Source organism: Sciurus carolinensis, unplaced genomic scaffold (genome assembly GCF_902686445.1).
Source record: "Sciurus carolinensis unplaced genomic scaffold, mSciCar1.2, whole genome shotgun sequence".
NCBI classification, from domain to species: domain Eukaryota; kingdom Metazoa; phylum Chordata; class Mammalia; order Rodentia; family Sciuridae; genus Sciurus; species Sciurus carolinensis.
Window position 1 is genome coordinate 625,148 of NW_025920124.1, and position 72,089 is coordinate 697,236.

A 72,089-nucleotide genomic window follows, 5' to 3' on the forward strand; every position below is an offset into this window, starting at 1 on the left:
GCCCAGGAGTTGTGGGGCATGCCCACTGGGACAACTGCTTTTCTGCTGGGGCCAGCCTCCACCCAGACCTCCACCAAGGTTGGCAAGAAAAAGAAGGTGGGCTCTGAGAAACCTGGTACCACACTGTCCCCACCACTGCCCTCTGACCATACTCCAAAGCCCTGGGCTGAGCAGGCCCCTGAAGCCCCTGTGAGTAGTGCAGAAGGGCCAGTAGCTGTCATCAACAATGGACACACAGAAGGGCCGACCCCGGCTCAGAGCACCCCCAAAGAAACCCTGGGGCTCCCAAGGCCTCTGGAGCCTCTTCTCTTCCCCACTCCCCAGGAAGACTTCCCAGCCCTGGGACCCCTGCCCACCCAGGATGACTCCTCCCCCAGGCTTCAACACTTGTGCTCCTGAAGGGCACACCACCCCCAACCCCACTGGGCCTGGCACCTTCTGTCCTCAAGACACCCCCAAACACCAGCTTCTACAGCCTCCTCTCTAGTCACCACCCAGCCTGCATTCCCAGCCCCACCAATACCACCACCATGACCACCACCACAAAAGCACCCATGCTGGCATCCACACCATGAGCCTACTTGGTCCCGGAGAACTTTTGGGAGAGGAACCTGCAGCTCATCCAGTCTATCAAGGACTTTGTGCAGAGCAACAAGTCCTGCTTCCGCAAAGTTTAAGAGCCACTTGGGGGAGTTCAGACAGGGAATGATCTCTGCAGCCCAGTACTAAAATAGCCACCGGAACCTGCTTTGGGAGAACTTCCAGAAGATCTTCAGTGAGCTTCTGGTGCTGCTTCCTGACATGGCCAAGCAGCAGGAGCTGCTGTCTGCACACACACACTTCTGCAGCTGTGAGAAGCCAGCAGGCACCAAGTCCAAGGGGAATAAGAAGAGTGCATGGCAGCCCAGCACCCAGCAGGTGGGTCTGGACTGCTGTGTGTGCCCACCTGCCAGCAGGTGCTGGTGCAGGGTGAAGTCAGTAGCCACCAGGTGCTGCTTGCTGCCCAGACAATGACTTCCCCTCCCTTCAAGCCATTGCCAGGATTATCACACAGCTCCTGCCAAAGGAGGCCTGATCTGTCACAACTGTGTACCTCCTTTCTCCTTCCTTCCTTCCTCCTGCCAGCTGCCAGGCAGCCATGTAATGTCCTGGTAAGACTGCTGCTCAGACCTCTTGGTTGTCCAGGCCAGCCAGGGGGTCACCAGGAAGGTCCACCCTGTGTTGTCAGCATACCATCAAGCAGAAGTTCCACCCCTTGCTCAGCAGTGGGCCAGTCTTGGTTTTTATTCTTGTGCTTTTGGAAAGTGCCAGGGAGGGCAGGTCTAGGATGCCAGGACTTCTGCTTGTGGTCACAGCCAGAGACTTCGGTGGCCCAAACTGGGTCCTTATGAGACTTAGCTGAAAGCTGTGGATTCCTTGGTGCTGGAGTTGGCTGTCCAGTGTGTCATGTAAACATTTCACAATTCAAGAGTGTTGGGGAGTAAAAGCAGATAAAATTGTGCTACTTGAAGTTGAATCTTTCTATGAGATAAGCTGAATCTGGGATCTCAAGTTGCCTCTGACCTTTTATAAGACAGTTTATCTTCAAATAAATTTATTTTGCAGTGAAAAAAGAAAATTAAAATGTTTTGAATAAATAACAGAAGAACCAAATATCTCTTCTTCTTATGAAAATCTATGCAGTGCTTTGGCCTAGAATTAAATATCCTATCCTTAACCCTCTCAACCACTCCCACTCAGTAGTGGAAGAGTGTGGATTACAGATCATCCCAACAAGTTTGAGGACAGGACATTTTATGAGAGAGTGATGAAGGACCTGGGCGCTTCTCAGGGGCAGTCCTTGGTTGAGGTCACAGACTGTGGCCACTGAGGGGTTCCTCTGAGAGAGGATTGGCCTGTGTCTCCTGATGCTGAGGTGTCTCAGTGGGGAAGAGAGCTTGCATGTACACCTCTGGTGAGGAAGGAGTGAGAAGAAACAGCACACTCAGAGCAACTATAGCCCATATCCATCAACAGCAGGACAAGGTCCAGGATGCACACACAGATCTTAATCCAGGTTAAGTGAGACAGTGAGAACCATAGACCTACTTTGGTAGCCACAGACACACCCATTCATTTCCACTTATAAAGGAGTCACCAGGAAATGCCTGCCCAGTTCTGGTCAGTTGAAGGGAAGTGATGATGGAATCACTCCCCATAAGCTGCAGATAACCACACACAGAAAAGGAGGAGAGGTTCCTTTCACCATTCCTGTTTTTGACCACGGAGTTCCTCCCTGGACACAGCAACTAGACAAAGTGGGATATCCTCCCAGATATTTAAAATTGAAGGACTGGCTACTTTATGATGAGCCAGGGTCTGGGGTTGTAACTCAGTGGCAAAAAGCTAGCCTAGCATGCATGAAGCTTAGCACCACATTAAAAAAATAAACAAATAAAGTATGATGAGCCAGTCATTTATCCTGAAGTTTTACCTGTGTTTGATTACATTCAGCCTCAGGATACCAATATGGAGGCACATTTCAGTGCTCAAAGGACAGTGCAGAGAACTGAGGAAACAGAATTGCATGACATTCCCAGGTCCACGTGGGTCCAGGCTCATGTGAACCCAGGCCATCTTCACTGGTACCAAGGCCCAATGCCCTCTGCTCTGCTGGCTCTGCATTGTCTTATCTACATGAACATGGTTCCCACAGACACCATCTGCAGGTGTGTTGACAGTCCATCTTCATGATCTCCTTGAAGACTCATTCTGATTTAGGAGGCACTATTGGGCAGCCAGTGAACAATGGGATCTAAATTTAAACTCTCAATCTCAGCAGCAATACCACCTTGAACTAAGAATTTTGTATGGACAGTCTAGGAGGAATGTGAGCCATGAACCCTCCAGAAAAGCAGAACACACAATATAGTGCCATCTGTTGACTGAACATTTCAGGCTCAAAACAGTGTCCTTCGGCTACATAGCAAAGGACCTGAGTCTCATTTCTGTGCTGTCTTCTCCTCCCCAGGTTTTTTCCATCTATGACAGTGGTCCAGCAGCACCTGAGTCCAGGCTGGTGAAGTAAACTCCTCTGTCACTCTTGTCCTCTGTCCACAGGAAGCCCACTCCCTTAGTAATTTATGAGCAACCTCACCAATGTGCTGACAATTACTCAGTGTCATATTGATCTCCAGGAGGTCTGTTGGAGGAAGAGGCCTCTCTAATGCCAAGGTAAGATGCCCCAATGTGATGGGAAAGAGTTTTTTTTATCTTATTTTCAAATGAAATTTTTTATGAAAATATGACATTGTACATGACAGATGACATGAAACTTTCCTTGGGGATGGGGATGGATTACCTCTTCCAGTAGGTGACACTGGGTCAAAGAGCATATTTCATTGGCAGCACCAGCCTGTTAACTGTGTGGTAGGGGCCTGTCCTCAGCACCATCTTCCTCCTGGATCAAGAGGCTTGTAATATCCCACCAAGACCAACACAAGAAATAACAGCTCAAGGAACATCACACCCTTTCACTGGGTGTGTGGACCCTTCCTTGGGGTCTTTCACTGGATATCAATCCTCTAAAAATTAAGAGGAGAAGAGAAGCCTCAGTCCACAGTTCACACCATCCTATAACTGCCATGGTCTCAATATCAAATAAAAACAGGAAGAGTTCTATCGCGTTCCCTGCCCGCAGAGAAACATGACACCTGGTTGAAGTTTCAATGCTTTATTGCGCGCTGTCCTTCTGCTTCTATTGTTTCTTTTTCTTATCCCCTTTTTTCCTCCTCAGCAGGGAAGTTACAGACCTTATATAGGTAAAACCACCAATCAAAGGAGAGCACACGAGGGAAAAGCGTGGACAGATACAGAGAGCCAAGCAGGGCATACTGAGATCATGCGTTGTGCATGAGACCAGAGAACCAGTCATAAAGACTTCCTTAAAATGATGTCAGATGTTTGTGCAAAAGTTAACTGCTCTGGCTCACTGCCAGGCGCCATCTTAGCCACACCTAGGGCCAGGGGTCCCGGGTACCCCGACAGTTCCCCCTTTTTTATTATAAAATTAAAGCTCGGGACCGTGTCTGTCTTAGGTTGAGTGGTCAGCATATGTCCTTACCCATCATCAGAGTCTGCAGAGCATGCTGCAGCTCCTGTCTTAGGTTGGTACACAGCCACCTCCTTCATTACCCGTCTTTGAATACCAGTCCAGCATCGAGAGCCACACTTGTGGGGAGCTGCCGGCCTCTAGGGCGGTCATGGCCTGATGAAAGATAATCCGATCCCTGTTTTGGCTGGCTCGTAGACGCACAAACAGACGAGTGAGGAAAAGGATACCAATGAGGAGAAGCAGTCCCAAAGTGCCCAGACCTGCCCACTGTTTTACAAAATCGAAAGCAGAAGAAAACCATTTAGCCATCTCAGATACAGAAGCAATATGTACCCCAGTAGAATTAGCTTTGACAATTTCGGCTCTAAGTTGTGAGGTAAGATTATCAAATTGAGATGACCAAGTAGAAGTAAGGTAAAGTGACAAATTACTAGATAACTTAGCTGCAGTGCTGAAATTATCATATACAATAGGGGTAACACAAACAGCTCTTAAAGAGTAAACACATCCCAGTCCCAAAAGTTCTTGTAATATGTCCACTTGTTCTTGTAATAGGTCCACTCTTTGATTCACCAGGAGTAAGCCTGCCCTTAAATGTTGGTTTAAAGTCTCTTGAGTTTGTAAGGCAGTAGCTGTGTTTTCAGCTAAACGGTTGACTGCAGTCGCTGTCTGTATAGTAGTTGTCAATTCACAGCTGCTGCGATGCCAAATTGTCTTTTATTTCTTGATAGTAGCACTGGTAATTCTGCATCTGTAACAGAGACTGGGATAGGTAGGAAGGTAGGGATGCGCATTAAGACCAAGCGGGAGAAATTGGTAGCATTTCAACATTGAGAAAGGTAGCAACTAGATTGAGAGCAATCAAGAGTTGTGTTATTGGAAATATTGGTTAGTAGAAACATAAAAGGAGGGAACACACAGGCTGGAGTGGATGAGAATGTAATGTCTCTAGTACAGTTAGTAGTAGTCTCAGCTCCAGCATTTTTTCCGCTCCACGCCAAAGAGTTCCATTCACATTGTCTAAAAGATCCTCCTTTAAGAGCAAAAAAAAAGGTTGTAAGTTAGTATATCCTGAAGTTGAGGTGAATAGCAACCAGCTATTAAAAGGATTAACGCGCTCCATGCCCATGGCGTCATGATCAGCAAAATTATCAGTGGTACGCTGGGAAGTAAAATTTGGTGTGAAGAAAAATCCATGTTGAACTGGGGTTGCTCGCTTTGTATTTTGACAACCTGTCCAAATGGGAGGTGTGGAAAATTTTGGATTACATGGAGGAAAAATTCTGGGAGTTTTAAATCCATTAGTGGGAAGAGGTAATTTGTGAGGTAGCATTATCCTCAGGTATATCAAAGCATAAGGCTCCAGGGAGGGAGATAGCAGAAGAATTATATGGTTGAGTCTCTGGATCATAAAGTGTAGTGGGTAATATTAGTTAATGGTAAAGGATATGGCCAAGCTTTAACTATTGCCCACAGTCAGTCTTTCAGGAACCCAGATCAGAGTTTGTTGATCCTGTGGAAAAATACAAACAGACCCTCGGACCCAACGTAATACTGGATCTGGTCCAGCAACCTGTCAATATGTCTTTCCACTTGGCCCATGTTTGAGGGACAGGGGAAGGGTTGCTATGGCGATCAGCTGAAGAGTGTCCATAATTGTCTATAGTCAAAAAATTTAAAATAAAAAGAACCAGATTAATTTTGTCCTTGGGAGATTTAAAAGAGGCTCCTATTCCCCCTTTTGTTTATTAAGACAATTTTTTAAGGTGAGATGTGTCCTCTCAACTATACCTTGTCCTTGTGGATTATAGGGAATACCAGTAATCAATTGAATATTAAATGTTTGTAGAAATAGCTGGAAGCTTTTGGAGGTATAAGCAGGACCATTAACTGTTTTTATAACTTTAGGTATGCCCCAGCAAGTAAACGCTTGTAGGCAGTGTTGAATGACATCTTTTACCTTTTTTCCAGAGTGAGCAGAAGCCATGATGACCCCTGAAGCAGTGTCTACTGACACATGTACATACTTTACAGTACCGAATTCAGGAATATGAGTTACATCCATTTGCCAAACATGATTAGGTAACAATCCCCTGGGATTGACTCCAAAAGATTGTACTGGGATCAAAGGAGCACAGTGTTGACAATTTTTTACTATTTGTTGAGCCACACATTTAGAGATAGGAAATTTTCTACTCAAGGTAGTGGAATTTACATGGAATTTCTCATGAAAGAGTTTTGTTTGTTCCTCTATGGAAAAAACAAAAACGGGTTTGGTAGCCATATCCACCAAATCATTTGCTCTAGCCAAAGGTCCCGGTAAATTAGAATGAGCCCTAATATGTCCTGTATACATGGCACAGTTTCAAGAACACTTAAAGCATTAACAACATATGAACTATCAGATAGGAGATTAAACGGCTGATTATCTGTTACTTTAAAAGCCAACACCACAGCTGTGAGCTCAGTAACTTGTGCTGAGTTGGATTGAACTATTATAGTATGAAGTTGATCATGAACAAGTGCAGATCAAACTGAACTGAGGTGGAACAATATAATACTGACCAATCATCATCATTATTGCTTAGCCATTTAATTTGTTGAGTGGAATAAGGGGTTATAATGATAGAAGGATGGATTACAAAGACAGTAATGTAAGATTCTATTCCCTTAAATATTACTTGAGCAACAGCTTTGGGATATGATTGTAATATTTTAGCTTGTAGGAATAGGCATTAAGACTGTTTATGAGAACCTAGAAGCATTCCAACATTGAGAGAGAAGTTTGGAGAATAGCAGCTTGATAAATACCCTGTTTTAAAACTTGTATACTTGGAAAATATGAATACATTTAATATACAAGGAGTGACCATTTTACAATTACCTTGACACTTTAATCTTACTAAATTTAGTTTTTAAAGAAAAATTTAGACTCTGTAACATAGTACAATACTCTTAACAGTTGTTTAACCATAATTGTATAAACCCCAATTTTTAAGACTAATTGTTTTAAAGAATAAAACTTAATAGACACAAAGTTAAGAGTAAATTAGTGTTCTAAGAAATCCTTGTTATTTTACCATGTCATTTTACCATATAGATTAAACTTTGGCTTATATCAGAACATTAGTATTTTACCTTAGGAAAAAACCTTAAATAGCTTTAGTTGTTTTATATACATACAACCAACTTAGTTACACACAGACTTGTTGAAACTTGTCCTTTACTTACACACAGACTTTTTTAGCATTTATTTAGACCCTCATGTATTTTATTATATAACACTTTTTTAGCCAGAAAGATTTTTTTCTTCACTAAATATAGTTGTATTTTTAGAACCTTTTATTTTTTTTTATGTGTTGACCCCCTTTTGTTCACATTTTGAAACAACTCTTATGAAATTTTTGAATTTAGATAAATTACACCATTTTAACAAGATAAAATACTTTGTTGTTTATAGTACTCTAACTGAAACACAGTTGAAACCTTTAGAACCCTTTGTATATAGAATTGTACTTGTTAAGACATAACTCTTAGTAACCTTGTTTTTAGTCAAGATATTAGACAAGTGTCCTGAACAGTATTTGCTGTCTCTTTTCTGTTGAAGAAAGGTCCTAGAAACAATTGATATTAGACATTGTTTAACATCAACATTTTATTAGTTTGACCACCTAGAGACTTGTAAGTTATTTTTAAAGACATTTTACTTTTATTAATTTACTCAATTTAAATTGAACCTTTTTAAATCACGTGAATAAAAGTATTTGGATCCATTTTTAAATTTTAATTTTAGGAGCGCTCAGTTTTGATACAGACAAAACATGACATTAGACAGCACAACATCCACATAACACAAAATCAAAGGCCTTGTAACTTTATAGGTGAATCTCCATTGTAATGTAACAGATGTTTAAAAATAACTGTAGAGTTGGATAAAAATAAAACTGATCAAAAAAAAAATCATGAGCTCAAAAACACAGCATTAAAAAAAAAAAACAAAACAAAAAAACAAAACAAAACAAGAATTCTGGAAAATGAGTAGTTCTGTGTAGCAGCCAGAAGCTTAAAACAGACACCTTTTTTTTTTTTTTTTCTTTTTTATCTTCAGGTTACCCCCCTTTCCCGCTGAGACCGCTGCAGTTTACATTCCAATGTAGGCTTTAGCAAGGCCAGGGAGGGGGGAGGGAGGATCACCCAGGACTTTTTAACCCTTTTTCTTCCTGGTTGAGAAATCAGGTTAGGTTTGAATGCAGAAAATCACAAAACATTATTTCTTACTACTTTTGAGGAATGGAGCTGCTGAGATCTCTGCCTAGGGGGATTGGACTCGGGGGAGGACTGCTTCAAGAACACGGGTGTTCCCTCCCTAGGTGGCCATGGAGCTGCGTGGAAGGGATCAGGAGGGGGGCCTTTTTCTGTCTCTTGTGATAGTTTCTCTTGATCAAACAATCCCTCATTTAAAAACCGAGGGGCTTTATCTTCTACAGTTTTTAAAAACTTCCTAGCTGAGGAAACCTTTAAAGGTGTTCCATTAGCCTTTAATAAAGCCTTTAATAGACCTTCCATGTGAACTCTAGACACCTCAGAACCCATGATTAATTTGCTGTGATCACTTTTCGAATACCAGTTTCAGTTCACTGGACCGCGTTCCGCTTGGTCCGGGTTGATTGATGGTGGTCTTTCACGCACCACTTTCACTTTAATATCTCTAATGTGGACCGCTTTTCACTTAGTCCAGGGTGTAGCCGCCTTTCGCGTGCTACTTTCACTTTAATACTTTTAAGGTGGACTGCCTTTCGCTAGTCCACTCCGAGCCGCGTTTCGCTTAGCTCTGTCTCCGGACTGCCTTTCGCTAGTCCTTACTTTCACTTTAATCGGACCGCATTCCGCGTGTCCCCGGACCACCTTCCGTGTGTCCTGACTTTAATTGGACCGCATTCCGAGTGTCCCTGGACCACCTTTCGTGTGTCCTGACTTTAATTGGACCACATTCCGCGTGTCCTGATAGTCGCTTTACCGCGAACGTCAAGGCTGCCTTTATCACTCCTTTTTTATTATTTATAACATTAATCTCTAAAACTTACCTAGGTAGTTGTTGTTGGTTTGTTGTTTCCCGGGTCGGGTTTTGGCACCACTTATCGCGTTCCCTGCCCGCAGAGAAACACGACACCTGGTTGAAGTTTCAATGCTTTATTGCGCGCTGTCCTTCTGCTTCTATTGTTTCTTTTTCTTATCCCCTTTTTTCCTCCTCAGCAGGGAAGTTACAGACCTTATATAGGTAAAACCACCAATCAAAGGAGAGCACACGAGGGAAAAGTGTGGACAGATACAGAGAGCCAAGCAGGGCATACTGAGATCATGCGTTGTGCATGAGACCAGAGAACCAGTCATAAAGACTTTCTTAAAATGATGTCAGATGTTTGTGCAAAAGTTAACTGCTCTGGCTCACTGCCAGGTGCCATCTTAGCCACACCTAGGGCCAGGGGTCCCGGGTACCCCGACAGAGTTCCATAACCATCCTCACTGAAGGTAGCCCTAGTTGAGGATAAATGTCAGCTTTCCTGCTGCTTCAGTCCTGGGAGACTCTCTCCTGTCTCCTGCTGGGGAGCGCAGGAGAGTGTAGGGACCAAATTCACCTTTCAGGTGACCAAACCTGGCCCCTTTTGAACAAGCAATTGGAACTGTGTTGAGTGGCTTGCTTGGTCATTTCCACATGTGGATCTGTGTGGTGTGATGTTACTAGCATGGATGTGGTTCTATCTAGACTCAAATATCCTTTAATAGCAAAATTGGTAGATTCTACCTCATACCTCAAAGAGTGATGGGCAGTTATGCATGTGCTTAGGAAATAGATGCTATGTGACTTTCACTGGGTTATAGATAATCTCCAAGGAAAAGCAGAGCTGGGAAAGTCCCATCTTCCTTAATTTTTTCTTCTCAGAGCAGCCTTATTTTGAAAGGTGGACATAAGCCAGTTACACCTGTAGAAATTACATTAATCACCATGAAGCAAAGTAATCATCCCAGTCCCTCCCCACACTTATTCATTCCACATTCCCAATCGTGCTGTTCCAAGTAAAGAGGAAAATCCCACCCTCTCAGAATCATCTGTGTGGGCAGAGGTCTGAGCCTGGCCTGGGCTCCCAACCTAGGAGTTATTAACACAGTGTGTGCATTGCAGCTGCAACTCCAGCTCCACAGGACTGATGCTGAGGGTTGCAATGATCCTAGGCATGTGGGAAGTGATACAATGAGTATGTTAGGTTTTACACTTGTGAGTGATAATTGCTGAATCTCTGAACCCACAGAGCCTAGGTAAGTTCTGAGAAACTAGGGGAGGAGCAGCATGTGGTGTGGGCAACATGGCATGCAAGAAGTTAATGACTTTATCATTGACCATTGTGTCTCTAAAGACTCCACGGTAAAGAGAAAATATGATTTCAGTTGTGACCATGAAGAATCTCCAAGTAGATTCCAACATTGAGGCAGTACCCAAGGGAAGAACATTCCTGGGATTCATTGAATTATAACTGCACAGCTGGAGACAGAGCAAGGGGTATTAAATCAGAAAGAAAAAAAGAAATGTGTCTTTTCAACTGCTAAGAGTGTAATAAAAAATTTTATGATTAAGGGCTTTGAGTTCTTCATTCCCAGTCAACTTGCTTTACTGCTGAGGTTGCCTTTCCTGCAGATCAGCTTCTCCTGAATCTGTCCCTGACACACCATATCCTGGGTTTGTTTGGGTGATGACTCTTGAGAATGGAGCAAGAACACTTTGGATGAGGTCTGGTACTGAACTCCAGAGCAGGTGTCTGATAGACCTCAATCTCTCATGGGCTTCTCAGATCTTGGATATGGGGAGGATGATGTCCCAGGGAACTCAGGTGTGGCTTGGTAATCTGGCTCTGTTGGACTCCCAGGTATTGCTCAGCAACCTCATGGTTTTATCCTGGCTTTTTTTAATGGTGCACTGATGCCCTCATGGTCAGGTAAGTTGAATAATCCACGAAGTATGGATTTAGCATTTACATTTAAGGAGTCAAACTATTTTTATAAAAAAAAACTGTTATCGTGTTTTATTTTGCTTTGAACTTCTCTAAAATGTCAGTAAGAGAGAAAAGTAATGACCCACATTTCTGTTAGGCTTCTATGTTTCACATAAGCATTTTGTTGCTGCTATTATCTTTATGTATAAAATTATAGATGTACCAGGTCATGATTTTAGGATGATCCCATGGTAACTGATGCTGGCTGCATGCATTTAGACTTGAGTGTGGATGTAGTTTTCTTCTGTCAGTCATGTCATTTACTCATGGAATCACTGATGTCTCCTTGTGCTGGTTTTTTCATCACAGTATTGGTATAAATGTAAATTGAAAAAAAAAAGAAACAGAGATCAGCATAGTGAACTTGACCTTTTGCCTTTGTCATGGACAGCAGTCTCCTGAGCCCCTGCACACCCCTCCCCACTGAGCTACAAGCAGCCTCTGAAAAGAAGACAGGAGATCCTAGGAGCAAAGGGCAAGGCTGAACCAGAGTGTGTGTGTCACTCAGCAACCTGTGTTTCTGTGGATGTGACTGCTGTACCCCAGAGCATAGGAAGAACTGGCTTTGGACTCTGGCTGGGCCTAACACTGATGCTGGGTTAGTGATGCCTCCAATCATGGAGGCTGAGAATCAAGCAGGAACTAAGACCTGAATGCCAGGAATCTGTTAGGTATGGAGGTTCCAGGGAGTGGGTGAAGCTGGTCCCAGTTGGGTGCAGCACTGGGCTGCAGGGGAGGGTGATGGTCCCCTAGAAGTCATCTGGCCGGGGAAGTGAGCCCTGGAAACAGGCCAGGGGTGGAGCTTCAGCATGGCTCTCCCACCCAGCCCCATAGTCTAAGACTTGTGCAAGAACAGGAGAGGAGCCTGCCTTGCTGAATTATGCCATGCTGTGTTCTACAAGACAGCACAGGGACAGGCCTCAGCTCTCCTGTCACTTCAAATCAAGGGATATGGCTATCATGAAGGTGAGATTGCATCTCATGTAGCAATCATGGGTTAAGGGGACCCAGGACTAGAACTGCACTTCCTGGTAGATGTTCTCACTTTCCTGCATACCATTAAAACACCACCCAGGCCAGACTTGCTCCCATCTTCCTCCCCTGGGGTCTCATCATCTGGTCTTCAGGTTTACTTCCCACACCAGGTCACTTTTGGTAGTTTCTGTAAATGAACCCTTGGGAATTGTTAATTTATGTTTTCAACAAAGCCACCCCTTACTTCACACTGTAATGTCAAACCATTCATATTTTAGCAGCTTATTAACTACAAACTTCATCCACATACTATGTTCAGTTCCATGATTTGTGACATATAAAGAGAGTTGTGTAATAATTGCACAATTTACTTTTAGGTTTGATCTCCTTGCATACATATTTATGTGTATATAATTTAATAATTCACTTAATATAATTTCCTTAATATAATAATTTTTAAATATGGTTCAGTGTATCTTTATTTTTCCTCTTTCATTTTGTCTTTCTGAAAGAAGAAGCCTGGTTACATATAAATGCATTTGAAATGGACTTTTCACCAACTCAAGAAACTGAACTCTTTTAAATAAGTAATACATCAACCGAATATCATTTATTTTTGGAAAAACTGAAAAAATACTTTGGTCTCTACAATTAATATTGAAACATAAATGGAGGTACAGCCCTCTGGTCTACCGCTAAGTACACACACACACACACACACACACACACACACACACCTGCAAATATTTTTATACTTATAATAAGATAAAAACTGTACTTAGAATATATCCTCTTTGCAGTGTGTAAAGCAACTACCAAATAAGAACAAATAATGTGGACTATACGCCATAACCCAATAATGCACAATGTCCATGGACACTCTGAGTTCTCCTTGGATCTGTCAGTTATTTTGAATGGAAAGTGCCTGTTTATTTGCAGACACTCCCAGAGATGAGTCAGAGGGGACACCCAATGCTTCGTTTCATCAGAAGAATCATGATCCTCAGAAAACCTTACAGGAAATGGGCATTAAAAGCCAAATTTTTCTGAAAGATTTTGACAGATGCAGTACACATATTATTCATCTTGACTCAGGGATTTTTAAGAAAGAAGACAGGGGTCATTTGGTGGGAAATCATGGGATCGATGAGTACAGAAGCTCTGATTTTGGGGTGCTGCCCAGGATGGTGGAGAGGGACAGCAGTGCAATTGGGTAACTGGGGAGGACATGTGGGGACAGGCAAGGAGGCCTGTGTGACATCAGGAGAGTGCCAAGGTGGATCCCATGTTGTAAATTCTGAGGGACAAAGGAAATGGGACATCACCTCTTGTCAACAAGTGTTTTAAGAGAGATGAGGGCAGTTTGGAGATAGGCCTCTGATGAGGGAGCAGAGTGCAGGGTGAGTGCACAATGCTGGGTAATCAGGGTAATTTCATCATTGATCAGGCAGGCTGCAGGCTGAAGAATTGCTCCATCAATAAGGAGACAGGGTCTTTTGAGACTTACTTCATTAGTCACCATATCAGCAGCCTGGTGGTCCTCTTCAGTTAATCAGAAGTAACTGATCATGAGGACCTTCCCAGAGGAGAGAAGCTCTTCTTGGCAGAACTGTCCAGGGGCAGCTGACTCGGAATGCCCTGCATTCCAATATTTGGAAAACCAGGCAGAGTGTCTGCCATGGTTCTCAGCTGGTCATCAAGGACAGCAGACAGTGTGAACTTGCTGGAGAGGGGTGATCCCAAGTTTGAACCTAGCCCAGCCCTTCAGAAGGTCTTAAAGTAAACTGCTTTGCATTTTGGGGTCAGAGAAGTAGAAGGTTGGTCATGGACTGAGTCCTTCTCTTGGCCCTGCCACCACTTCTAGGGCAGCTGCTCTCCCTGCAGAAGTTTTGCTATTTTAGGGAGTGAGAGGAGCTCCTGCTTTAGTGGTCCAGGGTATAAACCTGGGCTCTCAGGTTATCAGGGATATCTGGTGCCACAGAATCAACTATATTCCTGATCCCAGGAATGGAACTCTGGCACATCACTCATTTTCTCTAAATGTCAGCGTCCTCCAATGATGCGCTTGAACATGTCCCTCAGAGGCTCATGGGAAGGAGGCTTGGTCTACAGCATGTCAGTGCTGAGGAGAAGGGCCTTTTGAGACCTGGGGTCCACTGCAGTCTTTATGGCACAAGGCACCACAGCTTGCCTGCAAGCTTATCTGCAAGTGGGTAGGTGATGGGATTACAGAGCCAGTTGGTTCCCACAGAAAAGACTTTGTGCATAATGAGGCCACCCCACAGCATGCACACTTATGTGTGGGTGGCTCCCTTTCTGATTCTCTCCCATGTGGTGATGCCATCAGGGGATCCTCACTAGAGGGCACACAGATGAGGCTGCCTGATATTAGGCTTTGAGACAAAAATTATGACATAAATGAACAGTTTTCTTTACAAATCATCCAGACTCAGGTATTTTATTATAGCCACTCTTCATTGAACCCAATGCTGTTTCCCTTCAAGGCTGCCTGTAGTGTTTAAGAGTACCAAAGACATATGTGGATAGTTCCTAGGTTGGTCTGGACCTCAGAGAATTTTCCTTTCCCTAACTGCAGGTGCCCTCAAGAAAATCAGAAAATTATATTCCAGAATAAAAGACTCTTTGGCTTGCTTCATTTAAGACCTGTGAAGTTTCTTCCTGCTGTCTTATGGAGCACCACCATGAGGCCAGTCAGCTGTGGGGGCCAGAATTGGGAACTCAGTAGAGAAACACTTCTGTCAAGTCACATGCCTGGCCACCTGCCCATGTCCCCAGAGTCAGTGGTGTTACAATTAGGGTTTGGGAATGAGTGTGCCTGAGGATGAATGTGTGTTTGGTTCCCCTAGATAATCCTCTGGGTACCTAGTACAATTCTCAATGTCTAATGTCAAATTTCACAGTAAAAGCCAGAATATTCTCTTCTGCATGACTGGGGCCAGCATCATACCAATAGTATATGATAGACTTTTTTGTCTTCTGAGTACACTCTACAAATGAATAGGCCATGACAGAGAAGAGTGATGCAGACCTGAGGCAGGATGTTGAGTGGAAGAGCCCTGTGTGTGTCTGCACCCCAGGTCCATTGTGGATGCTCTCAATCCAAAACTGGAGTTGCCATTCAGTCACTCCTGAGGCAATGTGCTAGGTGAACTGAGCATTGTCAAGTCTGCTTGGAATGACTCAGTCTATAGATAGCTCAATCTCTACCCATCATCTGAGAGTCTCAGAGATCTCAAAATGGAAGGAAGTTTCTGCATATAGGTCTGTGAACATTTTCAATGCACCAGTGTGAAAGAGACTTTTGAAACCCATGTGCTTCTGGCCAGATCACAGATTCTGAAGCTGGGAGACACCACTTAGGAAGAATTTCCAGCAGGTAGAGGTTTGGTATACTTAACTCTCTCCAGTACACCACACATCTCCAAATCCCAGTAAAAACTTGAGAGAGGCTTCTTGTATTCTGGACATTAGGTGTGAGTCCTATTAGCTACACACTACAGATATGATTACTGAGACTACTAAGAACTGAAATGTTCACTGACTGTTAGCCTGGGGTCTGTCACATTGGTGCAATACACCCTCAAATGTGATGAAGAGAGGCTCCATGTTCAAAGAGCATCTCTCCTTGTGACTCCCTCCCTCTACACTGAATTGGGAGTGCTGGCAGTGGGAACTGGCTCACTCAATAAATTCACTCTCAGTACTGCAAACAGAGGCAGAGTCATTGTTTGATTTTCAGCAATTTCATATTTGTGACTAAGGAAGGGTACATCTAAGAGGAGGTAATATGCTCCATGGTCCTCCCAGTGCTAGGTGAAGTGTTTGTGGCATGGGAAGGAAGTGCTTCTGCAGTATTGTCCTTTTTCATCAGGCTGGTGAGCCACACAGATAACAAGAACACAAAGCCACAGACTTAAGTCCTTAGACAACCAAGCATCAGCCCAATGGACACTTCTCCAGTAAACACTCATGTACTTCCTGTAGGGTGTTTCAGTGAAGGGAAGTGCCTTCTCTACAGGACAATCCTGTGACAGTTGGTTTGGAAGGTTCTGGGTTCTGAGCCACTTGGGAGACAAGTTTCCCAGGTGGTCACCTGGTCTCCCAAACAAAGAGAAAACTGACAGTGTGAAGATGGTGGAAAGGGAAATATAAAGGGGTTCTCTTTTCAAAGACCCTCTGAGAACTTTCTTGATAGGAAACTGTGTCATGTTTGGTTTTTGATTGGAGTCAGAAGAAAATGAAGGATTTATGATTCAGGAACTGCCTGCCCTTACCTCCTCCACAGCATTAACTTTGTCCTCCAATGAAGTTTTGGCAGGAGGATTTGGGAAAGTGGATGCTGGATGTATTAGGGCCAGAGGTCAGGACATGATTCAAAGGTCTCAGTTACTCAGGAGTTCTGTCCTCAGGAAACTGAATGCATTCACCATCCTAGGTCCATCTCTCAGCAGTGCTATGATCCTGCAAGTCAACCATTATATGTGATGTTCATACCCACAGGAGAATAACAGGAGGCACAGTCCTTGCCCAGTTCACAACACTGGGTTGCTGTCATATCTCAGAAGATGAGGTCCAAAGTTCTATATGAGATGTTAAAGGAGTGCTCCAAGTCATGTGTTTAGCATGAAGGAAGATGTTTGACTATGGAACAGGCACACCTGTAGCCTCTCAGAAGCAGGAGGCTCCCCTCTGCTATAAGTCAAACTCCTTTTAGGAACACTGGCTGCAGGAACATCCTCTTCCCTTATAAGGAGTGAACACAAACTCAGCACGAGAGAAAATCACGTGGATTTTCCATTTTAATTATCTCTTGAAACATTTCCTCCTTCAAATTCAATGGCCATTATCTCACTTCAGACTACCATGGTGTCTCATCAGGTTAGTTTCATAGCTTACTACCTGGTTCTAGCAGCAAGTCCCTGGGTGACTCCATATCAGTTCCCTTACATGCACATTACTTTTGAGATACACCAGTAATGCAGGGTTTCTCATGATCATTATGGTTCTTAATGTTTCATATATTTTATAGACTATTCAGCACCTTTCTTCCTTGTTCATGTGTGAAAGCAACTCTGTACACCAGCAGAGATAGAGGCAAGACTATCTCCCATCCCATCCCATGGCTCTTCTTGAACCTTGCAACTGTAATATCAAGACAAAGCCCAAGTCCTTCCCTTAGAATCTCTATGGACTTGTGACTCATTTATAATCAACTGAATGAACAGATGAGGTGCTGTAACATTAATGAATCTAGGAAATAAAAGATTTTTCAGGTTTCTTTTTGTTAACTGGGGCCCTTGCTGTTGGAACCGTGTACTGCCTGTGTAGTTAGTTTAACTATTATGAAGCTGTGGACTCCAGGACCAGGCTACATAGAAGGGCCACATGTAAGTTCCAGCTGAAATTCAGCATCAACTGCCTGTCAACTGCACCAGAAGATACCTTCAGATAATTCACAGCTCCAATCCCCAAGCCTTGTCACCTGAAACCACAGACACTGGGGAGCAGATATGAACCTTATTTCCCATGTGACATACTGCTTCTTTACTCAGAGGATCTGTAAACATAAAGAAATGATTGCTTGACTCTTTGGGGTGGTTTGTTATGCAACAATATCTGGTTCTCCATTGTTGTCACTCTCTTCCTCACCCCCATGCTTGGAAGCATCATTTTTTTGATGTAAAGTTCTATATGATTAGTCCATATATTTTGCTAATTTATGGATGTTTCCATGTTCTGAGCTCTGCTGTGAGTTCCATGAGGCCAGAGATCATGCCTCATTCATGTCTGCTGTCCTGGTGATCCATTCATGGGTAGCAAGTGCTCATTTGCTGAATGAATAAATGAACAATTGATTGAATGAATGAGTAATGTAGCAGGGAAGACTCCTTTCTATAAAGTGGTTAAGGCATTGTATTTGGGCATGAACAGATGAAATATGAATAACTAGGGAAATACTTATGGCATCAAAAAGTTATTGATAGCTACATATAGATATAAAATGTGAATCTATAGTTTTAGGATTGGAAACCAATGACTAAATTTTTTTATCAGAACAAATATCTGAGAACTGTATCCAGAAACTAGAGAAGTAGATATGGAAGGAAGAGAAGATTATGCAGCATAGGGAAATTTGAACAGAACTGGGATCAAGGTGTGATCCCAAGAGGGACACTGAGAACTGGGGCAACATGGGGATGCCCATCAGGCCGGCTCCCAGCTGGGCTAGGAATTCCTTAACCTATGATCCCAAGAAGCCCTCAGCATTCCCACCCAAGGCCCCAATTCTGGACCCTGGGCTTAAGCCAAGCCTACATATCATAGCCATGTTGTTCCAGCTGTGCTTAGAGAATAAAGAAAGGGCAAGACACAAAGAGGTTGATCTACCCTATTCAGCTTTCCCACCTGCTTAGATTTCACTCTCCAGTGGGACAGGGACTATTTTCCTTCTTTATTTTATTTCCTCCTTGGCTCATGGTCCTGGGGAATGCTAAAGCTCCTTTATATAATTGTACTTTATTCCACTGCTGTATTTCTGCCAGGAAGAGAAATGTGAGGTTGCATCCAGGAAAAGGCTAAAAGAAGAAAAAGATATGCAGCACGGAATGGCTGTTTGCTGTATCACTCTGAGCTGGCACTGACTTTAGGATCATCCAATCTGAGGGACACAGGTGAAGGCAAGGCCAAGAAGAAGGGCAAATCTGTGGTTCTATCGGGGGCATCCATGTTCACTAATCAGATAGAGTCAACATGCATTTGGGTCCCTGCTGTTCAGTTGTTATTTTTTTAATTAATTCAGAATTCTTGAAAGTGGACCATTTGACCCTGATTTCTACCAATGGCCATGCAGAATAGCTGGTGTGTTCCTTAATGTTTGCATCTCCCCTTTGGCTAGACCTATAATTCTCATGGTTAAAGGAAACAATTCAGATTACCTCCAAAGATGTCCTTCTCTTCTCCCACCTTTCATTGTCTCCTTCTCCTTAAGTGCACTTCCATTTTCTCTTCTTTGAAATACTTTCCAGACTCCTATCTTTTTTCTCATGCTCTTTTGCCACACTTAGATTTGGGTAATGTTTCTCATCATTCAGAATTCAAGGGTTTCTTCTTCCAGACAGTCTTTTCTGATTGGGAAAGGAGGCAGATTAATTCAAGGCTACCACTGCACTTGCAACTCACTTGGGGCATGTGTCACTCTCCATGCGGTGCCCCAGTGAAGAACTGAGCAAGGACTGAATATCTTAGTTATGGTACCTATAATGCTGGGGCTTGTGGCAATGCCCCTTCAGCTGAGAAGCACCATATTACCATTTGTTCAAGAGCAAACATGCATTTAATTCTTCAGAGCATCCTGTGAGACAAGTTATTAGTAGTTGCAGCTCAGGGAATTTAAATGATGAGCTGCACATCACTCCTTCTCTCTGCAGGTCCACCACACACTGTTTTAGAAAAAACAAAAAGAGCAAAGTCTACTGGAATCCTAATTTTGGACTTTTATTGAAAAACTCCTATGTGTTCAGTTTCTTCCTTTGGGTCTTTTACCTTCTTTTGACAACCCTTGGATGACAACTGAATTCAACACACAAACTTATATTCTTAACTAATCTGCTGATAATATATCATTGACAATAATTATCAAAAGCATTGAATCAAAAAGTCAACCAAGACACTCACAAGTTTGTATATGTTAAAATCAAATTCTTCTTCTGTGATGCCTAAGAGTCCACTTAAAAAAATCTGAAAAATAAAATTTTATATACATTCCCCTGACTGGGGGAACATTTAGGCTGAAACATCACCATCATCCTAATCTCAACAGTCTCCCTGCTTTTCATTAAGACCTAATTCTATGCCAGGCACTGGGTCAAGCCTTGCGCATGTGCTTCAGCATTTGGACCACTTGTATAGATGTTTCTAGCAAGCCTGCTTTATGGAAGAGAGAGACAATTCTTAAGGCAATTCAACAAAATGCAAGGATAAGCACTTTGAAGTGTCTCAGTTGGGGTTTTCATAGAGGTAAGTCAGTCTCCAGAAGCTACAGTAAAACTAGTAAGTCACTTAAATTTGATTCATTTAACTACCTTCTTATAATTCTGTATATTTTAAAAATTATGCTTGCTTTCTTTATTTGCTAAAGGATTTTGAATTTATTGTACCATTGAACTCTCATCTCAGGTGTTGAGCTGGGCAAGGCTAACAAGATTGAAGATTGAGAGGGTCATTTGGTGACCAGGAGTCAGATTTGGCACTTGCAGCTGACTTTCCTGGGCCTGACTCATCCACTGGGCAAGGTTCATCCACTGGACAGCATTACTTGAATCAGAAGCAGCCTCACCTGCAGCCACACCTAAGTTCCCTGGTGGTGTCTCCAAGGGCATGCTCCCTTTCTCTCCAGTACAGTCTTGCACCTTCTCTGTTTTATTTTATTTAGAAAGAATATCTCATTTTAGTGCCCATTTTCCACTGCATTAGAATAGGAACAGCTATACTTTGAAAATAAACAACTCAGAAACAACTGCCTGGGAGTTTCAGGGGTCGATGTCTCAGTCACCTTTCAGTGCACATACACTAATAAAGGGCTCAGGTTTCTAGGATCTCTGTAAACCCACTTGTGGATGCTGTGAGCCCAGGAGACAGCCTTTGAATCTCCTATTACATGGAAAGGCAGCAGGTATTCGATTGACCTCAAGTCATAAACATCAAGATGGAAAGTGATAGATGGTGTAAGTGTATATTGTATGGGAATAAAAGTTAGGTGTGAAACTCTAAAATGGTGTCCATAATAATCATAAATTGCAGAGCACAAGCAAAGTACCTAATTATATGTTAGCTTTCCAAAAGTGATATATATCTATTTGAATTTTAAGACATATTGAATTATAAATATATGATCCATATATATATATATTATATATTTATCATACTAAAAATGTTGAAATTAGATCATGTTTTTATAAAGAAAAATAGTTAGAAAGTAAAATCATTTCCCAGGAGTTGGAAAAAATACAAAATGTATCTTAAAAATGATGGTTAAATTTTGAGACTCAGCGAACAAAGTGCTGGGGATGTTTCTGTTCCCTGTGAGGTTGTGAAAATACATTTAAGTGTATTTGCCATAACTGTGGGCCAAGGCATCTCTTCAAAAAGATGATCTCATTTAAGTCTCATTACAGAGAAGTACGTCACACCTGACAACACTCAATCAATTGTAATTTAATTTGTTCCTCACCTTGTGAGAGTCAGTCACATTAACTTTATCTTCTAGAGGACAATCTTGACTCCACTGATGTTCAGGGTTTACTTAAGACCTCTGAGCACTGAAGTGGTCAAACTGGAATTCAAAAAGTTCTAAATCTAAATCCAGAAAACTTTGGAAATGAACTACCTTTTCTCCACAGGTATTGGGAGGGAGAAACAAATTGTGTTGAAAATTTGATATGAAAGTCTCCTCTATAAAAGAATCACAATCTGCCAAGCATGCTGGGTGTGCTGGTGCATACGGCCAAACCCAGCTATTCTGCAGGCTGAGGCTGGAGCCTCACAAATTTGATGCCAACCCTGGTGACTGAGATGCTATCTCATAAATAAATGAATAAACAAATAAATAAATAGGTTCTGGATATGAGCTAAGAGGGGAAAAAAAGTGTAGAGGGAATCCCATGAAAATAGAAAAGGGATAAGAAGAATAGAGGATTGAGGGAGAAGAGGAAGGATGGGGAAAGGAACAGTGGAATGAAGCTGACCAAACTAACCTATGGGCATACAGAATACACCACCATGAATTTCACTGTGTCCTGTACGCCCATAAGGCACTGATTTTAAAAAATGTATAAATATAGAAAAACATACCAGTAGAAAAGAGGAAAGTTTACAGGGAGGGAAGAGGGAAAGTGTAAGTACTAGGGGCTGAATTGGAGTAAACTATATTCCATGCTTGTGTTATTATGTCAAATGAAGATTAAAGTCCAGCATGGTGGCACATGCACTCCCAGTGGTTCAGAAGACTGAGACAGGAGGATTCCAAGTTCAAAACCAGCCTCAGCAACTTATCAAGGCACTCAGCAACTTAGGGAGCTCTGTCTCTAAATAAAAATTACTTTTAAAAGGCTGGGGTTGTGGCTCAGTGTTTAAGTGCTCCTGGGTTCAACCTCTGGTACCAAAAAGAAAGAAAAAAATGAAACAGTATTATGTATAACTATAATGTAGTAAGAAGAATATGATGATGATGATGATGATTAATAATCATAACAAAAATCCCTGGGGTATATTTCAGTCATACAGTACTCACCTAGCATTTACAGGGACCTGAGTTCTAACAGCAGTATTATAAAATAAAATAAAATAAAATAAAAAGAAGAAAAAGAAGAAGAAAGTAAATTAATAAAATAATAATTTACTATTAAGATTTGCAGCATTTTAATTACTTCAGCATGTCTGTTTTACCTAATAGGTTTTCATTCTACCCAAACTGATTACACGGTTGCTGTACATGACAGTGTGAAGCAAGTAAGTCACCCAGAGTGGTAAGGAATTACCTCCAAACATCAAACCTGTACACTGCAACCCTAAGATTAGGGTTTGGGGAGGCTGCTGCACCTGTCTCCTGAGCTCCTTTGACTAAAGTCTCCTTTCTCTCAAGGAAAGAGTGCTGGAGCATTGGTTCAATCCCACATCTGTTTCTAACAAGAGGTATGACGTTAGCAAACGGGCACTCCATGAGATTTAATTTTCTCATTCTGAAACTGAGAATAAAAATATGTCCCTCATGGGCTTATTTTGCCATGAGCAGCAAAGGTAAGAGATTTGATAGCTGTCAGATGGTGTGGAATATGTATTAGTCCATTTTTGTTAGTATAGCAAAATACTTTGTAAAGAAAAGAGGTTCACTTGGCTCACAGTTTTGAAGTATGAAAGTCCAAGACAGAGGGGATGAACCCTCTACTGGTTAAACTTTTGGTGAGGGCATAACCACAGATGGCATATAGTGGGAGGAAGGGTGGAAGAAAATCACATGGGCAGACAGAAAGCCTGAGACACTGCGGTTCCACAATCACTTTTGAGGGCAAAACCCCCTTGACTTAAGGATCTACCACTAGGCACTGCCTCCTAAAGACTTCACTACCCTTCACATTGCAATATTGGGGCAAACCTCCAATTCACAAACCTTTGGGGGACCTTTATACCATATTCAAACTACAACAGGGTGGAACCCATTTCTATTACTCCTGAACCATTGGTCTTGGGTACATGACTAAGTGGGGATAATAACATTAAATACTAGCAAAAGTGAGAGAGAGTTAATCCAGAGTGAGTGTATATAATCAAGTTGGCTTTAGAACTCTTGATTGTGGGTAGTTTTGAAAGATATTATGAATCCTTTTGACCAGCACATCTAGTCACATCTAGAGACTCTCAGAGTAGATATTTATAGCTCAAAAACTGGGGTCAGAAGCCCTGGTTCATTCCATCTCTGTTCATTGGAGTTGGGTCGCATCCTGTTGCTTTTGCCAGAGGTCAGGGGAACCCAAGTTCACTTGAACCACTATCCTGCCTAACTGTCTGCTGCCCTACTGTGTTCCTAAGAGAATGGGGCAAAAATGCTCATTGGACTACACATCTGAACTAAACCTGAGCCCACCTCAGCCCTGCCCACACCTTCCCAGGCCTGGGGCACTGGGTTACTCAGTGCAGACACTACAGGGATCCCTTTCCATCTTCAGTGAAGGGTTTTATTTTCATTCTAAAATGGGTTCCTCTGAACACTTCACTAAGGACAAACTCTGCATTTGGTTTTGATTTTTATTGTTTTTTATCTTATGGTCAAATGAGATTGAAATATACTGCAGAGAATTTTCTTTTGAAATGCATAATGCAAAATATTTCTTTAATTTTTAAAATTTTATTTTTTAATTCGTTGTACATGACAGTGGAATGCATTTATACATTTTGATGGATCATACATAAATGCAGTGTAATCTCTCACATTTCTGATTGTACATATCGCAAGATCACATTAGTCATGCTGTCACACGTCTACATGAGGTAATAATGTCTGTTTCACTCTACTATCATTCCACCCCCATATCCCTTCCCTCCCTTCACTCCCCTCTACCTAATATAAAGTAACTCTATTCTTCCCCACCTCTCCCACTTATGGTGAATTAGCTTCTGCATAATAATTTTTAAGGTCCTGAAAAATCTCCCAATATTTCCCAAACTTACCCAACTCATATTTTCCTATTCTTCTGGCAAAATGCTACTTGTGCAAATTTAAAAACATTTAAAGTAATGTGTATTTCTCATGTATACATGCATAATTGGAGAACAAATAAGCACTCAGTATATATTCATTCTGTGGAGAACTTGGAAAGAATTCAGACATGGTTAGGAAAAGGAGGGCTTTCTCTGCCTTTGTAGATCATAATGACTGTTTCATGACATTGGACACTTGTACAAGTGTCCTGCCTATGAGTTGCTCCTTTGTTTCTAAGTAGCATTTTCAATTTTAACAAGCATCCTATGAGAATCCTCTCCATGACCCATGATACTTCTCCAGATTCTGAATTGGGGTTCCCTCAAGTTTGCTCAGGGGGTGATCAAGTGAGAACAGGTGTCTGCATTCCACCATCAAATCCCCTCTCTGCAGGTTCTTGGAAGAGAGCCCTGCAGAATTCACTGTCATTGGCTAAGACACAGACATGTGTTTAGTGTCACTGACCCATGCAGCATGCAGGGCTTCCAGGAGTCCAGTCAGCACTCCTTCTCCTCTACTTTGCTGTCTTCCAAGAAAGAGGTAAGAAAGAGAAGGTGAACCAGCCACAGCTTCTCACAACACCAGGGGAAGCTACAGGGCATAAAATCCAGGATTAGAGCTTGGGTCTCTTCTCTTACACATTCAACTGTTTTAGGAAAATCATGGAGAATGGTATATTATTTCTAGTTCTCCACAGAACTTTCTCTCTCTGAGAAATGCTGCCTGGGAGACCAAACACAGTTTGAACAGGCAGCTAATTATGTTCCCTTTCTCTGAAAGCCACCAAAGCCTCTAGCACTTTCCACATGAAAGGCACACCAGTGCTATATTGCACTCTGGTCTCAGAACCTAATGACTAAGGAACATCCAGCAAATGGAAATATGTCCCTGTGCTCTGCTCCAACCCCAATATCACATTCCCTTTACAGAGATGCACTTTAATGTCTCCAACCTCTCCAACTGCTATTTGCTGTATATCAGTGTTTCAGGACCAGTCCTTGGAAGGGCCAATGACACCTACAACTTAAATTTGGAGAACCTGAAGCTCTAAGATCTTAATCAGTTTCAGCAAATTCCTGCATGAGCAAAGAGGAGAAGCAGGCTTAGGACTCAATACCAGGTGGACAGATAGTGTATTCTCACTTTAATTCTCAATGTTAGGGATGAGGTTAAGGGAAGTGAAGGAAAGGAATGTAAGGTGACCCACATTCCATAATCATCCACTTGTTTTCCAGTGCTGTACTGGGAAGCAACTTTATTCTTCATCATATGGGTCTGACCCAGAGGAAAACTGTACCAGAGAACACACTTCTGTGACTGCAGGTGAAGATCTTGAATTTTCTTCATTTATTCCTCCATTTGTTCATCTAAAAATTGATTGATGGATGTTTTATGAGGTTAATAGTTTATAAAAAGAGGAAGGAGCAGGATTGGAGGTTTCCATAGGTAAGTTGAGATCAAGTTCCCAAACAGAAGTGAGGACCAGGAGTCTAAAAGAGGAAGCAGTGGTAGACACTGCCCACCCATTAGCTCAGGGAGCACAGATCTGCATGTGTCTTTTGCTACTTTCCCAGCCCTGTGAATGCAGGTCCAGAGTCAGAAAAGGTTTTAACTCAAAGCAGATTCACAATTGTCACATTTTCTAATTTGCTTCATTACACCCAAAGTGTTTTCACATCCATGATTATATTTGTTTATCAAAAGTGCTGTGGACTGAGTGATGATGATGATGTCTGATGATGTCATTTAGTATATGGAAAAGGGACGGAGACCTGCTCAAGGTCATTCCTAAGTGGCACAGTCAGACCAAAATCAAAATAATCATCTTGTTTTCTTTTCACCACACTGATTCTTTAATAAGTTGGCTCTATGGATTCAAAGACCAATAATCAGACACAGTACCACTCTCAAGTCAAATGCATGTAAAGGAGATATCTGCATAGACTAAATTGCTCTGGGGAGTCAGTGTTTTCCTCTTTGGGACTGCCCCTTCCTCCCCTCTCTACAGAGGTAGCAATGACAGCCTGCTAACTTTCCCATCAGAACATGATTTTGTTGTTTATTTCATCTCATACCAAAGCAGCACAACAGTGATTTTTCTATTATATTTTACTTTTTTTTTTTTTTTTTTTTTTTTGGTCCATAGTGAAAAAATCCTCCTGTGAAATGCCCTGGAAAACAGGAATTGGGACTTTGATTAGCAGCAGGTTGATCTTATTTTGCAGTGGTGTGAATTAAACTCTCCATGTTCTGAAAGTACTGTCCCCACAGGATCTTATCTTGTATGTACTCTCAGCATACCCCCTGTGCCTGGGAAGCTGAGAAGACTCAGTGTTAAACACTGGAAAGTAATAGCTTTGGTTACACAGAACCAAAGGCGGGTTTTATGGCCAAATTGGCTTTTTGTTGTTGTTTTGTTTGGAATCAAAGACATTGAATTACCTAAGAGCTCAGTAGCATTTCAAACTTTGTCCCAAGTATGCACCAATAACAAAAAAAAAAAAAAATAGAAAGAAAGAAAGAAGGAAAGGAAAGAGGAAAAAAAACCAAAACAAACAGTACATTTCTATTCCATCCCTACTCAACCCCTTCACATGGATTACTCTTTTTTACTCATCCATCAATTCATTGATAAATTTTCTCTTCCTCAGGATAAAAAAGTATTTTGATTTCTTTTTGCACTTGCTATCACTGTTCCAGGGTAGGCCGCCCCAGTTTTCCTGCATCATCTGCAATACATTAGCAGTCACCATACCCGTTCTTGATTATGCATTTACCCCTCTCTCAATAGATAGCACACTTCCAGAGACTAGGAAGGAGAGGACTGTAACCTCCATTGTGTACAAAGATTGGCAGGATGCTCAGCATTTAGAAATCTCTCAGAAAATATTTATTGAGCAAATGATAAATGAGAGATGGAATGAATGAGCAAATCACCTACCTCTCTTAATCTTCAGAACTTTTCATGATGACTTGAATGTTTTGAGATGGGAAAGCTAAGGATTAGAATGTTTCATTCATAACAATTCTCATAAAGAAAACCAATTGCAAAGGTAAAATTAAAATTCAGGGATTTGTTTTTTCAAACTCATCTCTACCTAGAAACTGCAGATTAAAGTTCATATAAAAATATAGTTCTGATTGTTGATTTTTATACAATTAGTTCAATGAGCAAGAATAGCTTGGGGGATACTTTTTCTCTTTTTCCTAAATGGTACAGGTTTGACAACTATGGGAATTCTGAAAGATGTGACTTGGGAATACTATTTTAACTGAAAAAGCATTTTCCTGAAATAGTACTTTTGCTGAGTTCTGTCAAATTTGGTGTCTTGAGAGCCACAGAAAACAAGAGTGTAAAGCCCAAAATAATGTGACGAAGTGTTAAAAAAATAGGATTATGGAGGATGATGGCCAAGGACTTCTGTGAAAGGGTGACTTGGAGGAGTTTCCATGTTCAGGGTGAAATAGGTTGTACTGGGCCCTGCGGCTGCAATGGGCAACTTCTTGATGCTAGAATGAAGGAATCGTATGGAAAATTCTGTTACCCACATGCTGCTACATTCAGCCTGTCCCTGAGTTGCCCTAGAACTCCAAATGATGGCACTTGAAGGATATTAAGCCCCCTTACAATGGGTTTTTCACTAATTAAAGAATGACATCAAATTTAAAAAGAGAAATGGTAATAATGGCAAATTTTATGTGTCCTAACTGCCTAATATGAATCAGAATAAAAATGTCTATTGTTTAGTATTTAAAAAGAGACATGATTGTAATTTGTCTTGTTTGACAGAATCCCTAGGATAATAAATAATATGAACTGTGATAAGAGAATACTTGGAGTTAGTATCAGCTCTCTGTTTCCCAGCTCATTTCCCTTTGCTCCTCTGGGCCTCAGACTCTTAGCTCAGGAATCCCAGGGTGTTCCAGGGTGAACAGAAGGACAGCATGGGGCAGCCTATGAGGATAGGGCCTGAGTGATCTGCTGTATGAGGCCCTGCTTCATTTCTATTGGCTCTGTGACTCTGGTAAGCTGTGTCATCTGTTCAATTCTCAGTGATGCTCATCTGTCAAAAAGAAAAATAATAATGACCCTAGAAATTTGCTGTGCAAAGTAAACAAATCAATCTATGTAAAACTCAGAATGCATAACTAGCAAGTACTCTAGATTATTATTTTATTTATTTTTGTCTTCCTTCTCCTCTGGCAGTTTCTTCTACCAAGAAGTGGAGATTCAAGATGCTTATGATGAAGGAAGGCAATTGTAAGAATCAGAGTTACCTATTTATCCTGTTCTGAGGCTGGGCAGGGCCTTGGTTTTCACTATTATAAGATAGGACCTTACCATGTGGCATTGTCAGTTGATTCTCTATTGCATGCTTTACTTGGAGAATGAATACACTAAAGAACTCACAGCCAGTAACTTTAGGGCTGGTGTTTTATTCAAATGTACTGACAGGCCACAACATCACAGTGCACATGGATTTCAGTGATCAGAGCCCAAGAGCCAACAGCACATCCACATTCACCAGAGCATATTGTGGTGCGTATGTGCACAGCAAACACTCTCAGAGTTGGATACAGGAGCCCCTTAGAAGATGACAGCAGCTTCCAGGTTTCGTAGTCCCTTTCTACAGCAATCTGGTGATTGCAATGTGAATGGATGAGAAATGGAGAATAGATATAAGGGTAGTGGTGGTAGCTCAGCTGGTCATAGGAGAATAGGTGACTTTCATTTATGCCTCCTACCACCACCCAAATACAGCCTCTCAGGGGAAAGCAATTGTTAAGTGTTAGAGGAGTGTACCTGTACCTTATCTTGGAGATGAAAGACCTGGATTCCAGCCCTCCTTGGTTGATTGGTATTCCCATCATGTGGGCAGCCCATGTGACCCTTGGACCAACATCTGCTCTCTTACTATGAACATTGAGAAAAGTGGCGAATATTGTATATGATACTGCTTTGCACATTCTACCAAGCCATGCAAGTTATTACTGTGATTATAATGCTCACGTGATTGCTACTAACTTTGTGATGAATGGGGAAACAGCTAATTCAGGTTCTCAAGGAACTAAGACCTTGAATTTAAGTAAAGATTCCTGTAGTCTGTAAAGAGATGACCCCTTTAAATCCACCTCAAGAGGCATTATTTGAATCTTTAGTCTCCAAAACAAAGATGTATAGCCCTGTTCACCTGGATGTCTGAGTGATGCTTAATGAAATGAAGGATCTCCCTACTGGGTCTCCAGCATGATTTCTGGACTAACTTTGGGCATATTAAGCTTCAGTTCTAATGGGGAGTTCCTTGTGTCTTCACATGAGTGACTTGATCATGTGATTCCTCTCCCATCTGGAATGACCTGCCCTGGTCACATTATGTCCCCTCTGACTCCCTTTGCTGTGGCTTTTTGTTTAGTACAGAAGTTCATTTTTCTATTTCTACTAAAATAACCCTTCTCACATTGTGATGGATTTGTTTTTAAAACTTCTCTGTCCTTACATATGGTAAATCTTATGATCGAAGGCCTTGTTTCATGATCTTAATATTTTAATTTTCCGAAGCTCTTGGGTAGCATAGACCTTCAACACATGTTTTAGAGAGAGAATCCAAATGACAATGAATAAAAGATGGAAGTCAAGGGACAGAGTGATGCCCAGGAAGGAGAGGAGAATGTGAGGCTACCCCGTTGTCAGCATGCCTGAGGAACACTTGAAGTGGACATGGAAGCCTATGGGGCTGACAGTGGGTGATGAGTGACTGTATTTGTCCACTGTGACACCATAGATCAGACCTAGGGCCAACATAGTTCTGCTGGGTGAAGAGATCAAACATGGATTAGGCAACTGCCGTGTGGAGATGCTGCTAAGAGTTCATTGCTATTTAAGAACAGTGGAGGAAGATGCCTACTCCAGAAAACCCCCTCTGTTCTTCATGCCTCATTTTGCTATAATTGTCATTCTGTGATTTTGGGATAAATAATAACTGGAGACAGGAAATACAGGGCATGGGGTGGGGGTTGGAGGGAGAGAGAGATTGGAATTCAGTTTGAAATGGAAAAGGAAGAGTATCCTATGTGGGCTGCTGGAATCTATTCTGTTTCCTAATTTATTTCTAGGATTTATCACCAGGCTTTGTGCACTGGAGATTTAGTAAAGCTTGAAGTAACTCAGTTCAGACTTTTGTTCAGGTCTCTTCCCAGTGCCACTGAGCATGCTTTCTACAGCAGGATCTTCTCCACCACTCCGGGATATTCCACCCACCTGTTTCCTTCATAGCACTCAATCACATACCTAAACAGTGAACAGTGGAGGAAGATGCCTACTCCAGAAAACCCCCTCTGTTCTTCATGCCTCATTTTGCTATAATTGTCATTCTGTGATTCTGGGATAAATAATAACTGGAGACAGGAAATACAGGGCATGGGGTGGAGGTTGGAGGGAGAGAGAGATTGGAATTCAGTTTGAAATGGAAAAGGAAGAGTATCCTAAAACTTTATCACATACCTATTTACTTGTTTGATGTCAGACACTCCCAATATGATAGCTGCAGGACAGCAGGAGCTTTATATAATTAATTCAGCTCTTTATTCTCAATACCTACAATGGCATCTGATATATGAGCAATATTCATTGAATGTTGTTGGATAAATGAATAAGCGAAGGAGTTTGATTTACTTTACCATGCCACAGGCTATTTTGCCATACTGGAAGCAGCAGATATATTAAATGGATTCTGCAAACTTTCAGTAGGCCCAAATAAAATGTGACTGCCACTAACTTCCCATGTGATGAAAGGGACAGTGGTTGTCCGGTCCTCAGAGTGTACCTGACCACACATCTCCATCATCACCTGCGTCTGCTCTGCTCACATCCACACAGGCTTACAGTTTGCCACTAGTACTTCCCATTGGGCTTCACATGGCCTCTGGACCCACCTCATCACTGTGCTCTGACTAGGTCCTCCAACCACTAGAAAATAAGTCCTCTAAGAGCAGGGACTGTCCTGCCCCGTTTATCACTGCATCTTCTACATTCAGTTGGCTGCCTGCTAAAATAACCACTGTTCTCTAAATCTCCAAGAATGATTGTGGGAGAAGTGAATGAGTCACTACAGTAGCTTTCTAACTCATCTTACTTACTGTGTATTCCCTCAATTCCAATTATCCTAAACTCTCAATCCACATTGGCATTTCTGGAATGATGCTATATTCATGTCATTTTCAGATACAAAGATGTTACCTAAGTAGTTAACCCTGTACTACAGATTGGTGCTTGTGTCCCTGAACTTCCTGCTGAGCTGAGGTGGCAGCATCCATTGGATGGGGTTGCTGCATAAGCAGGTCCAAAATGTGGGGGGTAATACCCTGGGGGTAGACAATGGACAGTATCAAACCAGAGGATACTTCTTGAGCCTTAAGATTTAATGGTGTTTTCTGGGTTAGATTTTGGATTATTTGGGGATATTCCCAGTTCCTGATTTCTGTTTCTCCCTTTAGGAATAGCAATGTATTGTATTTATATTTTGGAAACTCAAAATGCCTTTGGTTTCACAGGTTCACAGCCAGAGAGGAATTTTCCCTTGAGATGAATGGTTAAGTCTGTCTTATCTGACCTAGATGATATTCAGATGAGAATTTGGACTTTAGACTTGAGAGCTATTGCTGAAATGAGTTAAGCATTTTGGGGCCATTAGGATGAAATGAATGTCTTGTACATGCAAGGAAGACAAGAATCGAGGGCAGCTGGGCTGGGATGCCAAGGAGCTGAGTATTTATATGTTCACAAAATGTACATGCAGAACCCCTAATCTCCCTGTGGCTGCACTTGAAGATAGGGCCTCTAAGGAACAGAGGCCACATGAGGTAATAGGGTGAGTCTCTGTTCTTTTATCAGAAGGGACCCCAGAAAGATTCCCCTCTTTCTCTCCATGCACACCTACAGAGGAAAGGCCATGCGAGGAACAAGGAGAAGGAAACTCTCTGCAAGCCAGGACAAGTGACCCTTAAGAAACCAATGCTGCCAGACCTTGATCTGGAGCTTATGACTTCAGAACTGTAAGAAAATAGATTTCTGTTGTTTCAACCACCCAGCCTACAGCATAATAGGCAGATCCATACACCATGAATCACCAAGCCAACAATGGCTTCAACATACATGCTTCTGCTCTTATAGTCTCATATCTAAGGCACCCTGGGCTCTGCGTTCATGGATGGCCAGTACATTCCACATTTTTGCTGTTTTGCTCACATATGAAGTGAATACTCCATGAAACTCTATTAAATTGAATAAGAGTAAATTTAATTGAGACAAGCATTGGGTAATTTTAACTTTTTATAGTTTAGAATAGATCTGAATTGGATAATTTAGAAAATGGATTTTTGTGGTGACCAAATGCACTAATCTAGTTAATAACAACAGACTAAGCTCCCACTGGTGCATGCTTACAAGCACTTTTCTTTTTTTAATTTTTTTTCTTTTTTTTATTGTAAACAAATGGTATACATGTTGTTTCTCTGTTTGTACATGGAGTAAAGGCATACCATTTGTGTAATCATAAATTTACATAGGGTAATGTTGTTTGATTCATTGTTATTATTTTTTTCCTTCCCCCACCCCTCCCACCCCTTTTTTCCCTCTATACAGTCCTTCCTTCCTCCATTCTTGCCACCCTCCTTAACCCTAACCCTAAACCTAACCCTAACCCTGACACCAACCCCTCCCACCCCCCATTATATGTCATCATCCGGTTATCAGCAAGATCATTTGTCCTTTTGTTTTTTGAGATTGGCTTATCTCACTTAACATGATATTCTCCAATTTCAGCCATTTGCCTGCAAATGCCATAATTTTATCATTCTTTATGGTGGAGTAATATTCCATTATATATATATATATATATATATATATATATATATATATATATGCCACAGTTTCTTTATCCATTCATCAATTGAAGGACATCTAGGTTGGTTCCATAATCTGGTTATGGTGAATAGAGCAGCAATGAACATTGATGTGGCTGTATCTTTGTAGTATGCTGATTTCAAGTCCTTTGGGAATAGGCCAAGGAGTGGGATAGCTGTGCCAAATGGTGGTTCCATTCCAAGCTTTCTGAGGAATCTCCATACTGCTTTCCAGAGTGGCTGCACTAATTTGCAACCCCACCAGCAATGTATGAGTGTACCTTTTTCCCCACATCCTTGCCAACACCTATTGTTGTTTTATAAGCACTTTTGAGAAAAGTGTGTTTGGATGGACTGTAGTACCCTGTGTAATAAAGAGAGGCCGATTCACATGAATGTGAATCTTTGCTCTGTGTCTTGCCAGATGCTGTTCAGGAAAATGTCAGCAATCCTCTCTATGCCTTGGTTTTCTTATTTACTAAATTGGCACAGTGATTCCTACTTGCCATTTGAAAACCAAGGAGAATGAATGACAGAGTGAGTGGGACAGGTTATGTACACCAGAGTTATGCAAACCATAGCCTGGCAGTGTGGGAGTTGGGTATTCTGCCAAGGAGCAAATTGCCTGACACATGCTTGAAGTTCCATCAATGTCTGTGGAATAAATGCTCTGTTGAGATGAGTACTCTATTTGACTCCAATACATCCCCCTGAGTTTCATCAGCTCTCACTCAGCCAGCACTGTGTAATCCTGGCGGTAGCAGTTGTTCATTCTACTTCAGTTTCCTGTACTGTTCACACACGAGGTAGAAGTTTATGACTTTCTAGCGATACAATAAACACAATCATGATGTTTGACCATCACCTAAGTTTAACTTGCATATTATTTATGAAGAAAGTATTCTAAACAATTTAGTCACTTACCGTGATACTAGATGTTGAATGATGCTATTTACAAATGAACATTTTTCCATTATGTGCAGGAGGAACTCTGGATTTCTCCAACAAATCATTTAATAATTATCATGAAATAATTTATGGTTTAATTCTGTGCAATATCTTTCTTGACTCCATCTTGTAAGTCAGGTTCATAGTCACTGAAATATGGCTGAATGAGGGTATGAGTCTGAGTCTGACTTGTTTATTGTTTATGGGGTGAGTTAATTAATAAATTAAGAGTGCATTAATTTCAATTTTTCACCAGCTTCCTTGGCATGCTGATAATAATTATAGTTTCTTCAGTAAAAGTCTAGGAGGACCAATACTTACCAAATTTTAGAAGGCATTTATTGACAAATGTCCTTTCAACAATAACTAGAATTTATATCTTATGCTATGATAGAACTTTCAGATTTACTTCGATTAGTTATTTTAGCAATTGTGAACCACAAATAAAACCATTACCAGTTTGTATCCACCTGCCAATTTATTTCAGCATTTTAAGAAATATCATATGATGTATATTAAATAAATAAAATTTATTTTCTCACAATTTGGAGACCAGGAGCACAAGATCAAAGTGCCAGCAGGCAGATCTTGGTGAGAAACCCTTTCTGGCTTGCTGACAGCTTTCATCTTGCTGTGTCCTCACATGCAGAGAAAGAGAAGGAAGATGGAGAGGTATCTGGTGTCTTTTCTTATATGGCACTAATCACAATGTGAGGAGCTCATCCATGACCTCATTATCTAGTTACCCCCCAGATACCATCACATCACAGTCAGAACTTCCTGGTATGAGTTTTCTTGGGGCACATAATCTAAAAAGCCCTACTTCTCCTGGGAATGACCAGAGAGCAACTGACTGGACCAGGTAGGGTTGTTCACGTGTGGCCAAGAAGGGGTCAAGCTGGAACCCCCCAAATTCTGTCACTTCTGAATTTTACAGTATTCCCAAGAAAGCAATCTTTCTGTACTTCTCTCTCCAAAAATTCTGTGATTCCAAATCATTTTCTTAGAGATTCCTCCTGATCTTCTTCTTCTTCTTCTTCTTCTTCTTCTTCTTCTTCTTCTTCTTCTTCTTCTTCTTCTTCTTGTTTCTGTGGTTTTTTCCTTTTTTCTTTTTTTTATTTTTTAAAATTTTTATTACTTTTTAAAATAAACTCCGTGTTCACATTTCTATAAAGAATTAACCCAGTTTCAGGAAGCCCTGCCTTTGCAGGGGCAGGGAGCAGCACTTCTCCCTGCCCACCTCTAGGATGACTGCCCACCCTGATGCTTCCAGGTGCCCAGAAGAGCAGCCAACTGTGGAAGAGAGCATCTCAGCCTGGCTGTGCCCTGGCCATGGGCAGTAAGCTTTCAGGAAAGCAGAGGGGAAGACTAGCTTATTGTGAAACCTGTATTAAAAATAGTCATACACTTCGAGATGCACCTGTTGAGATGTGAGAACAAGAGCTTGGAGACATCCCGTCCAGGCAGCATGGCCCTGCACCCACCTGTCCTCAGACGCTGGGGCCTGGGCATGTCCTGGCTTTTCATCTGGAGGCAGGCAACACCCGGCTTCCTAGGTCACCTTTGACTCTTTCTTCTAATACCTGTGCGGAGTCTTTGACTGCATGCACCGGAAGCACAAACGTTCAAGTTGTATGCAAAAAGTTACAAAAACAAGTAGAATATAAAAGTTTTGGTAATATAAGGCCATCTGTTCATGTCCACCTTGGAAACCTGTAACAGATATTTAAATAGTACACTGAAAAGGCATCTGAATATACTCTTTAAAAACATCTGAAGTAATCCGCTAAGATTAAGTGTGTAAAAAAAATAATAATTTCCCTTTGAGGGCTTTTGTCCTTTGAAGAAGGGGGCGGCAGGGAGGCGGGGTCAATGCTTCAGCCAAGGGTAGGCCTTGATGAAGGCCCGGCTGCGGTCCCGCAGTCATACAGCAGCTCCTCCCCTGCCGCGTTGTTGCAGGAGGCGATGAGCATGAGGTGGAGCACGCCATCGATGTCGTGCAGCTTGGTCTGGCAGTTCGCGCGCTGGCTGTGGTTGATCAGTCTTCCCAGGCGGTTTGTCTCTCCGGTCACATCCACGCAGTAGGTTTTACTCAGATACTGAAAGTAGTACATGTAGCAGCCCATGGAGGGGTCTTGTGCATACAGAGCCTCTTGCTTCTTGGCGTCCGTGATCTCAATGAGATCCCCGTGGTATTCCACCAGGAAGTCGTCCTGGGAGAACTGCTTGGTGGCGATCACATCCCTGCCTTTGCCATTAAGGAGGTCAGTCTTCAGGCCTTCTTCCTTCCCGCTTTCGATCAGCTCATCAATTCTCTTCCTTTCTGCAGACTGCTCTTCAGCCTTGCTTTTCCTGAAGCTCCTTTGGACTCTTAGAAATCTGTGAGTTTGCGATTCTGTTGCATTTTTCCTTGAGCTTTTTTCCGAGGGGCCTGTTTTCCCTTGAGGGGCTTTTTCAGAGCCTGCTTGGCAATGGCTGCATTGGTTGAATCACAAGACGAGGTTGGAGGTTGTGGAATTTCTACTGCCTCAGATTTTTGGTTTGGAAAAGGTGCCAGGGGATCTCTCCTGGCGTCTTTGATCTTCTGTTCCTCTCACTTCAAGGAGCTTCGTATGGCGTTCCCAGCATTTCTTTTCTCGCTTCCTGTAGATTCCAGCTAATGGTTTCCCCTGGCATTTGACTTCGTTATGTGCAACTGAGTTCTCTTCCTGAAGAGAGGGACTCAATCCAGAGCATTTGTTCGGGCTAATGTAGGAATAGACCTTTGATTGCCCTGCAAATACATTCTCCTGCAGCACGGCCAGGCCCGTGTGGGAGCACCCCCGCCCTCGCCGCGGCGCCACCGCCGCGGCCAGGCCACCATCTCTGCTGCTGCTGCTGCCGCCACCACCGCCGCCGCCACAGCAGCCACCAGCGTTGCCGCGGCGCCTCGGGAAAGGGTCGACGGCGCCCCATGGCCCTCCCCTTCCCGCATGGCCTGTTAGGCAGGGCAGGCACCCGCGCGCTGTGGCAGCCCGGGGCCACCCAGGGCGAGAGAGGCAGGAAAGAGGCCTGGCGGCCCGGTCCTCCGCAGCCCGCTTGCCGCCGCCGCCCCTGATTTTCTTCTAATTAATTTAATCCGTTCTCCACAGCTGAGGAATTTTTTCTAGACGAGAAATTTGGTAATATCTGGAGATTTTTTTTTTTTTTGGAGTGTTAGGAAGTGCTTCTGTCATCTAGTGGATACTAGCCAGGGTTGCCAATTAATATTTTATGGCGCACAAGACAGCTCCCCACCACAAAGTATAACACAAGCTCAAGCGTCAATCCTGTCAACGCTAAGAACCCTTGACCCAGAGAAGTGAAGACTCATTGTACTTCTTCTTTTTGGAGCTGGAACTTTCTTGTGTGACAGGTGGTATCAGGGGCTTCTGACCAGCTCCAGTGACCCGGAAACTCAGTCCTTCCTTAGTAATCACAGGGGACTCAGATTCAAGTTCTGATTTCAACCGTAGCATTTCATGATTTAACCCAAAGCAAAAGTCTTGGATCTGCCAAGTCCTAACTATCAATGTCAGGTGCAGGAGTAGCTGTCTCAAAATTCCAGATCCTTTTTGTAAAGAGAGAGAGAGGGGTGAAGGTTTTATGGAAAGGAAAGATTGTCATATCAAAAAGGAAAATAAGAATGAGAAATAATGTGGATTTGTAAGTCAGCGCTTCTTATTACTACTAGGGATGCCATTGTGGGAAAATTACTGTCTCTTGCTTAACTTGAGTTTCCTCATTTGCAAAGTGAGGATAACTGCATATGCTTCATGGCATTGAGCATTTACATTTGATAATATGGATATGAATATGGTGCCATGTTGAAGTAGTAACAATGGTGATTGTTAACAGTAATGAGAGTTATGAATGATACATAGCATATTATTAAAATTCAATATTTAATATTTCTGCCTACCTACACATTAGTGTTTCCATTTCAGCCATGAATCAGCTGATGCTTAGGAGGGTCAAGTGACATGCTCAGGATCCTGAGGCTGGACCAGGTCAACCTGAGATCCAAGTCAAGTTGGGTTACCCAGAAGTTCACTTTTTCAGCTCCTGCCTGTACTTAGCATTTCGTTCAGTAAGCTGTGGGCTTTCTAAATGGTAGAGGCAGAAGGTGATGGTCCAGAGGTGGGCTGTGTGAAGGGGTCAGGGTGGAGTGTGGAGGGCAGTCACTGACACTCCAGGCAGGTCATCTTGTCTGCAACCATGTGGCACTTGCTGCCTCTTCAGGGCCTGTGAGAAGGTGACCTGCTTGTATAAAGGATCACGTGGAGCCTGGAACTTTCAGAAGCTCTTGATTGAAGACCCTACTGGATTAAACAGCTCCTGCCCGAAAGGCCCACAACAGTGAGAGTGCAGCTCCTTGGACAGTACAGATGCTAGAACAGTCCTTCTCTGTGGAGCATTTGTGTGACCCACTCTTTACAGGCTGTCCACAGCGACCCCCCACTGCTGGCGTTCAGTGCCAGTGCTGTTCTCTCATCTTCAGAGCCTGCATGGGGAGCAGGGTCCGGGTGCCGTTATTAGCCATCTAAGGGATGGCAAATCCTAATAGGGCATTGCATTCCCTTTGAACCACAAGACCATTGTTCCCTCCCCACCAGGTGCAGCTGACCTAGAAACAGACAGCATTGTACCCACGCAGGGACTATTCATCATGCAACCTATTTTCTGCTCCAGGTCAGGCAACCATGGCAGAGGCAACACAGAAAGGGTGATACCTGTGTGTGGAGAGGACTTAAGTCCTCACTGAAACCATTATGACACAAAGGAGCAGAGGCAGCTGTGTGAAATTGGTGACATGTAGGCACAGAGGCACTCTCTTGCTGAGCAGCACACAAGTTGTAATACCGTTGCCCTGTTCACCCAAACCCAGTGAGGCGACTGCAGTGATGACCTCCTCTGTCAGCCTGTGCTCTGGCACCCAGCTCATAGTTAGCACTAAGACCTGGGTGGCTCTTCCAAAGCCACACATGTTGCCAGGCTGAAGAATGAGCTGCAGACACTGGCCCTGTGCAGGCACCTTCTCCCTATTCCCCAGCTTTCTCTGGGTCCAGAGCCTGGCTCTCCATGCTCATGCTCCCCACTAAGCTCCATCTTGCCATGATGTCCCCAATCCTAAGCTCTTGAGTGAGGCATTTGCACCAATCACAGACCCTCTACCTACACTCAGCTCCCTCTGGTGGTCTCTGACTCACCCACTACTTATCATGGTGGTTCTCTCTAGATCAGACTATGTATGCTTGGAGGATACTTCCCTCCCAGGCAAGGAATTAAGACAGTTGCAATACAGATTGCCAGCTGAAGAATGAGAAAAGAGTTTGGAGTATCTTTCATACCATGCCGTGCAGTACCAATCATTTCCTCATGCATTAATATGTACCTTAAAAGTTGTTTTCTAATTTTTCTTTTATTTTTTGTTTTCTTAATTTATTTATTTTCACTTTTGCAGACTGCATGGATGCAAAATGTTACTGTGAGCTCACCAAGTAGACCTCTATCCTGAATCTGAGCATTTCTAGGGTGGAAGAAAGTGCAGAGAAGGACATCGTTTTAAATTCAACACCTCACTCTGCATGAGGCTCCAAGTTCTTTTCTCATTATTAAGCTGGCAATCTGTGCAAACATCCATTTACTGTATGCAGTCAGGATGTCTTGGGGTAGAGGAGGAAAGGCAGGGAATAAAGGATGCTTTATCAAGCTACTGTGGCATCAGGAGCTCAAAGCTGCTGGGAGAACTAGGAACCTGTGAAGAGTGAGCCTTCAGAGTTAGCAAAACAGGGGTTGAGGTGTGGAGAATTTGCACACCCACTTCGCTCACTGGTTAAAGACACCGGCCTTGGTTCTTCTGCTACCTGACTCTTGGGAAGTCAAACAAGCTGCCACAGATAGTGAAAACACTTAGACACAGTGTTGCAGTTGTCTGCTGCTGGGAGCTGTGGGGGCATGCACTGGGATGTCCAGTTAAGGGGAGTCAATGTGGGCATAGTACCTTCAACTTGGATCCTCACTAAATTTTTAAGAAAAAAGGAAGAAGCAACTTTTACTGAATGCTGATAGAAAAGACATCTTTCATCCAGGGTTTATATTCTATGTCATGCAATTTAATCTTCACAATAATTTTTCAAATGTTGTACCATTATTTCCAGTTTTATTTTTAGGAACTGAGACCCAGAGACCATGAAATCCCTTCCACAGGTGCCATCAGAAAGGGGTGCACTGGGTTCCTTTGAAGGGACCTCAAGCCCCTGTTCTTTTCACTTTCTCCAGCACAGTTATCAGAATTCCAGTACTAGTTTCTTTTCTCACTTATATAAAAATTGTTTCTGAAACTCCAGATTGAACAGTGACTAAGGAAGTAGATGTCAAGACAGCAAAGCTTGTAGTTGTGAGGAGAATTTGAAATGTGGCCCTTCCTGGACTGGCTCATATTACAGTTAATGATGTGGAAAGGGGAGGAAATAACACTTTAATGAAATCTGCACATGGCCCCAGATTGGAAGGTGCTATAAACCCCCACACTTTAGGACAGAGGGAAAAGGCTATGTAAACCCAGTGTGTAGAGAGAAGTCTCTAAAGACGGGTTAACAGGGCAGGGAGCTCAGGACAACTGCTGGTTCAGTCCTGGAACAAAATAACCACAGGCTGAGAGAGGAGGAGGAGGAAAAGACTCAAGCAGAGCACACTTGACAGGAGCTTCAGAGCTACACATGTTCAGAACTACTGACACTATTTCCAGAAGCAGGAAAGTATGGTGACATGATTAATTAGGGGGAGTGAGATCCTTCCTTCAAGGAGGTTGGGAAGATCATACCCTGATACAGTGTTTATTTCCTAACTCTGAAACTCCAAGGGAGCATGTCTGTGCAAATAGCCAAGAACCTATGAAGAAACAGTGTGTGCATGATTGCAATGCCTGTAAGAGAGGCTATGCACAGAGCTTACTCTAGTATGGATGCTTTGAACTTTCAAATGGACCTGCACGTGTGTCCTGGAGCTCCCAGTGAGAACTACAGAGAAGAACTTCACACTTTCTCTTTCAGTTGAGTGGGCTGGAGGGTGGGAGTGGAGAGAGTGTGTGTGAGAGGGGTCTCACAGAGTTCAAGGAACATGCTTAGAGACACACAATCCCTGCTCTCTCCCAGTCCCTTTGGCTTTGGGGGATACATCTTCTTGCCTATCAACTCCAGGAGAAATTTCTGTTTTTCCTGTTTTTATTTTTTGGAGATGAAACACATTATCAAAAGCAATAAAATACTGCACAGAGGATTATTACACTCATCAAGTTACACCAAGGCTATTGGAAGTGGAATAAAATGGGAGTCCGAGAGTCCCACCAACTCTGCACCTTCCTTGTTCCCCAAACTGCCTTCAGAAGGCTCCTTTGTTCTGCAGGATACATTGAAAAAACTCTCTTCTGATTGATCCCCCAAATGTTCTACCAGTTGTAAAATCTTTTCCAGTTTTATTGAGGAAGTATTGCTAAAGGAGACATATATACTTCTTTTATTGATACAACATAATTATGCATAACAGTGAGATTCATTATGCCATATTCATACATGCACATAATTTGGTTTTATCAATTGGATGTATTTAAGGTATATAGGTATACATTGTGAAGGATTGTGCACAACCAAGGTAATCAATATATCCATTAACTCACATAGTTACTATTTTCTTCTGTGTGTCTGTGGAGAGTACTTAAGATCTGCCTGATTAGTAGGGTTTAATTTAAAATATAATGTTACTAACTGTAGTCATTATGTCCTATGTTAGATCTCCAGAACTAATTCATGGAATCTCTGTACTATACCAACATCTGCTCATTTTATCTCCCCATATCACACTACTATGTGAGGACTTTACATCCATATGTAAGTGAAACCAGGCAGCATTGTGTTCTGAGCCTGGCTTTTCATCACTTAACATGATGTCCTCCACATTCATCCACATTTCCCCAATGTCTGCATTTCCATCATTCATGGCTGAGTACTCCTCCACTGGGTGTCTATGCCATTCTATATTGATCCTTTCATTCACTGATGGACCCGATGAACAGTTAGGTCTTTCTGCTTTAAGCTATCATGGATAATTCTGCCATGAATATGGGAGTGCAGGTATCTTTCAAAGATCCTGATTTTAATTCTTTTGGATAAATAGCCAGAAGTGGAATTATTGCATCAAATGATAGTTCTCTTTTTAATTTTTTCAGGACTCTTCATCTAATTTTCCATGATGGCCATATCAATTCACATCCCACCAATAATGTACAAATTATTTTTTCTTTATAAACTTGTCAGTTTTAAAATATTGTAGCTTAGTCTTCTCCATCATTAAATGTTACATCAGTATAGTTTCTGGTTTGAACAGGAGAAAAATCATTATGGAAAACAATTCACTAGTATTGCTGTGATCCTGATACTCCCTTCAGGTTCATGACCATTAGTTCCTGAAGGACCTAGGCTGCTAATTATTGCCCAGGAATTGGAACCTTCTTATCACTCACCAGAGGCTAACAACTAAAATAACAGAAGCTAACTGGAGAAATGGAAGGCACAGAGCTATTACATCAGGTCTTTTTTTTTTTTTTCAGCTGAAGGGTTAAAATAATTATTAAACTGTCCTTAAATCATCCTGAAAATGTAGCACTGAAGTGGAAAAAAAAGGACAGAAAGAAGAAGAGAAGGAACAAAGAAGGGAGAATGGAAAGAAGGGAGAGAGGTAGGAGGCGAGAAGGGAAAGAAGGAACGGAGGGAAGAAGATAAAAAAAGAAAAGAGAAAAGAAAAGAAAGAAGGAAGAAGGGGGAAAGAGAGGAGGGAGCAAAAGAGAATGGAGAAGGAAGAAAGGAGGGAGGGAGAGAGTAAGGAAAAGGAGGAAGGGAAGGAAGGAATGTCCTTGGAGAACACACTGCAAGGTATTTCAGTAGAGTAACCACCCCACTCTGGAACCAGCCTGCACTTTCCAAGGTTTAACCCTGCAAGTCCTGGGCCTCAGGCCTGGATCACCCCAATTTTAGGCTCCATGTCCCACTGTAAATGCCATACCATTCCCAATCAGGACGACATCAGGAGTAGACAGAAAATATGCTCAGGAACCATGCCAGAGAGCTCCTGGAAATTCCAAGCCTGGAAATTGAGGCAAATTGGCCTGTGTCCATCCAGAGCCTATTCCTGGCATAGATGGGGATGTGTGGGTGAAAGCAGAGCAGGTTTTCAGTTTAGCCAGGGCATGTGGTGCAAGGCACAGATTGAGGACTAGATCTGAGATTCCCTCCCACCTCCACCATTTCTGATATCCTTCTGGTGTTTCTATCTAGCAGTGACATGAGGCCTAGGTTCCTTGCAAGATTCAAGATTCAAGTTACATTAGTTTGTGGGTGCACCCACAATGCCCAAGTGTACCTTTACCACATCCTCATCAGTGATTGTTGTCATTTGTATTCTTGAAGATAGCCATTCTAACTGGATTGAGATGAAACCTCAGTCACTTTTGATTTGCATTTCCCCAATTGCCAAGGATGGATTCTGAACATTATTGCACATACTTGTTGACCATTTGTATATCTCTGTCTTCTTTTGAGAAATATCTGTCTTTATCATTTGGCTATTGATTGGGATTTTTGTTTCTTTTTTTACTTTTGTTGTTTTTTTGTTTTGGGGTGTTAAGTTCATTGAATTCTTTTCTGACAAAGGTTTCCTTCCATTCCGTAGGCTTTCTTTTCATGCTCTTAATTGTTTGCTTTGCTGTGCAGAAGATTTTAATATGAAGGTGTCCCACTGGTTGATTCTTGCTGGGCTCTTATTAATTAAAAAATTGTAATTCTTTGTAAGAACTTAACCTATGACAGTTCTGAATCAAAAAATGTATAATTCAGACTTCTATTTAGTCATTAATAAGAATTAAATTATGTCATTTACTTATAAATGGATGGAACTGGAGAGCATGCTATGTGAAATAAGCCAGAATCATAACAGCAAGGGTCGAATGTTTCTCTCTTACATGGAAGCTAGAGAGAAATTAGGAATTTCTTGCAAAAAGAGTATCTCATAAAAATAGAAAAGAGAACAGTGGAGGAGAGGAATGGGATGGAGGTCGAGGGAGAAAGGATGGGAAAGGGGAGAAACCACAGAATGAAATGCACCAAGTTATGTCTTGTGCATGTGTGAACATATCCCAGTGATTTCCACTTTTATGTATAAAATGCACCAAGCTAAAAAAAATACAAAGAATAAAGGAAAGAAAGTCCTAGGGCATAAAGAAAAGGGATTGAAAAGGAGGGAAGGAAAAGAAGAAACACTAGGAATTGGGATGAACAAGTTGTATATATTGATATATCTCTCAGAAGGAACTCACCCCTACTTATTACTATCACTAATTAATAAAAACCTACAAGGGTTCAAGCTACAAATAACTTTAATTCACTAATTTACCCATTGCCAATCAGCCAATGGCAAATCCTCATTCAGATTCTAGACTATGTTAAAATGTTTCTTGTTTTCTGTGAGTTCTTCCCTTGGTGCCTCTAAACACATAGTGAAAATGTAGACTTCATAATAAAGGAAATTACATTTTTGTTAAATTAAAACTCATAATCACAAATATTACTAATTTAATTCTATTTTTTTCAAAAACAGGTTTTGGACATTTAATTGCCTAACACTGCAAAAAGTTTACATTTTAATTAAATTTCACATTTCAATTATAATTTAATTTTCAATCAAATATTCAGGTTAATTTAAAAAGTATTTTTTGCAAGAACTTCATCTACAATAGTTCTGTATCAAAAAAGGTATAATACAGACGAGAAAACACATGCCAGTCTTTAGTAGAAACTATAAAATGATCAATTGTAGCAAATATTCTCAAAGATTAAAAATCTCCAAATGGAGTTTTGTAATGAGTACACACAAGTGAGGTCAGAGTCCAGTGAGACCTGATTTTACTCTTGTCACTGTATCTTTCTGCAACTATTATGAGCACCCTCCCATCTGGCAAGCCATCTAATAAGGGGACAATTAGTGTTCCATGCAGTGTCATCTGAAAACTTTGAAGGATTCCTGCAGCAAGGCAACTCTTCAGAGTGCCTCTGAGTAGGGTCTAAAAGCCCGCCCCTAGATATTCCTTGTTTCAGCTCTCCAACATGCTCAGCATGGCACCCACTAGGAGAATCAGACTTTACTGGACCACAGTAGTCTAATAAATTGTGAGGTTATACAAGCCCTGTTTGCTATGAGCTGGAATCCAGTCAAGGGCTTCCCAGGCAGGGAGAAGGAACCATGCTGAGGGATTGCAGTGCTGCATCTGCAGATGAGTAAGCACATGGGGAGGCAGAGCATCCATGTGGTCCCCTCACAGTCAGCACTGCCAGTCAGAGGGAGCTCATGGGGCAGCACCATAGTAAAGTGAGACACTGGGTGGGAGTATTGATCAGTGGTACAGCACCTGTCCAGAGCATGTGGGCCCTGAGTATCCTCTCCAGTGTCACCCAAAGTAAAACTAATAAATAAAAAGGGGACTAGACAACCTGGAGGTGTCAGTGAAGAGTTCGTGTGTAAATGAATAACTTGAGCCACCTCTGTTCCATAGATGCACTTTTGAAAGTCAGCCATTCAGTGGGAATTTTGTGGTTCTGAGTCAGCCCATCAGCAATAGCCACTCTCTAACAGCTCACTTCCACAGCTGACACACTGATCAATTCTGGGATACTTCCTCTTCTTAGACTTCTCTAATTCTTAACGCACCCCCCCCCCCACCAAACCTGTAAAAATCCCAACTTTTCTTTGGTTTCTAAAGACTGTTTTGCCAGGACAGCTCTCCCCTGCTTAGCAAGCATCACCACAAATCCTGGCTTCTGATACGGTTCTCCTTTGTATTCCTGATAAACACACCAGAACCAATGAAGCAGAAACAATATTCAAAAAATAATAGAAGAAAAATTCCATGAACTAAAGAGAAGAATGAATCTGATGATTAGAGAATTTATATAGTTTCGTGAAATAAATACTGAGAAGTCCACATCTGAAGAAAGTCTTGAACTCTAATTCAATAGAAAAATATACAAAGAAATGCATAAAATTAAATAAATATTATCTATGAAAGATAGGGAAGGAGAGTAGAAAAAGAAATTTAACCAGTTTCATGCCACTTTCTTCTTCATACAAAGAAGAAAAAATAAAAAAAGTAATTGAGTTCAAAAAGTGACAATGGATATCAGACACTCTAAGAATATCTAATAATGTTAGAGAATCAGAATATCTAATAATGTTAAAGAATATCTAAAAGGGAGGCCGGGAAGGTGGCGTGGCCAGTGAGTTTGCGGCGTGAAACCTGCCGGGAGAAGCTCTTCCAGTAATGTCTGACTGTTACTTCAAATTAACCTGAATAGAAAATAAAAGAACCATCTCCTCTTTTTCCCAATCCTCCCTTCTCTCTCTGCCAGTCCAGCGCGATGGCGGAGGCCGCTGCGGGCGCCTGCGGAGAGGCCATGGAGGCATCTGTGGCCGCGGAAAGCTCCTCGGGCCGGCGGGCTTGTCTCTCGGCAGGGGCTTTTCAAGCTACCGGCCCTTTGATCCCTAGATGTTGGGCCTCAGCCCGAGCTGGCGGCTGACCTCCTTCTCCGGCATGAAGGGCTGAAGCTGCAAGGTCCCCCAGGAGACGCTGCTCAAACTCCTGGCTGGACTGATGGTACCTGACCTGTGGCCCCAACCCAGCTGAGGCCTGATCAGAGGCCAGGAAGAGGCAGCCCAGGAAGCTTGCCTGACCCCTGGGGCAGGCCCCAGCCCAACCTTTCCATTCTTGATCATTGGAATGGATCCTGCGTCAACCCCCTGAGGCACAGAGGCCTATCACTGGTGCAGACCACAGACTTCTTTTACCCCTTGGTGGAAGATGCCTACATGATGGGACATATAGCTTGTGCTAATGTGCTGAGTGACCTCTACACCATGGGCATTACTGAATGTGACAACATGTTAATGTTACTCAGTGTCAGCCAGAGTGTGAATGAGGAGGAACTAGAAAAGGTAACACCACTCATGATCAAAGGTTTTCGGAGTGCTGCTGAGGAGGGAGGCACAGCAGTGACAGGTGAACAAACAGTGGACAACCCTTGGATTATCATCGGTGGAGTTACCACGGTGGTGTGTCAGCCAAATGAATTCATAATGCCTGACAATGCAGTTGTAGGGAATGTGCTCATGTTAACCAAACCATTAGGCACTCAAGTGACTGCTAATGCCCACCAATGGCTGGATAATCCTGAAAGGTGGAATAAGATAACAATGGTGATCTCCAGAGAAGAGATAGAACTGGCATATCAGGAAGCAATGTTCAATATGTCTACCCTAAATAGAACTGCTGCTGGATTAATGCATACTTTTAATGCCCATGCAGCCACCGATATCACAAGCTTTGGCATTTTAGGACACTCTCAGAACCTCACAAAACAGCAAAGAAATGAGGTGTCCTTTGTCATTCATAATCTGCTAATCATTGACAAGATGACTGCCATCAGCAAGGACAGTCCATGGTTTGGACTACTTCAAGGAACCTTAGCTGAAATCTCTGGGGGATTACTAATTTGCCTGCCAAGAGAACAAGCAGCTCAATTTTGCTCTGAAATCAAATCTTCCAAGTATGGAGAGGGTTACCAAGCATGGATCGTCGGCATTGTGGAAAAGGGAAACCAAACGGCCCATATCATTGACAAGCCTGGAGTTATTGAGGTTCTACCTCGTGGGGTCACTGCTGGTGCTCTTGTTCCTGATAATTCCAACACCTCCTCTGAGCCTAACTCCTGAAATGGAATTGCAGAAGTTTTTGGGAACTTAGAACTTTTATGGATGATTCTCAGGAGTCGATTTTAAGAAACTTCTAAAGAAGGTTACCTGCATAGTGGTTCCAGCCGCCCTTTCTCGGTGATTTGAATCAGCCCATCAGTAACTGCCTTTATGTACATTCCAAGGCCAAAAGTAACACTTTGGACTTTGGGAGGACATGTATTTATCTCTTGGGTGTAGGAGGAGCAGGAAGAACCTTTCCAAAGCAAGATGAGTCTGTTCCAGTTTGAGGGTTTTTTCTTTGCACTGGTTTAATTCATTTCTGCACAGGGAATGAGACTACTAAAATTACATACTCAGAAAGTAAATTGCAAAATTAAAATATAAAGAAGAAGAAAAGAAGCAGCAGCAGCAGCAATGAGTTTGGACCAAAATTGTTGATAAATCTAAGTTGTTAAGAGAGATCTTATAATACAATGTAAAATTCTTTATTTGATTTTTATGAGGAACTGGCTCTTTCCTTCTCTGGACAATAATTGAGCAGCTTGTCCAATAACTGGGAAAGGAGGACCTGCAACCATCTGACTTGGTCTCTGTTAATGATGTTTTTCCCGCTAAAACCCACTAAGAATTGGGAAAGGCAGAGCAAGTCCTAGAGCCCAGGATGTGGTGGTCATTAAAATGTTAAATTTTGTGCTAAAAATTCCTGGTGATTTAATTAATAAAGAGTAATTTCTTATAGTTAAATAAATAAGAGTGACTTTGTTGGAAAACAAAAACAAAACAACAAATAAAAAAGAATATCTAATAATGTTAGAGAATGTTTGCCAACGGGTCACATAAATATTAAAAACATTTCACTAGGGCCATCATATTACACAGTCCCCAGGCTGCCAATCACAAACTAATGAGGTGCATTGTCAAATGGTACTTCAATAAAATCTAACCCAAACTGCATTTGTTCATGTATTTATTTATTTTTGTACTTAATTTAAATAGAAGACACAGTTTTGCTCCAGGAGGAATATAATTACAGCTCCTTTAGTGCCTATATATTCCTGTGTCTGCTTTTGATGAAGCCTCAGTGGTTCAAGTTCTGAGTATTGGTAAGTCCCTCCTTTGAATTCTGGTAAATGGGGAGAGTTGTCATTTAAATGTGATTTTGGGAAAGCTAATAAGGTTCCAAGTTTTAGTAAGTTTTAAACTTCATAGACTGTTAAAAGTATTAGGTATATTTGGGAATTATTTGACTAGGTCCCAAAGAAGTAAAACAAATCCCCAACACTATGTGACCCTGGAGACACAGATTGCCTGAAATGATGAGCAATGCTTTCCATTTTATGCAGGTTTCTCCCGCCCTCTGGGGGAAACTTCCTAAGAGACAACAAACCTGTGAGAAAAGTTTCAAAAGCAACGTGTGAGGTTACAGACACCCTGTGAAGACTTTCCATGGGAATATTTTAGCAAATAAACTGCAGTATAGCAAAATACCCTACAAAGCATGACAAAGCTTCCAGAACTTTCCAATCCCTCCTGCTTCTATACTGAATTTCTCTTAGTCACTCTCCTCTGTCTCTCTTTGTCTCCATCCCCACCACATGTACATGCACACACACATACACATACACACACACACACACACACACACACACACAATTTCCTTTGGAAGGCCTTCCTCCACCTGGATCCATACCTGGACACTGAGTAGAGAGCAGAGGGGTTGGGAAAAGATCTTGGAGGCTGACCATTTGCATTCGTCTTATCAAACATAATAGTACTATGCCCTCCCACCCCCCCATTATGTGTCGTCATTCACTTATTAGCAATATCATTCATCCTTTGGTTTTTTGAGATTGGCTCATCTCACTTAGCATGATATTCTCCAATTTTATCCATTTGCCTGCAAATGCCATAATTTGATCATTCTTTATGGCTGAGTAACATTCCATTGTATATATATACCACAGTTTCTTTATCCATTCATCAATTGAAGGACATCTAGGTTGGTTCCACAATCTGGCTATTGTGAACTGAGCTATAAACATTGATGTGGCTGTATCTCTGTAGTATGCTGATTTTAAGTCCTTTGGGTATAGGCCAAGGAGTGGGATAGCTGGGTCAAATGGTGGTTCCATTCCAAGTTTTCTAAGGAGTCTCCACACTGCTTTCCAAATGGCTGCACTAATTTGCAGCCCCACCAGCAATGTCTGAGTGTACCTTTCTCCCCACATCCTCGCCAACACCTGTTGTTGCTTGTATTCTTGATAATCGCCATTCTAATTGGGGTGAGATGGAATCTTAGGGTGGTTTTGATTTGCATTTCTCTTATTACTAGAGATGTTGAACATTTTTCCATATGTTTGTTGATTGCTTGTACATCTTCTTCTGTGAAATGTCTATTCATTTCCTTAGCCCATTTGTCGATTGGATTATTTGCATTCTTGGTGTAGAGTTTTTTTGAGTTCTTTATAGATTCTGGAGATTAGTGCTCTATCTGAAGTATGATTGGCAAAGATTTTCTCCCACTCTGTAGGCTCTTTCTTCGCATTGCTGATAGTTTCCTTTGCTGAGAGTGTTGAAAGCAGGGTGGTATCTGTGCTGCTAACTGTCTCAAGGACAAACAGGACTGCTGGGTCCCTGTGCTTACCAAGGTTAAGAGATATTTGTCCGAGGAATGTGTGGTTGCCTGGAGACCTTATCCGTCAAGGAGGGGAGCGGGGCTTAGCCCCGACTCATCTCCTGCGTAGTTCACCCCTTCCCTCCTCCCTTCTTCCACTAGGACCGTTCAGTTCTGGCAGGACCCAATGAGAATCAAATAGATTGGCCGGACCCAACCAGAGGAGGACTAATGTTTAGCTGTTCAAATGTTAACCAATTAAAAGAACACTGTAAAACTGCTTGCCTTTCATTATAAAAACCCTGCTAACGAGGGCTCAGGGCCTCTCAGCGTCACTGGTTAAGGATGCAGAGGACCAGGTTCGAACTTGCTAATAAATGACTCTTTGCTGCTTGCATTGATCGTGGTCTCTGGTGGTCCTTGTGGGGTCTCGAGCTTTTGGGCACAACAAGAGAAATCTTTTTAGTTTGAATCTATCCCAGTTATTGATTCTTGCTTTTATTTCTTGTGCTATGGGAGTCCTGTTGAGGAAGTCTGGTCCTAAGCTGACATGTCGAAGCTAGGGTTAGGGAGTGGGGGCAAGAATGGAGGAAGGAAGGACTGTATAGTGGGAAAAGAGGGGTGGGAGGGGTGGGGAAGAAGGGAAAAATAACAGAATGAATCAAACAGCATTACCCTATGTAAATTTATGATTACACAAATGGTATGCCTTTATGCCATGTACAAACAGAGAAACAACAAGTATCCCATTTGTTTACATTAAAAAAAAACATAATAGTGAAAACCTCTCTGCATCAGTGCCATCATCTGTGGAATGGGAATAATCAAAGTGCCTACTTTGCTGGTGGTGTTACAGGACCTATTGTAGGTGACACATGTGGAGCAGTGCCTGGCATCTAGTAAACATGTGTAACTGTGAGCCACTCTGATGCTACTCAAGGAGTCCACTTCAGCAGAGCATGGTGTTGGAAGAGCAGGTGAGAGAACTCTCCTAGGAGAAATACTTAGGCACTGTTCCCGGCTGAACTGTGGGTTCCCAAACTCATTTGCTCAAGTTCTACTTCCCAGAAACTCAGAATTGGACTGCATTTGGAGATAAGTCCTTCAAAGGGTAATTAAGGTAAAATGGAGTCCTTAGGGTGTGATAACAGATGTCTTTATGAGATTGGGACATAGATAAAGACAGCACACATGGCACATGGAGATGACTTGGTGAGGACTCAGGGAGAAACATGTCCAGAGACAGGCTTCAGAAAAAGCCCACTCTGATGACATCTTGATTTGGACTTCAGTCTCCAGAGCTGGGAGAAAAAAGATTTCCATTTTGCAGGCCACCCAGTCTCAGGTACCTGTGGCAGTGCCTCCCAAAAATTAACACAATCACCAATACCATACTTTTCAAAAATTGACTTACTGAGAAAAAGAATATGCCTACAGGGAAGAAAAGTCTAAAACATAAACACAGAGTTGTCTGAACATGATGGAGCTAAAGCCAAGACCACTGCCTCCAGAGGTGCCCCCCTCATCTTCTAAATGAGCAGGTCATTGGCCTTTGTCTTTAAAAAAAAAAACTTATGAAAGACTCAGAAACATGCATTGTTTTATACCTATCCAATATTACATTTGCAAATTTCACATGCTCTGTGGCATGGGACTGTACTTTATTAGTCTCTGCTGCTGTATCTAGGGTGCCATTTCTTGAACACAGTGTATGTGCACATTCATCAACTGATGGACATCTGGGATGTTCCTGTTTTAAATCATTGATAATCAAGCTTTAGTGAGTTTTCCCAAGCATGCTTTCTGGGAAACAAATGCTCAATTCTCCAGGGTGTGTACTTAGAATTGGGCTGGGAAAATCATTATAAAAGTCATTATATAAGAGATTGTTCCCATATCCTATTCCTCTTTCAGTGAGTGACACTTTCCCCACCTGCACTTGAAACTGCCATTTATTTTTTTCTTTTAGCCATTTAGATAAGTATATAATGATACTTTTCTGGTTTTAATTTGCAATTCCCTGAGTAATAATGAGATCCAGTGTTCTATCATATGGTTATTTTATTGACCATCTGAACTTTATCTTTAATCAAATATCTGTCAACATTTTAATTTTTCTAATTGTGCTGTCTACCTTTTTTATTGCTTGGTAAAAGACCTTGATAGATGGTGGGGAAAAGTTTTTCATTTGTTTTATGGGTGGAAAATGTTCTCTCTTTGTGAAGCTTACATTTTTCATCTTTAGAAAGATCTTTTAATACCAGAAATTCTTAATTTTAATGCATTTTGTGTTATCAATCTCTCTTTTGTGTATGTTACAGAGTTCATGAGAATTCCAAATGACCACGCATACTGAGACAAACTGAAAGGGGAAAAATGGTCCTTCAGTGAGCATGCCAGGCAAGTGGCACCTGGGCGCAGGCTAGCACCTCAAGGAACTCCCAGCACCAGAATTTTGGAAGTACAGAGTTTATAAAGGCAAAATCAACAAAACCCACAAGGACAAGTGAGCGCAGGTAAGTCAGAAAGACCCAGTTGAGACAGATATTTTGATTACATGAGTTAATTGTTTTGATTATACATTTCAGAGTCATTTTGTTATACACCAGGGTCATTGTCCTACAGGAAGGTCTTACTATACTGTCCACACAGATACAGTTGTGTCTCTGTTGAAAACGTTATAAGCAAGCATACAGCAGGGTCAGGTCAGAAGAAAATGGCATTACTTTTTTTCTTTTCCATTTCAGTTTATATTTAAGAAATTCTCTTTCTGGACTCCAGTAAGATTATCTTCACAAAGCCTTTTTTTACTAAAATATTTTTTTATTTTTACAGACTGCATTTTGATTCATTGTACACAAATTGGGTACAACTTTTCACTTCTATGGTCATACACAATGTAGATTCACACCATTCATGTAATCATTCATATACATTGGGTAGTACTGTTTCCTTCTACTTACTATCTTTCTGTTCTCCACCCCCTTCCACTCCATTTTTCTCTATACCATACAAAGTTCCTTCATTTTTCTCTTCCCCCCACCACGCCGCCTTGTTATATATTGTCATGCACTAATCAGAGAAAACAATTGACCTTCGGTTTTTTGGGTGTGGCCTATTTCACTTAGCATGATATTTTCCAACTTCATCCACTTACCAGCAAATGTCATAATTTTATTCTTCTTTATTGCTGAGTAATATTCCATCATGAATATATACCACAGTTTCTTAAGCATTCATAAATTGAAGGGCATCTAGGTTGGTTCCACAATCTAGCTATTGTGAATTGACCTGCTATGAACATTGATGTGGCTGCATCACTGTAGTATGCTGATTTTTAAGTCCTTTGGGTGTAAACTGAGGAGTGAGATAGCTGGGTCAAATAGTGGATCCATTCTAAGTTTTCTGAGCAATCTCCATACTGCTGAAAACCTTATTTTTATGCATTTTCCATTTAGATTTTAAGTGAGCAGTCTGTCATCTAGGAAAGTCTCTGGCCTCTGCCTGTCCCTAAAGTGAGTAGACTCCTCGACTGGCCTGTGGCATGCACTTGCCACTGCAGGTGGCAGGGGGTCAGCAACAAAATTTCACGTACTTCCTTTCTCCAGGAGAGAAAATGAAGCTGCTGGGGGCAGTTGACTGAAGGATGGCAGGCATTTGAAGAGCAGCTCAAACACATCATCCCCAGGGAACAGACCTAGAGCCCTCAGTCAGACAATGAGCAGTCCCCGCCCATGTGCTGCACTCAGAACTGGGAATATACTGTTACAAGGCACTGGATTTGATTTTGTGGTGGTTTCTCTGCTTCATCGTCAGGTGAAATTCCTCCTGAACCCAGCTACAATGTTCCATCTTGGGACCAGCATATGGATTTTGAGGTTCATCTGGGTTGTCACATGCATCAATAATGCATCCCAGGGATGGTCGAGCACTATTCCTTCAGTCTCCTTCTGATAGAGCTTTGGTTTGATTCTAGGATTTAGCTGCCATGAATAAAGCTACTGTGCAAACTCTTCTGCATTTATTTTTTTCAGATTGGATCTCTGGAAACAAATGCTGAGATATAGATGAACATGGAAAATGTTTATTAGGAAAATAAAATGAAATAAAAAGGCAAAAATAGAACAAGAAATGGGGAAACACGATATTATATCCCAAAAATGCTTGATAGAATCCACCAATAAAGTCACCTGGGTCTTGAATTTTCTTTATGAGAGGGTCTGAATTAAACTTTCAATTTCTTAATAGATAAAGTACTATTGGTATTTACTATTCCTTTTTTCTTTTGTTTTAATAAATTATGTTTTCCAGTAGATATTTCCTATTTCTCTAAATATTCAAGTACATTGCCTTGTAACTACACACCTTGTTTCATTATAACTTTTAAATGTGTGGAATATGTATGATGATTCCCTTTTCATTCCTGATTTTAGTAGCTTGTGCTTTCTCTGTACTCTTCTTCATGGGTTTGGCAAAGGGGTTATCAATTGTACCTATCTCTTCAAATAATCATTTTGAAATGATGCCTGAATTCTAACAAATACATACCTAAAGCTGAAAATTTTAAATCACTAATGTTGACATGTGGTTTTGAATTATGGGCGAGTCACAAGAAAAAATACCTAAAATATTAAAAAGAATTGGAGTGGCAGAGTATTACTTTCATTCTTGATAAACATGGTTATGATGTTTTCTCTTTTCAATGTTTCTACATATATTCATTTGAAAATAAAACTTAATTAAAATACGGATCTTAACAGTATCTCCCTCATAGCATATTGTAAGAATTAAAGAGGATAAGTCATGAACAATGCTTAGTGTAATATGGGAACTCAATTAATGATAGCCATCTGCATGCTAGTTTATCACACAAACATCATTATAAAAACATTAATGCATCTCTAAATATAATGAGAAAATTCTAATTTCCAGACACATTATATAATGTTCATTTGTTTTTGTTCTCTTTTAATTTTTATTCAACCCCACACATAATTTTTACACAGTAGAAAAATGATGTGGAAATATGCTTGTATTTATAAGCAACCTATCAACTAAGCTTTTTTCATGTTTTCTTAGTTATGCTAGTCAGTGCTTTATATCCCAAGAGACCAAAGTGAGAGAATTTTAAAATATATTTTCATTTTTAATTGACCCTGAGCACTTGTACATATTTTTGGGGTACAGTGTGACATTTTAATACATGCATTCAATGTGTAATGAAAATATCAGGGCAATTGGCATATCTGTCACCTCAGACATTTATCATTTTCTTGTGTTGGGAACATTACGAATCTTCTATAGTAGCTGTTTTGAATATTTGGCTAATTGTTGTGAATCATACTTACTCTGCTTATTGTGGCAAAATTTAGTTCCCTTTGTCCTAGTGTGGAATACTTTTGTGTTTCCTGTTTTTATTGTTGGTGGTGGTGGTGCTATTAATAAATGATGCCGTAAGAATCATTTTTAAATATAGAGAACTTTCAAATTTGGGATAATTTTCTTCACTTAAATTCTCAGGAACAATTATGCTACTCCAAAGGCTACTATTGTATATATTTTTTCTCAATAATGAACTTTCATATTTCTTTCCAAAACATCTTTGACAACTTACATTACCAGTAACATCTGAGTGCCATGATTTCAGCAAAATTTGACAACATTGTCTCTCATTGGCATTTTAATTTCATGCTAATTTAGAAATTTGGTAAAAATAATATGCTGTTTTCAATACAGAAAATCAAATATCATAGTTCAATGGGCTACATTATTTATTATTATCATTATTATCAGTACTCAGATCTGACTTCCAGTTGGAAATTATTACCTTAAAATCATTTCTTCCTGTCACTTTGATTGATTGAGTGATTTACAGTGATGGAGACTAAACCCAGGTCCTCACACATGATAGGCCAGCTCTTTGGCACTGAGTTACCCAGCTCAGCCCTTGAGTCTCCCTCTTAGCTAGAGATTACAAAGTCTCTTTCCTGCCTGGACTTCCTGGTCTTCTCCTTAGGAAACTTCAAGGTTCCAAGTAACTTGAAGGAAATGGAGAACTTTCTGCATTGTTCTTTTTCTTCCCTTTGTTTTCCAGCAACTTTACTTAGTTTTGAATATGGACTTTAATTTTCATTTCTTCTAGGAGATTTTGGTAGCATACCATGTTTTATCTTATCATATTGTATCATGCCATACCATATCATCTGTCTTTATGTCTGTCTGTCTTTTTAAAACCTCTTACTACTTTTAATGACAAACTATTTTTCAGATACGTCATGAGCCTGTATGATCCTTCAAAAAAGTGTTTTTTCCAAAGGCAAGAGAAAAAGATAAAAATTTTTCCAGTCATATTATGAGGACAATGAAATCTTGATATCAATACTGGATAAGAACAGTAGAAGAAAGGAAAATTACTAGAAATTTGAATATTTTGGCAATTTAGATTTCACAAATGTAAAAGGGATGACATGATAATAAAGGGAAGGTTATTCTAAGAATGCAACATTTAAATATCAAAAAATGCTAAACAAAAACAAAGCAAAAATACAAAAGTCATAATATTCTCTTATTAGTAAGAACAATGTATTTAAATTTTTTTATTTCATTCATAATTAAAACTCCTAGCAAACAGAAATGAAGGAACATTTCCACATCTGATAACCAATATCTTTAAATAAATAAAGGAATCATATTTAATGATGAATTTGGAAAAATCTCCATTAGATTAGAGAGAAGATGCAGATGCATCCAATCACAAATTTTATTTGATATTTTGCTGTAAGTCCTAGCCAGTGTAGTAGCAAAAGAAAAATAAGTATGTTCTTTGTGAATGAAAATGAAGAAATATAATTGTCATTATTTGTAGAAAACATAATTTAATAAATATATAGAATATCCAAAAGAACCTATGAATCAAAGATTACAATTAAATTTAACAAACTCTGGGTACAAGTTTATGAAAGGCACAGAAAACTGAATTTTAAAGGTACCATTCATAGTGATGTCACAGATCATCAAGACTCAGTCACCAGGTTTTTAACTTTCAGTTTCAAATCCGTCTTTTCATAGCCTGTGCCCTGATACTGCAGGTCATGTTTCTGATTTGACTCTTGATACTCCTCAGTTTATGTACTTGTGGGTGGGCCTTTTTCTATTTGAGTAATCTTCTTTCCAAAGGTTACACATTTCTTTTCTCAGGAGTTTTATAACTGGAGGTTTAAGTTCTGGTTGTACTTTCTATAATTTAGAATGCACTAGCTAAACTACCTGCTTTGGGACATGAACCAAAAACCTCAGTGGCCTAGCTCCATAGAGCTTTATTTTGTATTTCCTCCTCCAGCCTATGCTGGAGAAGGCTCTGGTTGCTTGACCTTCTTCTGTATTGGTCCCCAGGACCTGGGCTTCCCCTACCTGTGTGGGTCTACCTCTTCTCTGCCTGGTACTTGTCTTTTCCACCCTTCCCTTGGTAGATGATTAAAGAGAGAATGAGTGATTTTGTGTTGCAGATTTATATGACGAGGGGCCTGAATTCCACCGGTCATGATCAGTTAGATGACCACCTGATCAATGAACAGGTAGGGTAAACAGGTATCCTGAGCCTTGTCCAACACTCTTCCCTCCACCTCCACCTTAGATTGTGCTCACTAGCTTTTTAGACTGCAGAAAATTCATGGACCCCATGTGTTTTTCTTATGGGAAGAGTGTATTTTATTATTTTAAATAGGGTCACGTATTCAACAGTGACTGTGCACCAACCTTATGAAAGTTTTATGTACAGTAACTATTACCACTTCCTCAATTAGTGAATGGTAGAGGTGCCAGTGTTACTCCTTGAACCCAAGTTGAAGAGAGTGTGCAAGTGAGAGGTTAAACAACTTTCTCAAATCTTCCCTCTTGGTAAGAGGTAAAAGTGGTGTTTGACCAGACAGCCAGGACATCTGACCTCAGCGGACTGGATGGCTGATTCCTGCAGAGCATTTTGAAACTGGGTATGTAAAAAGTGCAGCCACAGGGCTCTGGAAGCGTCCAGTCACACAGACTTCTTATTCATTCATCATGCATTCTCAACCTGGCCAATAAAGCCTTCCATACACCACCTCCTATGTTCTGTACTGGACAGCAGAGGTGGTGGGATTGGCATTGCCTCTGCCACCATGGAGCCACAGTTAGTATCCTCTTAAGTCCTGCCTGGGGTCAAGTCATGTAGTACTATATGCTTCCATGCTCTCCTCTCCTAGGAACTCCTTCCCCTTTGCTACAGGCTGGAAAGTTTCCTGGGATGTACATCTGGACACATCAGTTCCCCACTGTGTGGTGTCCAGGAGAGTTCGAGTGACTCCACCAGGCCCCTTAGCCTCTCACTGTGCTATGCCAAAATCCCTTCTCCTCAGCTCACCTTGCTCTCGCCACTTGCTGCCTGGGCTGCATGACAGTCATGTTCAGTGAGTAAGCGCCACTAGTCCATGCTTCCATCCAGGTTCTGCTCATCCCCATTTTTCTCTCTGGAGTGCCATTCTCTATCTTCACTGGTCACCAGGTCTTCCTGGAGCTACTTTCCTGGCCAACTATTGCAGAATCTACTCCCCAGCCCGAGGAATGTTTTCAAGTACATGGTTTAGAACTCTTCCTCTAGTGGATTTTCATTCCTTACTTCCCCATTTTCCCAGGTGGATTCAGAGTTCCTCCAAGGCAGGGCAATGAGCTTTATTGATCTTGTGATAGTATTCTCATGGCTCACAAAAAATACATATTGATTTACTGGTTTGAAAAAAATGAAACCATTTATTTATCCTTCTGGTCTGTTTTAAACATATGAATATAAACATATGTGTGTGTGAGAACTTTTATTATTTCTTCTTTTGAGTAAAGTTGCTGGACACAAAACTTTCTAGGACTTTTTGGTTCTGTTCAGTTCCTTTTAAGAAGGATGCCAAAAGAGTCAGTTTCAACCGAACATGTATCAATGCTCTGTGGGTCTAAATTAAGTTTTCTCAGAGTTTTGCACCTTGCATGTAAATCTACATTTCAGGTTCCAGACGAGTCTTAGCATTCTTGTTCCCTGTAGTTGGAACTTGCAGACTTGCATAGTTTGGATGCACCATGACTTTGTTGTGGGAAAGGCTATATTCAGGCTTTGCTTTTACTCTCAAGTGGATTTTTCCAAGATTGGAAAAACAAGCCAATTCTTTACAAATAAAAAGCAAGCTGAATTCATATCCTTCCCTCCTGTTTCCAATGACACTACCCCATTTTCCCAACTCTCAAAGGGAATCTTCCTATTTTAGCATAAATTGCTACATCTAACTGGTTCAAAAAACCAAAATGGAAATGAAAAACACTTTAATTAGGAAAAGAAACCTAAGGAAACCCAGATATTTCTGATTCAAGTTTCCTTAGATCCTGTCATGTCCCTTAGGTTCTAGGTCTAGATATGTCACAATTGTACTGCATTTGATGTCACAAGAAGCTCCAGTTTTTTGTAAGTGCATTAAGGTATTGGAGTCAGGCTCCAAGGTGACTTTGTGATTTGAAGTCCTACCATTCTATGATATGCTTAAAAATAGTAATTGTAAAATATGTGGGGAAGGTACATGTGTGGAGTACAAGAATCAGAGACAGAATATTCTCTAGGATCTGCATTAGAATCCTGACTCTGCTACTCACAAACTATGGACCTGAGCCAGTGCACACACACATGAATTGCATGTAAATTTGGGTAACATCTCTTGACCTGCCTGTCACATGAACTGCACTCATATTGGAAGGAAGCATGTACGCTTTGTAAGTTGCACTGTTATCTGACACATCTGGAGTCTCAGCCTAGCACTGTCAGCCTCTGTTATTCCCAGTTTTGAGAGCCAGGCTGCTCCTGTTTCTGGCTGTGTGGCAACCAGGACAGCTGGGCCCTTATTAAATACTGTGGTTGGTGCTGCCATGCCTGAGCCAGCAGTCCAAATGGGTGATGTGCAAGTGCAGAGGCTTCCACATCACTTGGTAGCTATGGACAAGTCCACCTCCTCCCATGTCAGGATTCAGGACAATTTTAAAGCAATTCCTGGCAGGGTGGCAATATTGGAAAAAATGAAATTAGGAGCATCTCATTTCTCAGAAAACCACTTTGCCATCACACCCTATAATCCCTGCAATGTGTGGACAGGGCAATCCACTGCAACTCTGTGTTGCCATGATACTAGAGGCTTGGAGAAGCTGCCTCATGGTCTTTGTGTTTTGTTTTCTTCCATTGTCAACCTGCATAAAAATCAGAGTAGGATTAGAGCTGGCCAAATCATTCTCAATTAATATAAATAAATGAGTCACAAATAAATTTATGAATTTTTTTCTCTCCCAAATCAAACTGGTGTCATTGTGAAGCTTATGTCCTCACCAGGCACTTCAACCTCACTCTACTCCCTGCACACACGTTCTCCCCCAATTTCCTGGAACACAGATGATCTGAACAAAATTTATTGTAGTTGGATTCTGAACAACAGTGAAAAAACACTCCATATTCTAAATTTACCAAGGGGGTCACGTTCTCTGTCTGATATTTGCCAGTTCTGTCACCTTAAGGTACTCACAGCATCAGAGAACCATTCCCTTCAGCATGTCCATGTCCAGTGCGTGCTCAATACTCATTGGTTTTCTTCCTTTCTTCATGAAGAGAATTCACTTTGAAAATGAGATCGTAGAATCAATGAGAATATAGAGAATGGTCTGAAGACACTAATAGGAAAAGATAAAGCTCCTGTTAACAAGAGGTATGTGTGAGTGTCAGTGTGTGAGTGTGTATACACACTCACATGTGCATGTCTGCATATGTGATGACTTCTGGCACAGTTTGGATATGGCTTCAGTGTATTCCTGAAGGCTTCAAGTGCTCAAATTCAATCCCCACTGTGAGACATTAAGAGTGAAAAAAACTTAATCCCACTATGGTGTTTATATGTGGACCTCTTTTCCTTATAAAGTCACCCAGGCTCATGTATATCATTAAAGGAATGTAAAACAAACTGAGACAGATTATGAATGAGTAGAAGAAAATATATGGACTTCCAAATCTACGGATTAATGTGCATGAGAAGTAACTAAATAATGGAAAATAGTTTTAGGGCAAAATAAATAAGTGTTTTGAATGTGTAGAGATGACCACTCCAGATAGATTCTTAAATAATCATTTCTAATAACATAACTTCCACCTTTGGCAGAGTTAAGGGATGAAACCAATCAATGATGAGCTGCTGATAAAGGGAAGAGGTGGTTGAATCCAGGTCACCCAGCTCCATGATTTGTGCAGCCTATGCCATTCAAACATCCCCAAGTATATTTTTCAATGAACTATGTTAGACTGGTGAATGTGTTATAGGCTGAATTGCAGGCCCCCAAAGCTTAAATATTGAATTCCTAACCCCAGTACATCAGAGTGTGACCCATGGAGATGGGGTTTTATAGAGGTAATCAATTTAAAATAAGGTCACTACTGTGGACCCTAATCAAACATAACTGCTATCCTCAGTCAAAGGGAAAGTTTGAACACAGATACACACTCAGGGAGAATTCTATATGAAAATGAAGGCAGAGGTTTCGGGAATCCCTCTCTAAACCAAGGAACACCAAAGATTTCAGGCAAACCATTAGAAATTAGGTCAGAGGTCCATTACAGGTTTTCCCCATCTGTGCTACCAACATCTTCATCTTGAACTTCTGGCCTCCAGAACTGTTAGACAGTTTATTTCTGTGGTTTAAGTTGCAAAGTCTCTGGTATTTTATTACAGCATCCCTAAAAAACTAGTACATATGTGTCTAGTGGCCCTTGGAGCACTTTCCTCATCTACCTTGCTGTAAATCTGTTGAATAAAGACACAGATGACATAAGAAGAGCAAATGAATATCTATGGGAATGTGAAGAAGAGTGACTCTGACAAGATGAGACCAATCAGGACAAAAACCACCCTAGGATGGGACTTGGCATCATTCTGCACTAAAACCACATAGTGTTCGTTCTGTGAAATGGTGTAAAATGAGCCAAAAGTGAAGTCGGCTCAAACATTAGCTCATTGTTTGGTTTTATGTGGAGATGAATGACATCAGGACTGAGCACCTCTACAGTGCTTGCTCCTTTCCAGTGCTAAGGTGGGTGTAGACAGGATAATACACAAACTCGTAAAGGAATAGAACATGATGACTTTGTTTATTCCTTTGTTTATCCATTCAAGTTGATCTCTCCTTTCATTTGTCAAAACTGCACTGGTTCTTTCTTGGAATCCAGGACACTGAAGTGAATGAGAGGGTTTCTGCCCACAGGACACTCACACTCCAATGAGCAGCAGGCACAGTTTGTTTCCTACACAGCAGCCAATCCACATTCCTCCCTGACCTACCCATGTTCTTCTTCAGCAGCAGTCCCAGCCCAAGGTAGGCAATCACTCACTTTTCCTTTCTTCCACAGCAAGAAGTAACCACAGAAAAATTAAAGGAGCTCCAGGTGGACTTGAGATTCCTAGTAAAATGGATGGAATAAGAAGGCAACAACCTGGCACCATTCCTTTTCTCTGCTTTCTGTTCTGTGAACATATACTTTCTGTTCTGTGGGTCCTTCTTTCAGTAATGATTGTGAAGAGAAGTCAAATTAATTCACAAAAACAGAAGAAAGCATGAAAGACCTTGTGTATTTATGGCATGTTTGTTGCCAGACTAACCCTGAGCTGAAGACCTCCAAAACTTTTAAGTAAATAGAGGGGCATACTGTTTAAAGCAATACTCTTTGGATATCTTGTCCCCTTCAGCTGGGGCTATTTCTAACTGATACAGCCTGTGACTGACAGGCATATAAAGGGTGTCAGAAATAGAGTTGCTGTAGGTACAGTAAGAATCCTGGGGACATTGGAGAAAGAGAACTGGCTCTGAGCTGGTTCTTGTAAAAAATATGAAAGTAGTTGAATAAACTAGGGATGTTTACTCTAGGCAAGTGAAGACTCAGGTAGACTGCAAGAACTTTCCTCCAATAGGAGTAGGCCTCTCACATGCAGGTGGGGTTTGCCCCATTTTGGTGGTTCTCAGGAAATAAACTTGGATGCAAGGATGGATGGATGGGTGAATGGGTGGATGGATGGGTGGCTGAGTGGATTGGTAGACAGGTGTCTAGGTGGGTGGATGGATGGATGGTAGGATGGAAGGATGGGTAGATGGTTAGATGGATGGTTGAGTGGATTAGTGATGTTGGATGGGTGGGAAAATGGATGAATGGATGGATGGATGGTGAATGTAATATGAAGCAGTAAAAATTACTCAAAATTTGAAAGATGTGTCTAACAAAAGGCATCTTTAAAACACAATGCCTCTACATCCTGCACTGACCAGATACAACATGATAGGGAAACAATAGAAATGATTCAAGCAACTAATGTAGATATATCTGCATTTAAGGGCGTTTTCATAGTGGAAGTGAAGAACTTGGACAGTTTCTGTGAAGTACCCACTTATTTCCACAAAGGATTGCACTTAATTCATTAGATATAAAATTTTCACCTCCTAGAGCCACACTTTGAGGAGAAAGCTTTTTAAAAAGCATTTGATGTTCAGAGGTTGAAGCAGTGTACCACTTGGCTTCTGAATAATTCAGTCCTTTGCAATATATTCAGAAGTATCTAGATGCAACTGTACATATGCGTGTTGGAGGTGATTCAGGCTTGTGATCTTGATGTGGAATATAATTTTCATAAACTTTTAAGGGGTATTATTTAAACTAATGGAAACCCTGGGCTAAAATACATTTCTTTATATTCGTTGATGGTGTAGGATCATCCCTCTGAAGGCTTCTCATGCAGAGCATTTTATATAAAAAGCTAAGATGTGACAGGTGCATAAAAATTACTTTAAAAAAAGAAAAGGAAACAAAAATGAACTTCAAGAAGTCAGTGGAAGTGTTTCAAAGGAATATTTGCACTTCATTACTTGCTGTTGATGATCATGTAACATATTTGACATTGCTGTGATTTTATGGAAGGATCAAATGGGGAAACAGCAACACTTTCTGCAGCCACCTGGAAACTGGCCTTTCAAACTGAAATCCTGAACTGGAAGCATTTACAACTGCCATAGTGTTCATCAAACTCCTGGCAACCTCTTTCTGTTTATCTATAAATTATACATATATTGAATCTGTGCAACATTGAATTTCCTGGAGTTTAGCACCCCTGGAAACACTTTTGACACTTGAATAAAGCACCTTTGATCAGCTCAGAATACTATCTTGTAAGGAAGGAAGATGGTAAAAAGATGAATAGATGCATCTCTGATTATTCTAAGCCACAGAGAGAATGGGAGCCCATCTGTGTATTATCAGCTGAGCAGAGCAGAAGGACTGATCACAAAAGAGGAGCCCGGGCATGCAGTGAATGTGGGCTTTTCAGCAACTTAGGATGGAATAAAATGACACACTACCTTTGTTGCAAACCAAAGCTGTCTCTGAGCAAAATGAAAAGTGAGAGAGAAAACCAGGGAAATTAACAAGGAGTTCAAAACTTTCCTCCGGGCACTGCAAAGCATCGCTCACCAACATAAGCCATAGTAAGTTGGTGAAGTGGCATAAAAATGGGAAAATCATTCAACACCCAAAGCATCTAAGATTGATTTAACTGATTTTGTAAGGATAGCACCTAATACCATGCACCCAATGACCACATTGATGGTTTTGCAGAGAGAACAGTGAAAAATCTGGCTTCAGGGACCATGGATTATTGCAGAGGGCACCAGTGAGATACTGGATGGGATGTTCTTCACCCAGACAGAGACAGGTTCAAGTCGCAGCTCTGCATCTAGCTCATTGGGGCACCACTGGCACATCTTCTAATCTCTGTAAACCTTGTTCCCTCATCAGCAAAGTGATGATCACAATTTCTTTGCTGTGGTTGGCAGCATATTAACTATCATGTTTTAATCTCTTAATATAAAATACATGTTCAATAACATTCTTCTTTTCCATTGAAAATTCTGTGAGCTTGTTATCATATGATCAATTAAGATTTGCTATTAGTTATTTGCTTAATATTGCAGAGTGTGAGAATGAAAAGAAAATTTCATCATTACCTGTGACCCATAAATTGCCAATGTGGGTTAAGATCCAGATGACAGTTCCAACATGAATAAGATGCTCTGTGGTTGGGGACAGCTACCTAAACTTTCTCTGCCTCCATTTTCTCACCTGTGGAATGTGACTAGTATTTTCTTCATAGACTGTAAGGAAAATTAAACAACTTAAATATTTTCAAAATTCACAGAGCAGAAGCCAGCACAGAGTAGACTGTAAGTGCTTGTTAAATAAGTGCATTTTGCCCCTTAAATGAGAAGAATGACTCCTGGTTGAAAAAGCAGATATTCACCTACTCCCCAAAGTTCTATTTCATTGTAACTAGAGGCACTTTTCCCTTTGAAAACAAAAGCAGCCCGATGTATGTTGCCCCAGATCTTTTCATTGCCTGGGTTTGATGTAGTTTAAAAAGACACAGAATCCAAAATACTACCCCTGACTTCCTAGTAGAAAATATGGTCAAATCTACTCATCCTTATTAATTCAATTAACAATGCAACTGACTCAGACAGATTGTAAATAGTATATGAAACACTGTGGATCTCCCAAAAAAGAGAAATTTATTTCAAACTGGAAGAATCAGGCACAAATTCCCTAGGAAGTGGATGGAGGAGTAAAGGAAAGTGGACTTCCAGAACCCACCTGTTAGACTCGGACAAATCAGTCTGTGCTCTTAGGATATTCCCTGATGACTTCCTGGGGGAGGTGACATATCTGTGAACAAAAAAGATGAGGAGGATTTGGAATGGTAGAGATAGAGAATGGTATGACATTGGATATTTGAGGGACTTAATGTGAATCAAACAGGGCTCTTTGTCATCCTGCCCCACTCCTTCCAATAGTCTTGGAGAGTCCCTGCAGCAATGCAAAGCCTCCTCCCACCTGAATACAGCAGGTAGAACCACCTGGCCATGGGGCTGTGGGCAGAGCTTCTGGGAGCATCAAAGGAGATAACATATGTGCACCATGTCTGGCTAGTCCACACTTCCTCCAAGACACCAATTCCAAACCTGTGTCCCAGCTGGAACAGAGCTCTCTCCAGTTTGTAACTGTCAGCCTCAGAGAGGGCTCAGATTACATTAAGCTCTTTATGTGGACAATAAGCAATAAGAAATTGCCCATTATCCTACATATACCAGGAGACAAAGAATGCTTTATTACATTTACCCTGCTCTCCTATCATTATGCTCTTCTTCGGCAACAGCCACTGAGCTGTGTAACTGCCAGTGTTTATGGAGCAGATAATAAAGTTTATTAGTGTAATAGCCTGTGAGGAACAGCAGGAGAGAAGGTCAATGCTAAGTGATCTAACAGGGTCCCTGGGATTTCAGTTTCAAAATTAGCCCATTTAGGTGGGATGGACTTTATTTTGTTTTGATTGGCAGTGTTTAGCACCAGGGTCAGAAAAAATGTGATAAATGACTGATTCCAATATGTAACAGGGTTAGATGGGAAATGTCTGCAATGCTGAGGCAAAGACATCAAGATGATGTTCTTAAATACTATAGTTGGCCAGGTGCTGAAGCAGGAGGTCCATGAGCATCGGCAGGAATTCAGGACTTACATCACCAGGCCTAGACTCTAAGCCTGGGGAAATAGAATCTCAACCATTACAAATGGGCTAAGGAAATGAAGAGACACTTCACAGAAGAAGATGTACAAGTAATCAACAGATATATGAAAAAATGTTCAACATCCTAGTAATAAGGGAAAATGCAAATCAAAACTACCCTAAGATTCATCTCACCCCAATTAGAATGGCGATTATCAAGAATACAAGCAACAATAGGTGTTGGCGATGATGTGGTGAAAAAGGAACACTCATACATTGCTGGTGGGGTTGCAAATTAGTGCAGCCACTCTGGAAAGCAGTGTGGAGAGTCCTCAGAAAGCTTGGAATGGAAACACCATTTGACCCAGCTATCCCACTCCTTGGCCTATACCCAAAGGACTTAAAATCAGCATACTACAGAGATACAGCCACATCAATGTTCATTGCTGCTCAATTCACCATAGCCAGATTGTGGAACCAACCTAGATGCCCTTCAGTTGATGAATGGATAAAGAAATTGTGGCATATATATACAATGGAATATTACTCCGCAATGAAGAATGATAAAATTATGGCATTTGTAGGCAAATGGACTGAAATTGGAGAATATCCTGCTAAGTGAGATAAGCCAATCTCAAAAAACTAAAGGACGAATGATCTCGCTGATAAGCGGATGAGGACATATAATGGGAGTGGGAGGGGTTAGCATTAGGTTTAGGGTTAGGTTTAGGGTTAGGGATAAGGAGAGTGGTAAGAATGAAGGAAAGAAGGACTGTATAGAGGGAAAAGGGGGGGGAGGAGTGGGGGGGAAGGGAAAAAAATAAACATCATTGCCCTATGTAAAGGTATGATTACACAAATGGTATGCCTTGATTCTATGTACAAATAGAGAAACAACATGTATCCCATTGTATACATAAAAAAAAAAAGAATCTCAACCATTGCACATGGCTTGATATTTGCTCCAACAGAGGGAGTATAAGGAAGAAATGCCCAAAACCTTGTGTTCAGCCCACATTCCCCTGGAGTCCTGTGGATGAGTTTCATCTACATGGAGGTGTCTGTGGTGTACATAATGCCCCTGCCTGGCTTTGGATATGGACTGAGTTTCACCAAGTCCTCATATGTGGATATTTCACCCCCTTTGTGAGGAATTAAGAGGGTGACAACCTAATCTAACCATGGTGAATGCTCAGAAGTGAGGCCTTTGCAGGTGATTAAGGTTAGATAAGATCATCATGGTGGATCCCCATGGTTGAATCCTGATGGCTTTGGAAGGAAAGAGACCAGACGCACATGCATGTTCCCCACCTATTGCCATGTTCTGTCAAGCACTGCCATGAGACTCTCACCCAAAGTTGGACATTCAACTCAAGCATCCAGAGAATGAACCAAATGAAACCCCTTTTCTTATAACTTGCTCACTCTCTAGTTTATGTTATTGGCAATAAAAAGTGGACCCATATATCCTCCAACCTCACACATAGTACACATAGGACCCACTCCTTCTTTCACCCCAAATCAAATGATATCCCATGCAGCAAAGCTGCTATCAGATTCTTGCAGTTACCAAGTTGACCCATCACGGGGTGACATGAAATTTCTGGCTAGCCTTTTAAATACCTGGATCACTGAAAAGATCCCAGGTCCTCAGTTCTTTGGTCTACCTAGGGTCACTCAGTCATGTTCCTTGTCCAAAACCTCACCTGGTTTTCAAAGTTGTATCTCTGGGCTGCAGCTGTAGCTCAATGGCAAGTTCTTTCCTCACATTCATGAGGCCCTGGATTGGGTCACCAGCACCACCAAGTTGTGTCTCTGCTGCTTCAGTGCAAGTCTCAGTTCTGTTTTTTTTCCCCCTGAGCTCTGGAATTGCTTCTAGACTCAGTCTCCCTTACCACAAGGTCCCCATTGTCCCCCGTGGTCCCCTTCTCTCCATAGCCCCAATTCCTACATCATCAGAGACCAGCATATGATTTTCCCATCCTTCAACACTCTTGACAATACTGACTTCAGGGAAATTTAAAATTTTCTGTCAGACTGATTGGTGTGCAAAGTAGCCATCTTAGTGTGGGTTTGAGATTTGCTTCCCTGATTAGGAGAAAGCTGAAACATTTCTTCCTGTTTTCTTACTGACTATTCAGGTGTCTCTGTTAGTATATTCATATCCTGAACTACTTAGTTTTTTTCTATAACTCTTTACAACAATTTCTTGTGAATTTGTAAGAGATAAATAAATAAATAAATAAATTCAGGAAGCCAACCATTAGATAATTTTTATGAATTGTCAATTCCTTCTCCCAGTCTTTTTTAAACTGAAATTTTGATTTAAAGAAGAAAAATTCCTTTGTGGTTGCATTCCTGCAGTCTTTTCAAATAGATCTTTTCTTATGTTGAGATCTTAAAGGTTTCCTTTTGCATTTTCTCCTAAAATCATTAGTGTCTGGTATTGATTCTTATTTGTTCTGTGAGATAAGGAAGTAATTATCTTCTTTTTGTTGCCAGCACAATCTATTAACTATGACATTTTTTATCATATATCACCTTCACATGTGCCAAATACAGGTATAGAGCCATTTTTAGTGCTAGCTATAAATCTCTCCATCCGCGTTTATGAAAATATTAATTTGAAATAACATAATTTTTAAAATCTTATATCTCACAGGGCACTTCTTCCCATCTTTTTCTTTGCTTCAAACTTATTACAGATCTTTTGACCCTATTCTGTTACATACAAATGATAGAAATCACCTGAATATTTCTATTAAAAACTCTTATGGAAATTGACTGGATTTATAGTTAATTTGGAAGTACTGATATTATATTGATCTTTACACTTAGTAATATTTATATACATCTCTATTTATTAATATATTCTTAAATTCATTCTTAATGTTTTAAATTGCTAAACATAGTGGATTTTAAAAAATTATTATTGAGGATCTTGTGATTCCTTGTTATAGTAAATGGGTTAATTTATTTTTAATTTCTAATAAGCTATTACTGATTTTTCTATGCTAATCTTATTAAAAAAACCTAGCAATCTCTTTGAATTTGTAGTTTGTCTTTGCCTTTGCTCGCATTTTCTTTGTATGCAATTATCATAATTTAGACATAAGATGTCCTCTCAAATCTCATGTGAGACAATGAAAGAAAGATTAGGAGTGAAATGAGTGGGTTATGAGAGTTGTTACCTAATTGGTGCATTAATCCACTGATAGGAATTAACTGGGTGGTAAACTGTAGGCAGGTAGAGTGGGTCACTGGGAGTGTGACTTTGGGGTTTATATTTTGGGGTCCTGGTGAGTAGAGCTGTCTCTGTTTCCTAATTGTCATGTCCTGAACTGCTTTCCTATGCTACACCCTTCTGCCATGATATTCAGCCTCATCTTAGGCCCAAAGATATAGAGTCAGCTGTCCATGGACTGAACCTCTGAATCTCTGAGCCAAATAGCATTTTCCTCCTCTAAATTGTTGTTGTCTTCTTTTGGTCACATAACACAAAAATGACTAAATTCCAAGTCTTATAATTCATAATTCATACAGCTTTTTCTAGTTTTGTTTTAGACAAGTGTTCTGATACTAAATAAAACTGGTGGTTGGGAATATTCTTGTTTCATCAATTTAAATCATTCTAAATTTTATCATTATGCTGATCTTTGCTAAAAGCTTTTAATATATGTCAGTTTAAGAATTCCTTTATATTCTTAACATTATAAAACTTTACTTTGCAAAGTCGAGATATTTTTTTCCAAAGGTCTGTCTGCATCTGTTTGGGTTATATAATTCTTCCCTTACAATTTCTGACATTGAACCATCCTTGGACTTCTGAGGCAAACTCTACTTATTCAAGTTTTATTTATTTCTGTTTGTGTGCCATAATTTTTTAAGGTTTCACATCATAATTATTAAGTAGATGAACTTACAATTGTCCTTTTTGAAATTCCCTTATATATGATTCAGGGACCATAATATACTAATCTAACAGAGTGAGTCAGGGATTCCTGGTAATGCTTTCCTGTAACACTTCATTATATTTTCATTTGGGTGGGGTGTAAGAGAATCTGAACTCAGAAGGTTAGCTCCAAAAACCTACCTAAAAGCCAAACTATGCAGCCTTCTGATAATGCAGAGAAAGCAAAAAGGAAAAAGTTATTGTACCTTATGCATTTAAGAACTGGGGGTTGGTCCAGAGGGTCCTTGCCATTATCTACAAGGAATTCTATTCAGGGTTCTCCTTGCCCTTGGCTGGTGTAGACACAGACATACTCCAGCACACAAACACAAGCTTCCATATGCGCACTTTGACCTCTGCTGACCTCCAGCTGCTCCCCTGTGCATGTCCTGCAGCAGTGCCCATTTTCTGGGAATGGGTGGATGAAGCTACTCTGTGCATGCCTGAAGCAAATCTGCTGACCCCTGTTCTCCAGCTCCATCCCACACTACCCTCCTGCTTCCCACTCCCTGCTTCCTTCCCTCCCTCGAGGGCCTGGCACAAGCACAGCATCCCATTTGTTACCTACACAGAAAGGTTACAGTCCTGCTGGCCCCTGCAATTTTCTTCGTGTGGATCTTCTGGCTGTGGTCTGCTTAGATTTCTCTCTGTGCTAGGAAAGAGTGAATGGGTAATGGGGATGGAACCAGAACCAGATGGTGACCTCAGCTATAAGACACTCATCAGAGAAGATGCTTTTCTGGGTTCCCTGAATAGGTCTCAGAGTTGTCTAAACAGGCCATGTGGGAACATGGTTGATGGAGAACTTGGTGTCCACGTAGGCAACAGGACAAA

General features: G+C 41.1%; 3 pseudogenes; 2 read left to right on the plus strand and 1 right to left on the minus strand.

Moving 5' to 3' along the window:
* LOC124973867 (E3 ubiquitin-protein ligase ZNF598-like) overlaps positions 1–1,075 on the plus strand; it is a 14,200-nt pseudogene extending 13,125 nt beyond the window's left edge.
* Positions 1,076–36,106: 35,031 nt separating this feature from the next.
* LOC124973886 (N-lysine methyltransferase KMT5A-like) lies at positions 36,107–37,192 on the minus strand (annotated as a pseudogene).
* A 9,527-nt stretch (positions 37,193–46,719) lies between these two features.
* Positions 46,720–48,070, plus strand: LOC124973881 (selenide, water dikinase 2-like; annotated as a pseudogene).
* The last annotated feature ends 24,019 nt before the right edge of the window (positions 48,071–72,089 follow it).